Raw genomic sequence first — 62,175 nt, forward strand, 5'->3', positions numbered from 1 at the left:
TCTAAAATTTAGCAACTTAAAACAGTAAACTTTTATTATCTCATAGCTTCTGTAAGTCAAGAATTGGGGAGTGACCTATCTGGGGTAGTTCTGGCTCAGGGTCTTGAAATCAAGATTTTGATCACAGCTGTGGTCATCAGGTGTCTTGACTGGGGCTGGAGGGTCTACCTCCAAGATGGCTCATTCACATTTAAGCTAAATTCAAATGGTGAAGTGGAAAAATTCCCTGAAAAATGAGACTTTCTAAAACTGATGCAAGAAGAAAAAGAGAATCTGGGTAGCCCTGTATTTTTTAAAGAAACTGAAATTGTATTTTACACTCCTTCCACAAAAGATGGTTTCTCTGGTGAAAGAGTACTGGTCTTTTCCAAATTCTTACAGAGTAAGAGGGGATGACTGATACTCCAAACTGACAAGGGCATTATGAGAAAATAAGCTAGAGACCAGCATCTCCCATGAATGTAACTGCAAATGCCATTATCAAAAGATTAGAAAATCAAACCCATCAATATATAAAAAGGATAATTAATCTACTATGGCCAAGCAAGGTTTATCCAAGGAACACAAAGTCAGCACTGGAAAATGAATCAATGTAATTCAACAAAGTAACAGACCAAAGGAGAAAAACCATATGTCATCTTAATAAGTGAAGAAAAAGATTTGATTATGTTTTTTTGTTTGTTTGTTTTGTTTTTTTGCGTTATGTGGGCCTCTCACTGTTGTGGCCTCTCCCGTTGCGGAGCACAGGCTCCGGACGCACAGGCCCAGCGGCCATGGCTCACGGGCCCAGCCGCTCCGCGGCATGTGGGATCTTCCCAGACCGGGGCACGAACCCGTGTCCCCTGAATCGGCAGGCGGACTCTCAACCACTGCGCCACCAGGGAAGCCCTGATAATGTTTAATACCCATGCCTGAGTAAAAAAAAAAACCAACTCTAAGAAAACTAAGAATAGATGGAAATTATATCAATATGATAAAGGGCATATACAAAAAGCCTACATATAACATCATATTTAATGGTGAAATATTGAACACTTTTCCCTGTAAGACTGGGAATAAGGCAGGGATGCCCATTTTTACCATTTATTTATTTTTTTTTATGTGGACCATTTTTAAAGTCTTTATTGAATTTGTTACAATATTGCTTCTGTTTTATGTTTTGGTTTTTTGGCCCCAATTCACGTGGGATCTTAGCTCCGGACCAGGGATAGAAACTGCATCCCCTGCATTGGAAGGTGAAGTCTTAACCACTGGACCATCAGGGAAGTCCCCATTTTTACCATTTCTATTCAACATTGTATGGGAGGTCTTAGCCTGGGCAATAAAGGAAGAAAAGGAAATAAAAGGAAGTAGTAAATGATCTCTATTTACAAATGACATGTTTGTGTACATAGTACACAAACTAAGTAGACTTCAAAAAGACTATTAGAACTAATTTAGTAAGTTGGCAGGAGAGTTATTCAATCCTATAAAAAGTCAAGATCAAACAACTGGAAAATGAAGTTAAAAGATAATTTTGCATAGCATCAAGAAACCTCAAATACCTAGGGGTAAACTTTCCAAAATATGAACAAGATACCTATGCTGAAAACTACAAAAAATACCTGACAGAAGTCAAAGACTGAAATAAATGGGGGTTAAACATGCTTATTAACTGAAAAACTCCATACTGTTAAGATGTCAGTTCCCCATGAGTTTTTTATAGAATAACTGAATAGATTCAATGCAATCCAAGTCAAATTTTCAGTAGATTTTTGAAAAAATTGTCAAGCTGATTCTAAAATTTATATAGAAATGCAAATCTTGAAGAAGAAATAAAAGATTGTAGGACTTAGACCATCTGACTTCATGATATATTTAATGCTGGTAATTAAGGCAGTGTGATGCTGGTATAAGGATAGACAAACAGACCAACACAGAACAGAGTCCAGAAATAGACCCACCACATACAATCAACTGATTGAAAGTAAAGGCATCCATGTTATTCATGGGAAAAGGGAAGTCTTTTCAACAAATGTGACTAGAATGACTGGTTAGCTACATGGAAAAAAAAAATAAAAGAAAACAAAAACCAGCTGAAACTTGACCTCTGTTTCACACCATCTACATTAAAAAAATAATAATTTTATTTATTTATTTATTTGGCTGCATTGAGTCTGTTGCTGCACGTGGGCTTTCTCTAGTTGCAGCGAGCGCGGGATACTCTTCGTTGCGGTGCGCAGGCTTCTCATTGCAGTGGCTTCTCTTGTGGAGCACAGGCTCTAGGCGCGTGGGCTTCAGTAGTTGTGGTGCACTGGCTTAGCTGCTCCGAGGCATGTGGGATCTTCCAGGACCAGGGCTTGAACCCGTGTCCCCTGTACTGGCAGGCGGATTCTTACCCACTGTGGCACCAAGGAAGTCCACACCATCTACATTTTATTTGTGATGAATCACAGGAAATGCAGACCCAGGAGGAAGGTCACATATGTGTCTCGTGCCTCGTGCCCCCCCTGGGGTGTCCTCTGTCCCGTGTTGGTGCACACCTGTTCCCATCCCGGGGTCCAGCTGCCACAGCCTCCTCTGGGGACCCCTGTCTTTCTTTTCTTCTCAGCAAGTGCCCGTGTTTGGGGCCTTTCAGACTGCCCCCAACTGATGGCAGTCCTTTCCTTACACTACTTGGTAAGGCTCAGCGCAGACACCCCCTCCTCCAGGAAGCCTCCTCTGCTTTCTGAGTGGGGGACATGAGACCCACCCTCTTCTGTGCTTCCCTAACACTAAGGTGACGTGATGATTTGTCACCCACACTGGGACACGTGTGGGTAAAAAGGGGCAGGTAATGATTGTCAAGGGTGAGTCGGGACAGAAGGTGCCTCCCTAAACCTCTTCACATGCCGTCCTTGGATTGTGACAATGTGTCCGTCCCTTCTCCAGATGCTGAGCTCCTTGGGGACCGGACCACACCATGGCACGACCCTCTCTTGAGCTCCCGCCTAGTGCCTGGCCCCGAGTTGGCCCCGTTGGGGTTTGCTGGCTGAAAGGGGAGAGTGTGGCCGAGAGTAGGTGACAGGCTGTGGTGGCTGGACTCTGCCGTGAGAGCAGATCCCCTCCCTTCTTCACCCCCTCTCAGGTGTCGGGTCAGTAGTCAGGCCTCTGCTGGCCTGGAATGTCCCAGGACCCAGGACCGACCTGGTCTGAGTCCATTCGGTGGCGCTCCATTTCAGCCATGCCCTTGATTCACTTGACCCCATCTTTCGTGCCATCACCCGTTCACCCAACCACAGGTCCATCCATTCCACAAATACTTGTCAGGCCCCTCCGTCCGGGCCTCTGGTTCTCGGCCCAGGGAGACAGCTCCCCCCAGGAGCCCACCTTCCCGTGAGACACACGGACACTAACAGGGGTGCAAACATGAGCGCAGGAAATGCAGTGCGTGGGGGGTGGGAGGCCGCTCTGGGCAAGGGGATCCCCTTGGGTGCTCAGCCAGGGCAGGTGAGCACCAGAGGGGCTGAGGACAGGGCGCTTGCTGCCAAGGAGCTCCCAGAGTCACAGAACAGACCGGCCCAAGAACGGGTCCTGATGGCCGAGCAGGGTGTGCCAGGAGCAGTGACGCCAGCAGGCAGCGTAGGCGGTGTGCAGAGGTGAGGGTGGGCTGGGGCCATCCGGAGGACTGCCCCGAGACGGAGGCGGAGACGGGGCAAGCAATGCAGTTGGCCTTCAAGGTCGGGAAGGGCCCCAGCACTGTCCGCCCTCTGCCAGCCTGGCTGCCTGCCTCCTACCTCTGCATCCCGGGAAGGAGATGCTGTTCCCTCTCCTTTTGCAGACACGGCTCCCCGCTGTTAGGTGACTCGCTGGAGGTCACCAAGCTGGAGAGGTGCCAGCGGGATGGGAGCCCAGCCCTGCGACAGCCCCGTCCCTCCAGGTGGCCATCAGTTCTCCAGAATTGGGAACACGCTGGCTCTTTGGGCCCAGGCTGGCGCCCGTTCGCCCCAGAGGCGGGTTCCAGGGCCAGAGGTCCCACACTCCCCATCTGTCTAGACTGGGCTGTTTATCACACGCCCCAGACACTGCCAGCTGACCGTCTGTCCCCAGTGGCAGCACACAGATGGATGGCCCCTCAGGGGGCCTCACAGCTATTTCCTGAGGCTGGGAGGGTCGGGCTTACGCTGGGGCCCCTCTGAAGCTGCCCCCACCCTCATCCCATTTCCAGGCGTTCCAGGAAGGAGGCCACACTCCTCCTTGGGGTCCAGCAGGAAGTGGTCCCACGAATGGATGGCCCCTCGGCACCCTACCCCCCCAAAGCCAAGGCTGGGGTCCTCACCTACCTTCCTAAACCTGCCGAACGGGATGGCCTTTAGGCTGCCAGAGCCCTGGCCTTCCTGGTCTGGAGTCATCCAGTCCTAAGGGCAGTCTGGGGAGACCAGGCAGGGCGACCAGGACTGGCCAGAACCTTGTCCATCCCAGGGAAGGATGGACAACCTGCACAGGTGTCTCCGGGGTGGGGGCTATTGGTGTCTTTCTTCTTTCCATTTCTTAATGTTCTCTGAAGTTACCATAAGGAGCAACACATACATTTTCTAGTGAAAAAAGCACTTTTTAAAATAATTCTCCTGGACTTATAAAATGCTTTATTGTGACAGGTTTCACATAGCATATATAGCATGTTTTCTTTTTGGTAAAAATTGAAATTTCTGTGGGTCTCTATTAGAAAAATAAACACAGCTGGAGGGTTCTATGCCCAAAATGTCTCCCTCTAGGTCCAAAGAGTTTTGGTGATTTATTTTTTCAATATTTTCTGTAGGACTTGAAAGTCTTGACAATGACTATGAACTGTTATTTTAAAAAAATCATCAGAGGACTTCCCTGGTGGAGTAGTGGTTAAGAATCTGCCTGCCAATGCAGGGGACACGGGTTTGTGCCCTGGTCCTGGAAGACCCCACATGACATGGAGCAACTAAGCCCGTGCGCCACAACTACTGAGCCCACGTGCCACATCTATTGAAGCCCGCGCACCTAGAGCCCGTGCTCTGCAGCAAGAGAAGCCACTGCAGTGAGAAGCCCGCGCACCCCAATGAAGAGTAGCCCCCGCTCGCCACAGCTAGAGAAAACCCATGTGCAACAACGAAGACCCAACACAGCGAAAAATAAAAATAAATAAATTTATTTTAAAAAATCAGAAACACATAAAATGATTTGTTCTTTGAAAGCTAAAAGGAATGTCTGCAGTTCCCTTCCTCCCTCCCTCCCTCCCTCCCTCCCTTCCTTCCTTCCCAAGGGAAGCCCTGGGGTGTGGGAGGAGGGTGGTGCAAACACTGGCTGGGCAGGGTCTGCAAGGAGTGGGCAGGGATGGGTGGGGGTGATGGGTGAGCAAACGATTCCTGGGAGGAGGGGAAGTTGGAGATGGGGGTTGGGGGCAAGAGCACCCTCCAGGCAGCAGGTGTCCAGGACCCCCGTTCCGGGCGACAGGGCTGGAAGGGGCAGGGAAGGGCCCAGCTGGCGCCAGGCTCTGCAGTGACCCTGCTTTGGCTGGCACACTTATGGGTGCGTTTGGTGAGGAAGCAGCGCCATCTGGTGGCCCATGGGGAGACTGCTGGGCAGGGGTCACCTGGGCGCTGGGAGCCTGTGGGTGAGGCAGCGAGAGAACTCTGTAGTTGAAGGGTCACAGCACGGCCTCAGCGAGGACAGGCCCCGCCCAGCTGCCCACGTGGGCCTTGGGGGGCCGCCTCCCCTCCACCCCAGCCCTCAGCTGGTGGCAGGGGGCGAAGGGGGCAGGAGCTGGGGTGCCCATCCTCGCCCCAGTCCTGGGGGCTCCCCGCTTTCCTGCTGTGTCTCTGGCCTTGTCCTCAGGCCTTCCTTGTACTCCACAGGCTGGGCATGGGGGAGTCAAGACCACGGGTCTCATGATGCCCCCGGCCCTTGTGTCCCCAGGGCCAGTTGAGCTGGGGGGGCGGGTGCGGGATGACACGTGGTCCTGGAGGGTCTGGTGAAGGGTTGGGGGGACCCTGGGCAGCCCCGACATGCGGCCCATGGGAAGGAACAGCCCCCCGGCCCCCAGCTGGGCCCCCTCCCCCAGGGCCCGCTGGAGGACCACCCGGAGTGGCTTCCGCTTGCCCGGCTGCCGGCCCGTCGCGAAGTAGATGAGAGGCCTGGCGCTGCAGTGGACGCAGGCCAGGAGCGTGGCCAGCAGGAACACGGGCAGCAGGAGGCTCAGGACGGGGTGCAGGTCCAGTACAGGATGTAGGGGAGGCCGCAGAAGAGGAGCAGGAATATGGAGCCCCGGAAGATGCTGTAGAACTGAGGGCACGGGCGCTGGGAGCAACACATCACCCAGACGAAGAGCACAAGTCTGGCCACGCAGGCCACGCAGGCCAAGGACAGCAGCCACGGCATGCTAGCCACACGGTACCGCAGGCAGGTGGACAGGCGCACGCCCTCGCGCAGCAGGCCGCAGGCGCTGGCGGGCAGCAGCACGGCCGGCGGGGTCAGGGCCCAGATCGGGCCGCAGACGACGCCCGACGTGTGTCTGGGGCGGCAGCCCTGGTAGCAGGTGGGGAAGATGTCGGAGAGGCAGCGCTCGGTGCTGAAGGCCGCCAGCAGCCAGAGCCCCACGGAGAAGGCGACAAAGGTGACGCCGAAGTAGAGGCTGTCCTTGGAGCCCAGGGCCACCTGGACGGCCGAGAAGCTCAGCTGGCAGCCCAGGAACAGGAAGTCCGTGGTGGCCACTTGGAGGATGTAGACAGAGAAGGGGCCCTTCTTGATGTGGAAGCCCAGGTGCCAGAGGACCAGCCCGTTCCCCACCAGCCCCCCGAGGCCCACGGCCAGAGTGAGGTAGAAAACCACGCTGGGGAAGGTCCTCCAGAGCCCGAACATGTTGGCTGGCTCCGCGGCCGCTGGGAAGGGCCCTGGAGGGAGGCCACAGACGTTGCCGTTGTTATCACCGCCCGGGAAGGCGGGTGGCGTCCCGGTGCAGCTGGACAGATGCAGCTCCAGCCCGGGGCGCTTTTCCGGCCAGTGCCCAACCCCTCAGGCCTCATCATCTCTTTGTAAAAGGAGGATTAGGTAGGATGCGCCCAACACAGGGAGATGAGGATGGCCGACCAGGTGGGCAGGCCTGCCCCCTGCTGGATGTTTAGGTTAAATGCGCAAAGATGGATTGACAAGGCCATGCGCCGCGGTAGCAATGTCTCAGAGGTCGGCTGGACAGGTCTCTGCAGGCCAAGGGGGCTCTCGTGAGGACACGACTCAGGGACTCCACGGGGGACCTCCCACACTCCTGCTGGGTCCCTGCCCCAGAGGGTCTGCTGAGCACACTCTGTCCTGCACTTGCCGTGGACAAGGGTGGGTGCAGATGTTCTGGTGGGGGCAGTAGGCGGTTGGGCGGATGAGGAAAGGCTGAGGGACATGCCCAGCTTCCCCTGCTCTCCCACCTGGGCAGGCATGCGACTGGGGCTCCCGCTGCCAGCGGGTCATGCCGAGTGCTGCTCTGAAGCCTCAGCAGGTGTGTGGACTTGGTGGCGGGGCCCCGGTCCTCTGGGGAGAAACTGACACAGGTGTTTGCTGCCTGTGAGAAGCCAAGCCCTGCTCTGGTCCGAGGGGAGAGACCCTGTCACCGGGAAGCAGAGGCAGTGGAGGGTCTCAGAGCAGCCTCTCCCTCCCCTGGGGCCCTCCCCTCAGGGTCCACGTGGTTTTTGTTCTTAGCCTCAGAGAAGCAGTGGGGGGAGCCTCAGGACCCTGTCTCTGGGGTGAGGAGTCAGGGGAGACAGAGACAGAGATAGAGACACAGAGACACAGTGGAGGCGGGGAGCCCACCTGCACACCTTGAGTTTTTCCCATAGTCACCCCTTGGCCAGGCTGTGCCCCTGCCGGGACCGCCCTTGCCCCCTGCCCACTCACCCAGGTCCTGCCTCCTTTAAGACCCTGGAACCTCCCACAGACCCCTGGGGCCTCCCCGCCTTGTACCTGAGAGTCCTTGCTGGCACCCTTCTCTGTGGTTGTCCTTGTACCCCGGCGGGAGGGGTGGGGGGAGGTCTCTCGCCTTTACCCCCTCCAGGCTTTCCCCTCGCCAGGCACGCCGTGACAGTGTCTCGGGCCCCAGAGAGCCGAGTTGGACTCTGGCATCCCGGGGGGCCTGCACTGACTGCCCCCCGTGCCCTGGCCTCAGTCTCCCCGTGGTACGTGGAGGGGCCGAGTTAGGTGGAGGTGGAGGGAGGGGTGGAGGACGGGGCTGCCCGGAAGGCCGTCCTCACAGCTCTCAGGACAGGCACACCTGCCCGTACATTCAAACGAGGACCCAGAGTGCCGGCTTTTAAGTACTGGCTCCGCCAGCCTGCTTCCCCATCCTCGCCCCCAACTCCCAGTCCGAAGGGAGCCTGAAAGGCCCCAGGGGTGTCTGGATCCAGGCCAGGGGGAGAACAGGGGCCCCAAGCCTTCTCGCCTGCACACTGCCACCCAGGGCTCCCCCCGCGCCCTAAATCCTCTCGTGTCCCTGGGGCCTGGCTGGCTGGACCTGGGCGCTTGGCCAGGTCGCTGGAAGTGGGAGGGCCCCTCCTGGTCACAGGATGAGCTCAGGTGGAGATATCCTCTGTGTGGTCCAGCCCTTCTCTTCCTCCTCAGCACCCGAGGGACATGGGGGGTGGAGCAGCAGCCTGGGGGCCGGTGTCCAGTGGGCCGGGCCACCCCTCCAGGTGGTGCTCCAGAGGCCCAGCTGGCTCCGGGTCCCCTGGTTTGTGGGAGAGGTGCAGTGAGCCAGGAGCCTGGCCGTGAGGCCTGGAGAGAAGGATCTAGACCTTCTGTGCCTCAGTTTCCCTCTCCTTGGCCTCACCATTCCTGGACAGCTCGTGCCCGGCCTGGCGCTGGATCCCACGGTGGATCACTGGACGGTGCCGCTGTGGGATGTCTGGGGCGGCAGATGTTGGTCCCTTTCCCAAGGATCCACCCCAACCGTCCACCTGCCGGCCTCAAACCCTGGGGTCCCAGCTGCTGACAGATTCTTAGGGGTTAAAATACTTTTCTAAACTTTATTCTGTGGAGCTACGTGCTCTGAGCTGGTCCTGCTGAGGACTCGCCTTTTCTGTGGGCTGCTCTGTGGCCCTGGGGACTCAGATTGCAAGTCAGGAGTTATGTGTAGAGATGCTGTTTGTTCTAACATTTTTCAAGTGGATTTGGCTTTGAACTCATCTGCGTAACACAAGTGCGGCCCGTGGAATAAGTGTTCTGCGCAGCCTGTGATTCCCAGGCGAGGTCCTCCGGCTTCTCAGCCCTCTGCGCTTCTGCACGTGGCTTTAAGCAGTGGCGTTGCCTGGCCTCCAGGCCCAGGGACAAGGTTTCCACCTGCAGGGCCCTGTCGCCGCCCTGCCCTCCTGCCCCCTTTCGTCTTCTCCCCCCCATGTTCCGTGCCAGTCCCCGGGTTCTCTGCCCACTGCTGCCAGCGGGGCCTCGTGCATGCCAGGCTCTCAGCACAGCTTCGAGAGGAGCGTCTGCTCTCGGGTGTGTTGGCAACGACAGCAGCAAACACCGGGGTGGTGCGTGTCTTGGGCTGAAGGGGGCCCCCAAAGACACGTCCCCGTCCAATCCCTGGAACCTCACTGAGAAGAAGTGAGGGTTTTGAGATGAGGGCATCCTGGATTACCCAGGTGGACCCTAAACACAATTACAAGTGTCCTTATAAGGGACAGGAGAGGAGAGACACAGAGAGGAAGGGCCACGTGACCACGGAGGCGGAGACTGGAGGGACGTGGCCACAAGCCCAGGGATGCCTGGAGCCCCTAGAAGCTGGAAGAGGAAGGAAGCACCCTCCCCTGGAGCCCTGGGACACCTTGATTTCAGACTCTGGCCTCCAGACTGCGAGAAAAGAAATGTCTGTTGTCTTAAGCCTGTGCCATCACCCAAAACACCAAGTGTGTTTGTTTGGACGAATCCTTCCTGAGCTTGTTCACAGCCGGTGGCCTGTGTCCAAGCCCGACCATGCTAGCAGGAGCCTTGACTACACCAAATGGCCGCTACTCGGCCGTTTCTGCCCTGCGATGTGGGCAGCTTCACACAGTGCAGCCTCAACCCAGCCCTGTGGCCCTGGGCAGGCCGGTGCACCTCTGTCTCTCAGTGTCCATGTCTGCAGGCTGGAACCTGGTTTTGTCACATCTCGGGTGCGTCACGGGGACTCAGTGAGGAGCACACGTTGGGACGAAAAGGGAGTGGGGCGGGGATCCGGGGGTGGGGGGATACGGGAGGTCCTGTCGTGAACTGTTCCTGTTCGTGTGGTTCCCATGGCCACCATGCCATCCGAGGCTCAGGACAAAATCGTCCGACTCTGGGACCCAGAGAGGGGACCCAGTGTTGCCCAGGCCCCCCGGGGGCAGATGGGGAGTGGGGACCAGAGGAGGGTCTCCCCACTCCCCAGCAGCGGGGTGTCCCAGGCCGAGGGCCTGTCTGCGGAAGGCGTGTCTTAACGGAGGCATTATTATTATCAGGAATGGCCAGGCCAACACCTCAGGAGACAGCTGTCATTCAGTGGCTAGAGTGTTACTCACAGTTCCCCAGCGGAGGGGGTGCGCCACCGGGGACCACCGCTCAGGGAAGCGCTGTCGGGTCGGGGGGCAGAGGCAGGGGGCTGTGTGGTCAGGAGCCTTTATGGTGGTTTCCGCGGGAAGGAACGGTGAGTCAGGGTGAGCAGGCTTAGGGTTGTCTGTTTCAAATCATCTCAGGGGGCTCTGCGGCACAGGCGCTGTCCCTGGCTGTCTGGGACCTGCCCCTGGCTCATCGGGGCAGGAGATAGTGGCCCTGAGTGCTAGAGCCCCATAGAGGAGGTGGTAAGGTGTGGGCTGTGCCTTGATGGGTTTGCATCTGCAAAGCAGTCTGCGGGTAGTGGTTTGCTATCTAGGAATTGGCTAACCGTGGGAGGGGGGCAGTCCCTGGGGGGTCAGGAGGCCCCAGAAGTCAGAGCACAGGAGCACAGAAAATAAAAGACGGAGTCTGTATAGGTAGGTGCTGTGAACTGCTGGGGGCGAGTGGGCTCGGGTCTGAGGCTGCACTTTCTGCTTCCTTTCTCCCTTCTCGTTCCTACTCTGGGGCCTTGCATGGCGAGGGGCTCCCAAGGGGCCGCCCCGGGGAGAGGAGGCAGAAAATCCCGGACTGGGAGCTCGCCGCGCCCGGGAAACCGGACCCCCTGGGTCGGCGCTCAGCTCTGTTGCCTCCCGTGGGGGTCCGGTCGGGAAGTTTGCACGACATCACGCACGTTACGTGTTTGACCCCGTTGTTACATGTACAACGCGTAGTGCAGACTTAGCATGTGTTGACTTTCTTGCCTTTTGTACCACTCCAATGACTGTAAAAAGGGTTTTAAAGAATTGGGCCTTTCCTCTCAAAACACTCCTTCATAAAATCACCAAGCCCAGGATCACACGAGCGGAAGCCCCGCAGTCCACAGAGCTGAACAGCCCCTCCAGCTGGTCCCTCCCTCCCCCCGGCCAGACTGGGGCGCAGGGGTTCCGGAAGAATTGTGCAATTCATGAAAAAAAGATAAAACTCGAGTGGATTTCCTATTTTAGGTTGACTATTTTTGTGGTGTTTTTCCAACTTCAGATATAATTAAATAGCTGAGGAGAGAGTGTGGCCTCAACACAACGAAAACAAACGATATTTTAAAACTTTCATCCCAGTCGGGGGTGGGGTCTGGTGAGGGGGCATCTCCCTTGGCCCCGGGACGACAGGTCGCCTCGTGCCCGAGCAGCCTCCCCTCAGGTCCCCGAGGAGGAGGCAGCGTCCCACACCCTTCCCGGGAACGTCTGGCTGCTGAAGCCAAGCAGTGACGTGCCTGTCGCTGGGAGCGCTGTCCTGGCCAGATCAGCCCCGGGGGTCCTGGGGTCCTGGAGGTGGGGCTCGGGTGGGCACTGGCTCTGGCTCTGGGGGTCCGGCCTCCTTGGACCCGGAGCTGCCTCCCCTCCCAGCCTGACTCAGGACGGGCTGAGGTCTGGCTTTGCCTGAGGGCAGAGGGGTGCAGGCAGGGCAGGGAGGTGAGAATTGAAGGTGTCCTTGCCTGGGGGGAGCCTGGAGGCTCACCTGCCCGCTCGGCCTGGGGCTCTAGCTGGGAGGATGGCCGCCCCGGCCCCAGTGTCCTCTGGAGTTAAAGTCCAGTGTCAACCTCTCCCCAGGACCCAATGGTCAGTGCCCCAAGGCAGGGGACAGTGTGAACTCGGCCAGAATGATGGCACTTGAACCGCACACTGAGGAGGTATGCAGGTGAGTGAGGGTGGACCCAGGCTGGGCGGGGGAGAACGAGCGGCGTCCACCCCGGCTGAAGACGTGTGGGAGCTTGTCCCGTCTGCACTGTGGCCAGCCTGACCCTGGGCTGTGCCGCAGGGGACCCGGGCCCTGCAGACGCTTCAGTGCAAAGGGTGGCCTGGCTCAAGCAGCAGGTGGGGAAGGGCCGAGGCTGAGGCCCTGGAGGCTGAGGTGGGAGAGTCAAGGCCTTTGAGGAGGGGGAACTCTTCTCCATCACCCCCTGCTCGGCCTCCAGTCCTGGGTCAGACCAGCAGTGTCTGCTTCTCCAGTGGCACCGGTAGTGGCCCTGAATTGTGCCCGAGTCCACACACTGGGACAGGCCCCCGGAGTCCCCAGGGCTCAGGGCTGAGACCCCCCTACCCAAGTCCCTGCTTGCTCAGCCTGCCGCCAGCACTTGGGGGGCTGTAAGGAAACCCCACTGCCCCCTCAAACTTCTTCAGGTGGCGGGGCTGTGTGCCTGGAAGGTGGGACTTGGGGTTCCAGACTCCCCTGAGCAGCCCCGGGCAGCCATGGGTTCCAGCTGGACCCCTGGGAGTCTGTCAGACTCGGGCAAGGCAGCTTTCTCCCTCCCAGCGACTCGGGAGGGTTAGTGGGGACAGACGAGGAGGCACCGGGGCCTCCATCACAGTGCCGGGCTCTCCAGGGACTTGGCAAGTGGGTGTCCAAGTGAGGCCGCCAGGCCCTAAGCCCACAGACCTCCTCAAGGTCTCTCGGACCACCGGACGGGGGCCAGGCAGGCAGATCCAGCCTGGAGAACAGCGCCGGCCAGCTGACCGCACACCTGCTGTGTGACCTGCTTCCACACCCAAGGCCAGGTGTCCATAGAGACCCCAGAGGATGCTGCATTTCTGGGGCTCCTCGGGGAAAGTGCACCTGGTCCATGGAGTCCAAGAAGGAGGAATTTAGAGCCCCCTGAACATGGGGTGTGGTCTCCGGGAGGGAGGGAGCTCCTGAGGGCTGCTGAGCTGTGTCTGTCCCAGACACGGCAAAGGGGTCTGGGGGCTGAGGGAGGGTTGGGGCAGCCCGAGTGGGGTTGGGGGCACCTGAGCCAGCCGTGGTCCCGCTGGTGGAGGGACTGTGGTCTGGGGTGGGGGGGTCACTACTTGCCTGTCTTTCTGCTCCGTCTCGCTTAACCCCTCTGAGCCTCTGTGTGCTCACGTTTAAGACGGAGTATTACAGGCCTTCCCTGGTGGTGCAGTGGTTGAGAGTCCGCCTGCCGATGCAGGGGACGCGGGTTCGTTCCCCAGTCCGGGAAGATCCCACATGCCACGGAGCGGCTGGGCCGGTGAGCCATGGCTGCTGAGCCTGCGCATCCGGAGCCTGTGCTCCACAACAGGAGAGGCCACAACAGTGAGAGGCCACAACAGTGAGAGGCCCGCGTACCGCAAAAAAAAAAAGAAAAAAAGACATGCAATCATTCGAGCATTGATGCCACAGCGCTGGCTCCAAGATCAGAGAACACTGACCACATGATCTTCCGGTCCATCACTGTGGTTGTGGCCCTTTGTGGGTTAGTGGGAAATGGAACAGTAATCTGGTTTGTCCATCTGTCCGCCAAGAAAAATGCCTTCTTCATCTACAGCCTCAATCTGGCCGTCGAGGATTTCATGAACCTTTGTTTCCAGACTGTATTCTCTGTCCGCCAAATCCTGAAGCTTTTCCTTCACTATCCCTTTCACCTGCATGACGCCTTTATGGTCCTGACGTTCTTCCTCTACTTCACTGGCCTGGGCGTCATGGCCGCCATCAGCTCCCAGCGCTGTCTGTCCTCCTTCTTCCGTATTTGGTATCGGTGTCGTTGCCCCAAGCACCTGTCAGGCAACGTGAGCGCCCTGCTCTGGATTCCGATCTTTTCGGTTAATATACTGAGAGGTCATGCCTGTGGTCAGTTATGCATCCCAGGGACAAGGTTCTGTCCTGCACTTATGACCGCCACCGCCATGTGGGTCTTCCTGCTGTTCTCCATCCTGGGCATGTCCAGTCTGCTGTTGCTCCCCAAGTCCAGGCGAGCTCCCAGCAACACTGGCCCATAGGCTCTACCTGGTCCTTCTATTTCCAGTCCTGGGCGTCTTTCTCTTTGGTCTGCCCCTGTGCATCATCAGGTTCCTCGTGGCTGACATGAAAAATCACACTCTCAGCGACGTCTGCATCCTCCTGTCCTGCATCAACAGCACGGCTAACCCTGCTATTTACTTTTTCATTGGGGGCCTTCAGAGACAGTGGCTGAGGGAGCCCCTCAAGGTGGTCCTCCAAAGAGCCCTGGGTGAGGAAACAGAGGATGGTGAGGATGGGAAGGTGCCCCTGACCGGCAAGGTGGAGAGGGTGGACCTCTGAAGGATGGGGGGCTCCCAGTGGATCCATGTCCCTGGGGCACGGTCCCTATCATCTCCTGGTGGTAACTATGCCTCGCTGCCAGCGGGACAGAGCTCCCCAAGTCAGCACCCCCAAATAGTTCCCTTCCCAGCCTCCTCTTTGTGAAAAACGAGAATAGCCAGAAGCAGAATTTTTTGTGTGTATATGAAACCAAATGCACACATTTGAGCCTTTTGAAAGCTGTTAAATTATCCGTCAGAAAGTTTGTGAAGTCACACTCACCAACCTCAGAAAGTCGATTTTAACCTCTGACTTACTGTTAAAATTCTGCTCATTTTCAGTTTTGGAAAACAAACGCTGCTAAATTCCTTTCGGATGTAGGACTGGTCCTTGGAAATGACGCACCCTTGTCCTTTGCCCATTTTTTCCAGCATGTTCTAGGGTCTGAATACAGTGTTTTATTTTTTTCTTCCTTGACTTTTAATGGATTGACCTCGTGGGATGTACTCTCTCTCTCAAAACTCTCTCCTTTTGTCTTTAGAATTCCAGTGAAATAAAGATTTGTTGACCAATGCTGTCTGGGGGCGGGGTGGGCAACGTCCAGTTGGGTGCGGGTTTGGCTGCTTCAGTAGCTCATGCTGCAGTGACACTCAGGTCTCCGCGTGGCCCCCCAGGCTGCTTTGATTGTTGAGTGAAATGTTTCAGCCAAAGCTTGTACGACCCGTCCAACCGAGAGGAAGGTGCTGGTGAGTCTTTGCTCTCAGGAGCAACCCCAGGAGATTCCAAGTTAGCTCTGGCTTTGACATGAGGCTTCACTGCCCTCTCCAGGAGCTGGGGTGGGCGGGCTTGTCTATGTTTGGGTCTCAGAAAAGAGCCAGGACCCCACACGACGAGCTGGAGCTGCAGACAGGAACCCATAGCTCCTCATTAGCCAAGCTCTGGTGACAATCTTTTAACTGGGGGGACACTACCCTGTAGCTGGGGGGGCACTTCCTATAGCTGGGGGACACTACCGTATAAATGGGGGACCCTACCCTATACCTGGATGACCAGCGGCCAGGGTCCTGGGGTCCCTGAGTGCAGGAGGCCCTTGCAGGACAATGTCCAGGACGCTGCCACTGACCCCACGACTGGCCGTCCTCAGTGTCCACGCTCCCCCCAGCTCCCTTCCCTGGAGCAGAAGCTCTCCACCCCACTCCCAGCACACGTGGTGCAGGAGCCGTGGCCTCAGGAGGGTGTGCATGGCTGGGGAGGGGGGCGGCAGACAGGAGGCTGTCTCCTCCCCAGGGTGTCAGCAAGGTACACGTCCCCCAGGAGGACTCCTGTGGGGTGCCGACACCTGCACCAAGGGGCCTGGCCATCACCCTGGGTGACAGCCATCCCAGAAGGTGACAGTGCTGTGTGAGCTGTCACCCCTCAGCTGCAGAACCCACAGCCACGTCATCTTGAGCTTATCCATGTCACCACCCATGAGGGCCAAACGCTGGGATGAGACCCACAGGGGCAGGGAGGGCTGCCCGCACGGGATGCACCCATCCACTCGCCGGCCGTCCTCAAAACTGTCCTCAAGTTAGGGAAATACTCATCGGCGTACCTCGGCCACAGCGGCTCGAAGAAGAGCTTTTACTGCTGTTTTGTTTTCTTTCCCGATTCTCCCGAAGGTGAAGGACTGAATTCTCCTTGAAGAGTAAACTTTTCCTTTGTTTTAGGAGAAACACCTTCACGGGGGTCTTAGTATGTATGTGCCGGCTGCTGTAACAAGATATTGATGCCACAGACCTAGTGACCCATAAACAAAAGGGCACTGCTCACAGCTCTGGAGGCTGGAAGTCAAGACCAGGTGCGGGCAGGGTCGGGGGAGGGGCCTCTTCTGCGCTGGGTCGGAGACTTCTCCCTGGGTCCTCACATGGCACAGGGGCCAGGGGCTGCCTGGGGTCTCTGTTATAAGGACAGCAATCCCATTCATGGGGCTCCACCCTCAGGCCCTCATGACCTGCCAGAGGCCACACCCCCTGACACCATCGCATGGGGGGGTTAGGATTTCCCATATGTATTTTGGGGGGATGCAAACATTCAGACCGTAGCACTGGGATTTGGGTCCACAAGGCCAAAAGACTCTCTTCTGGAAGAGGAGTCGGAGACGGTAAACAGGACGCGGCTTTGCATCGCGGTGTAAAAGGTTGTCTTTACGTCGAGTGACTTTACATCACTGAAAAGTGGCCCTCGGTGGGGTGAGGGAGAAGGGGTTATTCTGTCCCCGAGCCTGCGGAAGGGGTTCTGGATTCCGGGGGTGGGAGATACAAAGATGGCGGCAGCCTTCGGGGAAAGAGGGCAGGGTGCCCTTGCTCCCTTCCCTCGGCCCAAGCCTGGAGTCTTATTAATACGTCCCTGGGTGTTGCTGTCACTGTGGGAAGTTGAGGTAAAGTCTGTGCATGTGCTTTGCAGGCCCAGAGCCTGCAGTAGCATTGCCAGGAAACATGGACTTAGATCCAAGGAGCCATCGTCCAGAGCCTGGGCCCGGGCCAGGGCCTGAGGGTGTGTGCAGTGGCCGTTCCTGTTTGGAGAACTCACCATCTATTTTTCCTAATTCTGATAACACCCCGTGGTCCTCTTTGGAGGACCTCGGGGCAGTAGCTAACTGGTTCAGAAATGGGCATATGACCCAACTGAGCTAATCCAGGGCCTGTGCTGAAGAAACGGGGAAGGCACATGTGCTAATCTCCTGCTGGATGTGAACTTGGGAGTTTGCAAGACTGGAGTCACAAGAGGAAGCCAGCACACAGAGACAGGGCCAGGTGAAGAGAGAAACAAGTTCCAATGACAGGGCACAAACCCTGGGTCCAGCCAGGCCTGAAGCTGTCACTCCCCCAGACCGCTCAGCACGTCCATCAATGAATTCCTTTCCTTGTTCACCAGGTTCTTTTCTTGGGTAAGGCTTTTCGTAACACACACGCAGCAAGTCCAAGCTGATGCAGTTTGTAAATATTCCTGGGGATTCTTAGGAATTCCTGGTGTTCCAGGAGAATGGGGGCTGAGCTGTGTTGCTCGGGCCCAAGGCTGGACCTTCTGCAAGGCCCGCAACCAGAGCCCAGCTCTCTCCTCCCGCCCACACTGGCATCGTCCCACTTAACCTGGGTGCTGACCCAGGATGGTGAGACCGAAATGGGAAGAGGAGGCTGGCAAGGATGGCAGGCAGCTGGCCCCCCAGGGGGGTCTTCCCTTAGGGCAGCACATGGTGGGGGGGCAGGAATGGTGACCACGCAGCCTGCCCCGAGAGCATGTGAAGCCTTCCCTGGTGGCACAGGATGGAGGCAAATCTACATCCCTGAAGGTTTAGGTCCTCGGAATGACAATGACAGTGACCAGGAAACAGAAATCAGGGAAATGGGCCAGTTTATAGTGAGAAGAATCATACACAAGGACAGAGGAAGAAAAGGAGAAAGGGCTGTTTTGCAAAACTACAGAGATTGCAAGGGTGGGTGATGGGTGGGGACAGTCATTCTAGAACCACCCTCCACCCCCCAGGGCCTTCTCCATCCCCACCTGGAAAATCCTCCTTCAGCTCAGGTGACACTCAGGGGAGATGCTGCACAAGGGCCAGAGGGGCTGGGGAAAGCGCTCGCTTCAAGAAGAGGGTTTATATATAGTAGTCTGTGTATGTCCATCCCAATATCTGCCTTACAGCACAGGGAACGCTACTCAGACTCCGTAATGCCCTCTATGGGAAAAGAATCTAAAAGACAGCGGATATATGTATACGTATGGCTGGTTCACTTTGCCGTACAGCAGAAACTAACACAACATTGTAAATCAACTATATGCCAATAAAAATTAATTTAAAAAAAAAGGAGAGGGTTTAAAATCACATCCTCTTGTATTTCAGCCTTTTTTAAAGAAACTAGACCGAAAAGATCCCCTCCTTGAAATACGTCAGATGGGGCTTATCGACACGCCAGCCGCTCCCACACAGTCACCAGCAAGGCAGACGTAGCACGCGCATCCTCGTGGGAGGGGAGCCCTCTGCGCAGGACCCGGGCTCAGTCCACGCTGTCCAGGTCCTGACGCTGTCTTCTCTCCAGCTGGAGAACCTAGAAGAGAAGATGCAGCGTCACCACGAGGACCTGAACGGCTAGGCCGTCACGATGCACCGATGCACCCGAAAAGAGGGTCGTGGTCACGGGACTGAAAAAGCAGGTCCTCCGACAGCATCTTCAGTGATGAGACGTGGGTGGATCCAGAGTCCGGCAGGATGTGCCTTGGCCCGGGCACGGGGGTCACTGCTGGGCTAGAAGACTCCAGGTGAGTTCCATCTTTGCCCACATGTGTTTTTCTCCACTTGAGGGTCTTTGCACACCCTCTGAACCCCAGGCCTGATGTGAGGGAACCCACTCCTGAGTGTGTACTGGTGGAAGCAAGGCCCCACGGCTGACTAATACTTGGCTGGGGGGAGAAGGCTGTGCTGTGCACTGCGGGGTGTTTTAGTGGCATCCCTGGACTCCGCCCACTAGAGGCAGCAGCACAGACCCCTCCCCAGGTATGATAACCCAAAATGTCTCCAGACATTGCCTGGCGACCCCTGGATGAGGGCCACGGCCACGGACGTGCAGTGTTGCTTGCGTCCCATCTCAGTTTGCACATCATCTCCTCATGGATGCTCCCCGCTCCCCACTGGCTGGCTCCAGCCGCTGGGCTAGTCCGTCACTAAAGGGATATTGCCTATAAGCTTAAATTATACATAATGGCCCATCTCCGGCCCAACCCTGCCTCCCAGGTCATGAACATTAAGCTAAAATGCCTTTGTTTAGCTCACAGGAAACATCCTGACCAGGCCCACCTATGAATGGCTGCGGGGGGGGGGGGGGGAAGAAAAAAACACATCCCCTCTGGAGCCAGGAAATGTTTGACTTTAGTCCCTCCCCTTTTAGTATAAAAGAAGCCTGAATTCTCAGGCAAGGTGGTTCTATTATTAGGTAATTAGGGGAATAAATGAAAAACAGATGGTTTAGAAGATGTGAAGCCAGTTGGATGCCCTAGTAGTCTAGAAATGACAGTGACTGGTACCACACTGACACAGTGCGGTAGCCCCTAATTTTAGCATCCTCAGCGCAGCCCAAAATAGCTCATGCTCCGATTGACCTGAAACATACTGGATCCTTTGCAGAAAGAAGGACGCTAAAAAATGCCGCCGTATATATTAAAAAGCTTCTCAGTCCTCAACGGAAATGAGCTGATATTCCCTCAACAGACATTTAACAGGGAGAAAAACCATTTCTGCCTGATTTACCTGAGTTTCTATGCAGCGGAACTGCCAAGGCCAGCGGGTGTTGTACAGAAACGGCCGCAGATCGAACCTGTTGTCGTCTGGGCTGTAGCTCTCGGCGTGATACGCGGGGGTCAGCGTGGTCATTTTGTGTCTATTCATGGAATACTTCGAGAAAAACCGCTTCACTTTGTCGGCCACCTGGGAGGCAAGGGAGGCACAGGGCCTGATGCTGGCAAAGTCGTAAAGACCCCGGGCTGGTGTTCCCGGCAGCACTGCCCTGGGCTGTGCCAGCTAACAGCACCCACCCCCTGCAACACGGCTGCGTTTGAACCCCCCGAAGGCAGGAGTGGACCGGTGCCACTGCTCGGGCTGGGGCAGCGGGATGAGCTTTGAAGACGCGGGCTCCTGACTCCAGCACCCCGGAAGCTGCATCAGGAGCCCCGGTCAGGGGTCCCGGGAAGATGTATCTCATGAGGCTTCCAGGCGGTTCTGCGGGGACCACTCTGTCTGTGGGCTTCGGCCCTAATGAGCCTGACAACTCGCAGAAAAGCAGCGATATTCCAACCTCAGAGTTTGCCCCCTGCCCCCCAAAGAGGAGAAGGAGCTTGCTTGTTACGATGGGGTCCAGCCCCACTCAGAAAAACTTAGCCAGGGCGGAAGGAAGGCCCGGGCTGCTGAGAGCCTAAAACTGGACCGTAGATCCTTAGAGAGAGAGAGAGGGTTCTCATTTTAAGGTCACACCGTGGCCACCTGCTCCGGAGTCAAATCCACCCACAAGGTGACCTTACCTGCCGACTCCCCGAGGACACTGCACGTGGCTTACCTGTCTGGGGGTGCAGACGTCCTTCCACATGTAGACGAGTTTGCAGAACATGCTGTAGGGCCCCATCTTGGCGATCTTCCGGAGCCTCCCGTAGACCGACAGCTCCGCGTAGGTCACTCCCATGTCTTCCTGGGGACAAAAGAGATGCGTCTCATGAGTGACAGCAAGTCAGCGCTGGGGGACAGGTTAAAACTTCTGCTGGAGACGGAACCAAGGCCCCCCCCACTTGCCTCATCACCTCCCTCCCAGCTCCAACCTCGAGAGACCTGAACTGAACGCTGAAGGCCAGCAATGGATGACGCTGAGCCCTGGGCTCCCAGGCCGGGAACCCAGCGACGGAGCATGGCTTGTTGGGGCAGAAAGGAGGCCATGAAGGAACCCAGCAGCAGGGAGGTGGGGGAAGAAGCACAGTGACAAAGCCACCGCCGTTACCTCGTCAGTCTGGGACACCCGTCCATGGGCCAAGGGCTCCAGCTCGGCAGTGGCTGGCGCTACCAGGATGCTGCGGCCAAGACACACAGAGGTCAGTCACAACACGCTGCGTATTAACTCAACAGATACCATGAAAGCACCAGCCACTGCTCAGCCCGAAGACGGAGGGATACACAGACCTGGCGGCCTTACGACGGCGGGAGAAGGGTGGTGAGGGGAAGAGGGAAGCAGCGGTTGCCTGATGTGGCCAGAGCCAGGGCGGCACCGACGCGAAGGAAGCGGGTGCCTGGTCTCGGGACCCCAAGCGCCCCTGAAGGGCAGGACTGTTTCCATCAGGAGGTGGGAGCTATGGAAGGTGGCTGAGTGGGGCGAGGGTGGCCCGGGGCTGTGCCGAGACGCATACCCGGTGGCTCAGGGGCCACAGCTGAGGCCTCGTGGGCGCACACGCACCTCTGCAGGGCGGGAAGCTGGAAGCGCTCCATGCAGAGCTGGACGAAGGCTCTCAGGTCCGTCTTGCTTATCCCGCCTATGGGGTTGATGTCTGCGCTGGAGCAGTCGTACTTGGTCAGGTAGCCGAGGAGGCTGCAGCAGGAGAAAGAACGTGCAGTTTCCATGCAGCAGACCCGAGGGGCTGCAGATTCCATGAACCTGGGGGCCTGGCCATCCAGTCCCTGGGCATCCGAAGACTCGCTTCTTCCAGGGCCCTGGGGCCAGGGCTTGGCAGATTCAAGGGTCTTGGAGAAGCCTGACGTGCTGGGGCAGACTGGGGAAGAGGAAGAGGCTACGGACAGCCGAGGAGGAGGATCCAGCAAGCCAGACGAGACGTCTGGGCCGGGCAGCAGCTTGGGGACTGACCAGCAGCCACCTGGAAGCGGCCCGTCTGGGAGGGGAGGGCTGGGGCCAGCAGAGTGCGGAGCTGAGGGATGGAGGTCCTTGAGAGGGAGGGGCAGGACCTCAGTGCACGTGGACGCTGAGCCGACAGAAGCAGGGCCACCTCCCCACTGCTGGACGCCTCCTGTGGTGGGCAGAGTGGCCCCCAAAATGCCCACGTCCTAATACCCGGAACCTGTACACATACACATACAGGGTGAAAGCAACTCCGCAGATGAGATGAGGCTGAGGACCTCGAGACGGGTGATTACCCTGGATTATGGGGTGGGCCCTAAATGCAATCACAAGGGTCCTTAAATGTGGAAGAGAGGACTGGTGGGCAGGGGGCGTCAGTCAGCCAGTGGGAGCTGTGGCCACAGGAAAGGCGCAGAGATTCTGCACCATTGGCTCTGCAGACAGAGGAAGAGGCCACACGCCAAAGGATGCAGGCGCCCCCAGGAGCTGGAAAAGGCAAGGAACAGCTTCTCTCCTGGAGCCTCCAGAAGGAACCGGCCCTGTGCCACCTTGACTTTGTCCCAGTGAGATCCGTGTTGAACCCCTATCCTACCGAACTGTAAGATAATTCATTTGCGTCTTGAAGCCACCGACTTTGGGCCCACTTGTCACCTCAACCCCACGACACTCACCCCTTCGATGCATCCGTCCCTCTTCACCCCACCACCACCGCTACCATATTCTCGCTGGACCACTGGATGACCGCAGCTCTTCACCCTCATCCCAAGCTCCCCCCGTTCCAAGGCCATTGCTGACCTGTGCTGTGGGTACTGTTTGGCCTTTGTCCCACCTGCACTCACACGGCTGACCTCTCCCCACTTTTCAAGAGAAAAACCAACCACTCAGCCCTCCAGGCTCCCACGAGGGTGCAAAGCCGGGGTGTAAGACCCCCCTGGGTCCCAGACAGGGGGGATTAAAACCTGCGCCGCCCTGAGCGGGGCTCCTTCAAGCAACCCCGAGGTGGGTGTAACATCACTCCCTGTCCCGTTAAACGGATGGCGGGGCTTCCCCGGTGGCGCAGTGGTTGAGAATCTGCCTGCTAATGCAGGGGACACGGGTTCGAGCCCTGGTCTGGGAAGATCCCACATGCCGCGGAGCAACTAGGCCCGTGAGCCACAGCTACTGAGCCTGCATGTCTGGAGCCTGTGCTCCGCAACAAGAGGGGCCACGATAGTGAGAGGTCCACACACCACGATGAAGAGTGGCCCCCGCTTGCCACAACTAGAGAAAGCCCTTGCACAGAAACGAAGATCCAACACAGCCAGAAATAAAAATAAATAAATTAAAAGAAAGCTCAATGTTAAAAAAAAAAACAAAAAAAAACGGATGGCTGATGGAAGGGACAGGGCCCGGTCCGTGGGCAAGGGACAGGATTTACAGGCCAGAAGAGATCATCGTTGTCACCTGACCCCTGTGCCTCTTCCCGCCCTCGGCTGCTCTCAAAGAGGCATCAGGAGCTAAGGCAGAGTGTGGGAGACACAGACCCGGCCGGAGTGGCCGTGGGTCAACCAGGGGACTCATCCAGAGCAAGGGCACACACACCTCTCATCCACGTTGGCAGATCCAAGCACGAGAAGTCTGCCTGGGGCGCCCCGGGACCAGAGGCTCAGCTGAGCGAACAGGTAGGCAATGACCATCCTCACCCGCGCCTGCACCACAGGAGGGGAACGTCATCCACGTGGGGCGGGGGTGGGGGACGTGCATGCTAACACCGCCTCCCTGCCGCTCGGGGCAGGGGCTCTCCCAGCAACCTCAGGAGGACACGAAAGTTTAAGTGATGCAGGAGCTTCCAGCGTCCAGAGGGGCCGGGAGCCCGTGGTCCCCTCACCCGCACCGTGGGCTCCCGCACTCAGCCACAAAGATGGAAGAACCAAAGCCCAAGGCCGCGGTGAGACAGCGCTGCGAAGCCAGCGGGGGAGACCGTGGTCCCTCCTGTCACTCCCTGCACTGCTGGGCAAGGTCACCCGCACCCACAGAAAGGGGACAGAGAGACAGGACAGACCCAGGCAGCTGTAGCCCAGGCCCCCTCTTTCCCTCCACGGACCACGCAGGGTCCAGCTCCCCTGCAGCCTCCTGGAAGGTGGGGCTGCGTCTGAGCCGCCCCCCAAAGATGCAGAAAATGCACGCACTTGCACACACATCCCACGTTCACAAACCCTCACGCTGATGCGCACACTCTCACGCACACGCACGCACACACACGCAGACCCCCATCCTTGTCACGAGGCTGCACACTCAGGGTCTCTAAGGCAGGCTGCTGACCCCAGTGCCGGCTGTCCCCCGGGTTCCCTGCGGCCCCCGAGTGGGGACAACGGCCCCATCTGGGAGGCACACCTGTACGTTCTGCAGGGCCAGGCTCTCCCGGCTGCTTCCTCCGTGAGCAGCAAACACAGGGCTTTTACCCGTCACCAGGCTGAAGATGCCCATGACGGCCTTCACGGCTGGGTCGATGTTGAGACCGATGTGGTGGCTGGGAAGAGAAAGGGAAGGTGTGCAGACAGTAAAACAAAAACACAGAACACAGAATTTACCATTTTCAAGTGTCCCATTCAGCAGCATTGAGTACACTGACGTCACCTCTAGTTCCAGAACTTTCCATCAGCCCAGAAGGAAACCCTGTGCCCACGAGCGGTCTCTCCCCACCCCCCCTTTCCAGCCCCCGAGGACAACTGACCCACTCTCTGTCTCTGTGGACCTGCATATTCTGGACATTTCAAAGAAATGGAATCACACAACATCTGTCCTTTTGTGACTGGCTTCTTTCACTCAGGATGATGTTTTCCAGGTGTTCATCCACGTTGTAGCCTGTGTCAGCACTTCATTCCTTTCTAAGGCTGAATATCATCCCCTCGTAACCACCTTTTGGTTACCTATTCAACTGTCGATGGACATTTGAGCTGTTCTGGCTGTTGTGAATATGCTGTCACGGACCCAAATGTGTAAATATTTGTTCATGTCCCTGCTTTCACTTCCTTTGGGCATCTCCCTGGGAGCAGAACTGCTGGGCGGGGACAGCTTTTAGCTGAGCTCCGCATACAGAATGGGCAGCCTCTTGTCTTTCCCTTGGACGCAGAATAAATGGAACATTCTGAATGGAGCCGAGTGTGGAAAGATGCCCTCTCTCCACCTTCCTTGGGGGCAGAGGGCGGGTCACGCTCCCGGGAGGGGAGAGGGCCTGCCTGTGCTCCCAGCTGGAGGGGGGTGAGGAGGGAACCTGCTCGCCTCTGGGGTGCTCACTGACCCACAAACGTGGCCTTTGGGGGAACCTCCTGCTGTCACCGCCGCCTGGCCGTGCCCGACGCCACTGACCAGCTACCTTCCGATCTGCTGGGCGAGATCTCTGGCTCTATTGCACGTCTCCCGGGAGGAGTTCTCACTGGCCATGTAGCAGGTGGTCAGGACGCGGCTGCAGAGCTCCCGGGGGTCCTGGGGGGTGTAGCTGGTCTGGTTCACAATGGTCCGGACGTCGGCCAGCACTTCTTGATCTGAAAACCACCGGACAGAAGTGCACGTGCCGTGTGCCAGGTGCCTGCACCATTTAATCCCTTCTCCGCCGCCCGGCAACCTCGCCAGATCAGCCCCGCGATGCCCGTTTCTAGGCTGCAGACACTGAGGGAATGGCTGATGTCACCGCACAGAGTGACAGGATGTGAACCTGAGTTTGCCCGACCCCACGGCCCCTGTTCTTTCCTTGGGGCCACATTGCCGACACACGGCAGCGACAGGCACCTGTGGCTTGACGGACACAGCCACGTGGGCCCTGGAAGGGACTTTAACGGCCTTGCTGTCCCCAGGCCCTGGGACTTGGGCGCAACGCTGTGACATCTGAATACGACCTCCACCACGATGCCCAGGACCTGGGTTTCCCCTCTGCTTCCCCCACAGGCTGACCCCCTGGAACCTGCTCGGGCCCCAGACGTCACCTACTTCCGTGCTTCACAGCCTCGCAGACCAGGTGGCACATGGAGTAGACGACACAGGCGGTGGCCCCGCTGTCCACCCCGCCGCTCAGGGGCAGGAAGAACCCCGCCTGGAACGGGCCGACCAGACAGGGGTGTGAGCAGCCCCTCTGGGAAGCAATGCGCCCCCAGATGAGTCCGGCTCCCCCTGCAAAAATGAGCGCCCACAAAATACTCTCCCTGGGGGAGGGGAGAAGATGCCCTGCACGTTCCAGGATGGACTTTCTAGAAGGCAAAGGGACCTCCACTGTGGAGGGTCTAAGGCTGGGTCTCCACGGTGAATTACAGACACGCACGATCACGAAACTGGCAGGAGGCGGGGAGTCTCGTAACTCGGTGTCATCAGACAGGACCCCAAAGACGGAGCCAAAACTCAGCAGGACCTTTGGGCTCTGGCTAGTGTAGCCGAGGCTCCCGACTGAAGCAGACCCAAGAAATGCTTGCATTAAAACAAAAGTCACCAGCCTGCCGCAGGATCAAACGCAAACCAACTGGTAGAAGCAGCAGAGGGTGCTGGTGAGACACTGATGCCTTACCTGTTGGCTGCGCCTTAAAAAATCCCAGAGCCAGCACGCAGGTCCGAGGCTGGGGAACGATGGGAAGCATTAGGATGGGGAACTGCTGACCTGGTCCACAGCTCACCTGGGGGCAGGTGCCAAGGTGGGTGCAGTGCCCGTGAGAGCCACCAGTACGACGCCCAGGTCTCTGTTTTAAGCACTTCGCGTGAATGATCGCATTTGAAATCTCAAAACAGCCCCAGGGGGCAGGTGCTATCATTGGCCCCATTGTGAAATGGCACAGGAAGGCAAGTACAGCATCTCTGTGCCCAAGAGCCCACAGGGCAAGGAGCGGCAGGGCTGGGCGTGGGCCAGGGTTTGGCTGCAGCGTCAAGTGCAGGCTCTGGAAACCAGGACACGCTGGCCCCGCAGCGCCACCTGGCAGTGCAGCAGGGGATGGGGGGGTTCCCCAGGGGACAACAGGACCCCCCCCCTTCCAGCATCCCAAGGGCCCCACCTGATCTCCTCGGCGGGACTGTGGTATTTCCACTCAATGGGTTCAGAGAGCGGCTCCAGCAGGTCCTCGTGGCAGGACAGGGAGAAGTCCACCTTCACACGGGGGTAGGGGCTCACCCTGCTGGCCTGGGAAGGACAACCCCTCAGCGCTGGTACCCATACAGGCCCCTGGGATGACTGCAGCCAGTGGGGAACACAGCTCAGAACCCCACTGGGGACCCTTCACGGCCGCCAGGATGGCCAGAACAGAGATGGATGTAGCAAACGCTGGCAGGGGTGTGGGGAGCCCAGAGCCCTTGCACAGCGCTGGGGGGACGTGAGATGGAGCAGTGGCTGAGGACAGTCTGGCAGGGCCTCCTACAGTCCAACAGGGAACCACCACAGGACGCTGCAGTCCAGTCCCAGGTATATAACAAAGGACACGCAAACACGTCCACACAGACACCCGGGCATGTGTCCACAGCAGCACAATTCATCACAGACAGAGTGGAAATGGTCCAGACGTGCACTGACAGATGAATGGACAAACGGCACATGGTCTATCCATTCAGTGGAATATTATTCTGCCATAAAAAGGAATAAAGCACTAACACATGCTACAGCATGGATGAGCCACAAAACATTATTCTCTGGAAAAAAGTCAGACGCAAAAGGCCACATATGATATGATTCCACTTCTATGAAACATCCAGAATTGGCAGATCCATAGAGACAATGCAGATGGTTGCTGGGGGCCCTGGGGGAGGTGGACAGGGAGTAACAGCCCATGGGTCCGGGCTTCTTTTGGGTGATGAGAATGTTTTGACACTGATTGTGGTGATGCTGCTTGACTCCACGAATATACTAAAAACCACTGAATCATGTGCCGAAATCAGTGAATTGTGTGGTAAGGGAATGACATCTCAATAAAGCTGTTATTAAAGAAAAATTCTGGGTCTTTGATGCGCATCCCATGTGTGTGTCTATAAGCACTTACCACCAGGTTTCGAGACGAAATCTCTGCCCTGTAGCTTCTGACGTCCTCCAAATCCAACGTGGCGGTGAGGACTTCCTGGAGAAGGGAGTTTCAAAGAGAAATCGTGATTTCCTGTTTTGTTTGTTTTTCACTCACACGTCTAATTTGTTTTCACAGGTGTGCCAAATGGCACCCGATGAGTTATGCCTTCTAAGGCAGGGACTGGGGGTCCAGGGAGAGGGGACGGCCAGTGGTGCTGCCGACCCAAAGCCCTTTCCTCTTGTCATTGCCACGAGAACTTCCACTGAATTGCCGGTGATTCGTTAATCACGGCACAGGACACAACCCTGTCAATAAGTGTCTGCTGGGGCTTCTGACTTCTTAAAAAGACACATGAGGAGCAAGGGCCCCTTTTCTGCCTTTGAATGGGGCTGTATGAAGATGCATGGCTGGAGCTCCTGCAGCCATCCTGTGACCAAGAGGCAACTGAAAATGAAGCCCACACAGAGGAAGGCCCAGATGGAGAGTGACAGAGGGGTGGAGCCAGAGCCCCGGCAGTCATCACGTCGGGGTCCTGGCCTGGACGTGCTGCCTGTGTTCTAGGAGGTGATGCTTCATTGTCTCTGAACCCAGATGAGATGGGGGTTCTGCCACTTGCAGCAAATTACAGAAAAGGGAAAAGTTTTAACTCATAGACGTTACTCCTTCCCTTACGAAGAAAAAAAACACTGATCAAATTATATTATGAGGACATTGTCTCACACACACAAGTGCAGGACAGCAAGAACCGCTTCTGGGCACCACTGGGGGACACAGGGTGGCTGGGCCCCTGCTCCTGACGCTGGGCTGTGGACAGCTACCTGTGTCAGCAGAGTGCCTAACCCAAGCTAGAAATGCCCGTGAATAGACAGAGAATAAAGAGCTGCCACGTCCTTTGGTTCTCCTGTCATTTCCCAAGTGATGGGTCACTGAAGCCGCCAGACTGCCTTGACAAAGCCACAGAAAGTGAGAAGACGCCAGAGGAGTGAACCCTTCCTGAGAAGGAGGCTCCAGTCCACTTTCCCCAGAACTAGGTTAGCCTTGCACAAAGGCTCGATCGAGGCTGTGAGAAGCATGTGCCCTCGAGAAGGTCAGCTGACCACGGAGGAGGTGGCAGAACAGAAGGGCACTGCCCTGGCCCCAGGGCAGTGAGGCCACCTCTATCCCAAATACTCAGGCAAAATCAGAGAATTCTGGCTCAAAAGCCCCCTCCAAGGGGTGGGAGACAATGGTCCCCAGGTTTTTGTATGGCGAAGAATCACCTGTGTGCTTGCTGAAGTGGGGGTTCCTTGGGGGGCCTGGACGGGGTCCAGAACCTGTAGTGACCTGCACGCCTGCTCATCCTGGAGCAGGTGACCCCCCAACCCACCTGCCAGTCAATCCTGCCACCAGGTGCCTGTGGCTCTGACGTTTGGCTGAGTGTTTTGGCCAAACTGACGTGCACTGAAGCATGTTTGGAGCAGGTGAACACCTAGCCGTCTGCACGGACTTCATCTTCCCCTCCAATGCCCTTCCGTCTTTAACATGGTTAATACTGAACAATAGGACGCCTTTGGGGACGCAGCCACTTGGAAAGCAAGGTCTGAGAGACCACGATCAGGACGACTTTTGCAGCGAGACGGAGTGTTCCCGCTGCCGGGGCCCAGACTGCCAAACCCCGGGCTTCCCTCTGGGCAAGAAAATACCATGGGATTCTTTTCAAAGTTCCTTTCCTCAGTCCATTTTGAAACCGAAGTTTGGTTTCATAACCACTTCCTTGCCAACGACCCCAAGGAGACTGCAGAAGGCATGAAACATCACCTCATCTGCATGGATGCCAAGGAGGTGAAGCAACAGAAGTTACAACAGAGGCTCCTGTAGACTTTCTTATTCTGTGACACCGCTCGCCTTGCTCCGGCAGAGCAATCCCCGGAGACTTTGTTTTTTTTTTTGCTACCACCTGCCTCTGTGAATGAGCATTTCCAACACTTGTTTCCAAAAAAACCCAAGTTGGATCCAAAGACAAGATGTGCGATGCTGTATGAAGCCTGTACTGACCGTCTGAGCCCGGTAAAAGTGACCCTTCCTGTTAGCACTGAAAGTTACGTTGTGTTGCGTTTGCAGAATTGGAATCTATTCCCATTTTGGGGGCAGTAACAGCCATTTTCCTTCTTGGGTGCTTAAAAAAAAAAAAAAACCAACAGGGAGAGCCACACGATTCTCTACAAGCACCTTTTCATCTCGTCTTATTCTCTCTGTAAAGGAAACTAATGTCCAATCACATGGGAAAGCTCTGCACCCACGTTACTGTGTTTTCAGAAGCAGAGTGTGTGCAGTTTTCATATTTGTGGCTCCAGTGAGGTTACGACAATGCTGGGGGGAGGTGCCCCCCCATGCCCCCAGCTGGTCATCAGTCCAGTGAGACCAGGGCGCCCCCCAGAATGAGGAGGGTGGGGGTCTCCAATGCTGCTTCCAGAACCCGTGGGGCAGGGCCCACAGGGAACGTGTGCTGCCTTGACCTCTGGGTAAAACCCCCTAATGGCCCACCTGCAAGCCCCCTCCTGGATCCGCCCCCACGGAGGGCTCCGCTCTCATCACGGGGACCAGGTGCGGTGTCTGCTCATTCCCGAGGACTGGCTCCAGTTCCCCGCCAGCCCCGGCTATGGGATTCTTCAAACAAGCCCATCACATCCTCCCGGGAACCAGGGGTCACCCCTCTTGTCACTACAAAGCCTGCTCCTGCAGCTCCTGGCCTCTCCCTCAGCTCCAAGTGCAGTCTCGGGGGGACCCTTCAGGGCACGTGGGGCTGATAAACTGCCGGGGATCCCATCCGTCCAGCGTGCTGTGCGGGCAGTCCCCGTAACCTCAGGGTGAGAATCCCTCCCAAACCAAGGAGGTGAAGAGGAAGCAATCAAAACCAGCAGGACCCACCACAGGGGCCATGTCAGACCCCCCATCATGGGGGAGAACAGAGAACACAGCCCCTGAACCAGAGACCCTCCCACCATCGCACACGGGCTGGTTCGTACCACGTCGTCCAGAGAGAACTGGGATCCCTGGGCAAAGATGCTGCCGTTCATGGCTATCAGGGCACAGCCGTCATAGTACAGCCGGTCCCCGTCACAGCCCTTCTGATTGGCCAGCAAGTAAATTCCGCCGTTCTGGAAAATGCAGGGGACAGCAATGGTCAACTGTGGTCCATCACCTTCACCCTCCTCTGGCCCAAACACATGAAGCTTCAGACCCCCCTGCGACTGTGTCATAATTAGCCCCCCATCCCGGCAAGAAAATGTGCGCCTCCAGGGAATGCCCGCAGCTATGGTGCTCTCGGCCTTCCAAGGTACCAGGCATCACACGAATCATCCATTCTCGCCTCCCAACTACCCTTCAAGGCAGGCGCTGTCACCTCCACCAGATAGGAGGAGAGATGCAGCTTCAGAGAAGACAAACCCCCCAGGTCACGAAGCCGAGACTCTGTCCCAGGAAAGAGCAAACACGGCCCCTGGTGTCACGTTGCCATCAAGAGGGGCAAACTCGTGGGCGTTTCCCGTGCCCTGCTGTGGTGCCAACGGGCATCCTGGTTCCCGGTCACCATGTCACTTGTCCTGAGACCAGTATGATGGTCAACAGCCCAGGAACCGGATGGCTGGGGTGTGAGCCCAGGGGCCACTTGACCGCCATGTACCGAGTGTCCTGCTCCAAAGAGCAGAGGTGTCAACAGCACCTGGCCCGTAGGGCAGTTTTGAGGGTTAAATGAGGTCAGGCAAGTGGGGCCCGGGAAGTGGAGTCACGCACACCGATCAGCTGCGGCTGTAACCAGAAGCACCGAGCATCCTCACGCTCAGGCCCCACCCAGCGCCGGCGCTGGGGTCACAAGTGTGAGACAGACACGTTCCAGCATCCCCACCACCACCTACCTTGGTGGTAGCCATGGTCACCAGGTCCACCCTGGCGTGGGCTTTGCGCAGCACGTGGTGGCTGCCTGAGGCATTGGTGAAGATCTCCACGCCGTCCAGGCCCATGTCCACATGTGGGCTGTGGGCAGAGGAGGGCAAAGAAAAGAGACCGGTGTCCCCAACCCACCCTCCCAGCCCCGCAGCTCCCAGGGCATCTCCCCAGCCCCAGGCCATGACGCCAGGAAGGCTGCAAACCCCCAATCCTCCGGGGCCCAGTGAGGATGGGATCTATGGTGCAGAGGGCAAGGCTGACCTGTGGGGTGTCCAGAGTTCCTCGCAGACCTCACTCCCGATGCACGTGTCCCGGGTGGAGAGGACAGCATCCCCAAAGGGAACGGTTTCCTGGGTCGGGAGACCAGAGAGCTTGAGACCCCTTGGCCATCCCGTCTGGGCCATGTACTGAACCAGGACGCCAGATGTCACGCATGAGACTTGCATGAGGCCACGGTTTTGTTTCAAGTATTAATGAATCCTTCCTCGACCCGGAGCATTCCCAGCCCAGGGGCCAGCAGGCATCTCCTCCGCTGACCCAAGGGCCTCAGTCACACCTGGAAGCTGAGCTCTGAGCTGCCACGGGCTTGATTGTGGCTGCAACTAACTGTGACTCGGTTCCTGAAGCTTCCATGGGCCCAGATGGCCAGCAGCATCAGCATCGGCTGGATGCTCTTTTGACATCATGTGCTCCTGGGGGTCCCATCCCCATGTCAGAAACGAACGGACTGAGCTCTTACAAAGCTCACGCCAGCCGACGGGTCATCCAGCCCCTGAACGGCAGGGCTGGGGCATGACGCAGGGTCCCTGTGTCTCTAGGAGCTACGTTCATGACCCCTGAGGGGTGGGAGCTTCCAGGGCAGGGACAGAGCTGCCCCCGAGGCTGCTGCACAGGTCTGAGCAGGCACTGAGATGAGCAAGTGCTGACAGGGTCACCTGGGCGTGGGGCCCACCTTGGCCGCCTCTCTCAGGGACCAAGTTTCAGCTGCGCTGCCATTTCACTCAGCCAAGAAATCATCCCGGCGAGCCTGGACCGCATCCCAGCACTCTTGGTTGGGTCCCCTGACGTGTGTGTTAGTGAGTTCAACTCCCTTTATCACCAAGGGCAAGAACCGAGGGGCAGGCCTGGCATTTTCTGTTCTGATGCTTCCTGCCACGGACACAGCCCTCAGCCAGGACCCCAAGCTGGCCGTCCCGGGACCACTGCACACCCTGCAACGGGTGCCTCGCATTCCTTACCACAGGGGTAGGGCTGGAATCCTGACCCCATCTTCCTGTGACAAGACCAGGGCTCGGGGCAACAGGGTGATAAACAAAGCGTGAAGGGGGGCTCTCAGTGACGGGCCCCTGACCTGAATTATCCAGGTTACTGCAGTTACAGGGCTGGCTTTGCCGTGTTTCTTGAAAACTCCCCTGAACTTTAATCCACTTGCACCCAGGGCCAATTGCTGCAACTTGCTCTCAAGCAGTGACACCAAGCAGCATCCTCCCACCTGCAGGCGGCCCCCACATTGGTTTAGGGGGGTCACCTGGTATGTTTTCTAGGATATCAAAGGGTCCTAGAAGAATGAAATGGAGGATTTCTCGCAGCAGGAGGATTGCTGCTGAAATGTTTGTTTCACACACACACACACACACACACACACACACACACACACACTCTCTCTCTCTCTCTCTCTCTCTCTCTCTCTCTCTCTCTCTCACTGTGTTCTGGATCACAATGAACTTAAATTGCTCCCATTGCTGCAATTCACGGTCAGAAAAGTTTCCAGGTCACATGGGAGGCGACCAGACCTGGCTGAGAGCCCCTGTCCCCAACCTCAGCTGTGCCCACCCCTGACTGCCTCGCGGGAGGCACCAACCCAAGCTGGCCCCTCGGACATCCTCTCTTAGGGATCAGAACCAGTGCCAGTGACTTAATCTGGTTCCCGAACGGCGGTGATCTTGGCCCAAGGGCCAGGGAAGTGAGAGGCAGGCGGAGACCCCTGGCATAAAAAGGAAAGGGGTCTGGGGGCTGGTGGTGTCGGGGAGAAGGGCACTCCTGCCCCACCCCTCAGATCCATCCCCGAGGTCCAGATGCGTCCCTGCCGACCTGCTCCACTGCGGAGGTTCAGTGTGTCCCCATGAGCCACCTTGAGTGCAACAGTGAGGGGTGCAGAGAATTGGGTGTCATGGGCTAAACTGTGTCCCCCAAATTCATGTGCGGAAGCCCGAAGCCTCAGATGTGGCCGTGTTTCGAGATGGGGATCTTTAAAGAGGTGATGAAGGTAAAATGAGGTCACTAGGGTGGGCCCTAATCCCATAGGACTGGTGTCCTTATGAGGAGGTCAGGACACAGACACACACAGAGGGACGACCCCGTGAGGACACAGGGAGGAGACGGCCGTCTACACGCCAGGGAGAGAGGCCTCAGGAGGACCAACCCTGCCCACACCTGGACCTCGGATTCCAGCCTCCAGGACTGGGGACAGTGAATGTCTGTTGTTTAAGCCACCCAGGCTCTGGTGCTTGGTTATGGTGGCCTAAACAAATTGATACACTTGGCAACCAGAATGGAAACTCAAGCAGGAGCCAGAGAAATCAGGGCCCCCTGTAAACACCCCCTCTGTGCCCCTGGCTCTCAACGCCCCGTAGGAAGTGGACAGCACCGGTCCCAGCTGTCCCACCTCAGCAGCTTCCAGGACGAAGGGGATGGTCAAGGCCCCCAGATAAGGCTGCAAAGTCAAAGCTCTTCAGGCCTGGCCAGCCAGGTGCAAAAGATAAGACAAGACAAGACAGATTTCTGATGCTGAGTTTTCACAGAATGAACAGGCAGCCAAGGAAAGTCCTTCATGAGTTTTATAACTAGAAACCCTCCAAACTCGGCTTCCTGGGCAGTCCCTAAGCCCGAGCCCCAGCCCAGCAGGGAACAGCCGGCCGGCCGAGGTGAGGCAGGAACCCCTTCCCCCAGGCTCCCCTGAGGCCTCTACCCCGCCGAGTGAGCCAGAGGAGAGGAGAGGGCAGGAACAGGACAGGCATCACACAGGGGAAAGGAGACACCCACCGTCCCCCGCTCTGCTCCTGGGACCCTCCCCACTTGTTACAGACATCACCCCTTTGTTTGTGCTCCTTACACGGGCCATGGTGATGCCCGTTACTTTGACCCGAAGGGTCCTGCCCCCACGGCCCACCCCAGAGTGACATCTGACCGAGAACGGGTTTTCTTCTCCGAGACTCACCTGCTTTGTCAGGTCCTGTATCATCCGGGGGAGAAAATATTCCTCTGTTTGTCTGGAAAGGAAACCACCACAGATGTGAGGAGGACCATCTCGGGAAATATGCAGAACGGCACCCAAACGTAAAGCAAAACTCAAAATGAGCGCTTGGAACTGATGAGCTGGCAAAGGAATTGTCAATTTAAGGCAAAAAGGCAAGTATAAGGCGACTCGATGAGGCTCCCAGGCCACATGACAGCGAGATGCTTGGTGCTCTCCTATCACTGGCCTGGCTTCCCCACCCTTTTGTAACTGACCAGGACACCATGGGGGCCTTCCCGGGACAGGCCCTCCCCCATAGCCTCTGCGTTAGCTCCCCTCTGAAGTACCCAGATAACAGTATTTGATGCACATTTCCTGAGTTGTTTTACAGATGTGAACACCCCCCTACCACCCCCACCAAATGGAAGAACTACTCAGTGACCATGAACACAGAGCCCCACACCTCCTGGAGCCTAAGGACTGATCATATTAACCCCTGTGACACCACCCTGCTGACTCGCCATCAGCCAGTCAGAGAACTGTGCACAAGCTGATCACGTACCCTGCAACACCCTCCTCTCCTGGCCTTTAAAAATGCTTTGCCAAAACCCTTCGGGGAGCTTGAGGCTTCTCAGGGCCTGGGCCGCCTCGTCTCCTTGCAGGGCCCTGCAAAAACCCTTGCTGTGCTCCAAGCTCTGACATTTCAGTTTGTTGGGCCTCACTGTGCATCGGGCACACAAACTTGCGTGAACACTTTCATGCACGGCATCTGAGAGGCATGTCACGGGGATTATCTGAAAAGAAGTCATATTTCCCCACGGAGAAATCCAGGTGGAATTCCTGATCAAAGTTCCTGAATCAAAATGATCACACTGCATGAACCCAACATACGGTGACAAACCGATATCATCACTGAAGTTATAAGATAACGTTCCAAATTGTAGGAGCTGGACAGAGAGTTTAATACACAACGTTAGTACAAACCATCCCACGGTCTACACTAAAAGGTAGAATTCGAACGATAGACGGTTTCCAAATCTGACCTCAAATAGGCTGTTCCCAGATGCACCATTAAGACATGTAATTAACTAGATTTCTTTTTGCTTTCTTGGAATTCACAAGAACCTTCGGGGAGATTTCAGTGGCTTTTACTTAAGTAAATTTTAAAAGCAGAGAAGTTGAGAGGACAACGCTGTTTCTCCCTCACTAATGAAGGGAACAGAAACTGTAGACGTCCTCTGACCCCCGAGCTGCCTTGGCATCCCATAATGAGCACTCAGTTCACCATCCGTAGGCTCGTCGATGGCGATGCTGCTGCATCACCATTTGTTTTAAAGGGAAGAGCTGCCCCAAGGTTTCTCCCTTCACCCTCGCCTCTCCCCTCAATTTGCACGAAGATCCACTCAGAACCAGACGCAGGCAAGCCCACCAGGGGACGATGCAGGTTCACCTCTGCTCCTCCCCACGCCCTGCTCCAAAGCCAGCCTACACCTAGCAGATGGCTCATGAGGTGCGCACGGTTCATTAAAGAGCCTAGGTATCAACAATAAACCCTCTGGATCGGCAGTGAGTCATTCCAAGCTGGCTTCACGCTGGCCCGACCCATCTTTCCAGCTGCCTCCACACCTGAGCCCCTCCTGCTCTGCACAGTTCCTCTGATGGGATGTTCTTCTTCCTCAGCGAACATCCCCTGGAGAAACCCTAGCAGCATATTTCTGCCGAGAAACCGCTTCTGGCCATGCTAATTTCAAGTCTTTTCTGGCCCCCTGGGAGCTACAAGAGCCCCCTCGACACCCGCCCCCCCGACCCCCACCCGTCTTGCTGGGCTCAGATTTGGGGCATCCACCTAAGAATCTAATGAAAATGAACCTAGATTCTTAAGTTCTCTGCAGTCAAGAACTGGGCCTTTTTTCTGTTTTCCTACAAAAGCCTGAAACAGCATCTTGAAGCTGTGATGGACTCATTACTAAAGCAGGGACACAGTGACATAACCATTTTGCTGTCACCATTTTGGCACAACTCCCGAAGGGTAAAAAGTCTGTTTTGTTTTTTAACTGTACCAGAATGAAAGCTTCTGGTTCCAGCTCGATATCTACTGCCACCCTTTCTGCAGGCATCTTTAAATGAGTGATGGTCTGAAAGGATTCAACATTTCAACATTAGAAATGGAGAAAAAAAAAAGGGAACTAGAGATCTATACTGGCATAGAATTAGAGATAACAGAAGCCAATGCAACATCGCAAAGATAATCAGACAATAGAAGATAAAAAGCGAGCTCAAAACTAAGAAAATAATTTGAAAAATTAAAACATTTGAAGATATGAAAACATATTACGTGCATCAAAGAACAGAACAGATAGGGAACCCTTGGGTACTGCTGGTGGGAATGTAAATTGGTACAGCCACTGTGGAAAACAGTATGGATGTTCCTCAAAAAAATAAAAATACAGCTACCATATGATCCAGCAATACCAATCCTGGGCATATATCTGAAGAAAACAAAGACATAATTTGAAAAGTTAAATGCACCCCAATGTTCATAGCAGCACATTTACAATAGCCAAGACAAGGAAGCAACCTGTGTCCATCAATAGATGAATGTATAAAGAAGATGTGATACGTATACACAATGGACTACTACTCAGCCATAAAAAAGAATGAAATTTTGCCATTTGCAACATTGTGGATGGACTTGGAGGGCATTATGCTTAGTGAAATAAGTCACATAGAGAAAGATAAACACTGTATGATATCACTTATATGTGGAATCTAAAAAGTAAAACAAACTAGTGAATATAATAAAAAAGAAACAGACTCACAGATATAGAGAACAAACTAGTGGTTACCAGTGGGAAGAGGGAAGCTTGTTTCAGAAGCTGATCACAGGAATCTCTCTTTGGAGAGATTTTCATCTCTTTGGATGAAAATCAGAGGCCCCATGACCTGCAACCAGGGATTATACATACTAAAAAAGTTATCATTTAAAGGACTCTCTCTCCAACTTAGATGAAAGGACCCTTATCAGGTATTCATAAGTAGCTCAAGCACAGTGAAACAAGGGAACTGACTCTTGAGTTCATATTTCCCACTTATGAGGGGTCTCTGCATCAGACTGGTCTACAGAAAGGACTGCTGACCCAAACAACACCTACCCCAGGATGAGAAGAAGACAGCAGTGGTAGACAGCTGACCCAAGAATCTGGACCAGACCCATTCTACTAATTCAATTTACTGTTTACCAAATATTTGTCTCCCCTATCAACATTAAAGTTATTGTTTTACTTCTAACCATACCTTTGTCCCCAAAGTTTGGATGGAAAGAAAATTCTCTAGTGAAGTTGTCACAGAGCATAAGTACTCGTGACATGTACCACTGCTTGCTTTAAGTCTACTGCTAAAAGCACATGTAAAATGTTTCTGTGACAATTCAGTATAATTGATAAAACGTATAGCCTATAAAAGGTTTCCTTGCTAGCATACTTCTGTGCTTGTTCACTGAGTCTGATTAGTTTCCCCAACGTGGATAACTAGGCATATATATTTGTTTATATCTATATCAAGCTCGCCTAGCACCGAGTAATATGATGGACCCCTGGCAGGCAGCAACCATCCTGGCATCGAGGGACAAATATTTTGATCATAAATGCTTTCTATCAAAAGATCTGCAGTCAAAAGGGGAAAATGATGGAGGAAATTTTCACATGTTGAGGTATGGGGAAGTCAGTCTGGCTTACACATGATTTAACTTAAACTTTATACTAACCAGAATGACCTGTTTTGTGGCCTATCAAACACACACTGTACATCTGCTTTAACCACTGAGGAAAAGAGTGGATTCAAAAATCAAAATAGAGTAACTGTGGTTCAGGAATCCAAAATAGAGTTGGATGGCCATCGTGGGTGTGGTTTCAGACATGCTCCAGTATTACTGAGAACTTGAATTTTCTGAACTGTATCAGACTCAAGGACACCACCAGCTGTTCTCAAAACAGTATCTGCTAGCTGCCAATTGCAAACTTATGTCCTCAAGGTCTCCTCTTGTAACTATGAAATCTTTTACTTTAGTAATAGCAGCAAACGAGACAGCTCAAGCCATAGCTTCCCAGCAGAGGGCTCTAGATTCTTTAGCCAGAAGGCTACTAGACAATAAAATTGCTTTAGATTATATTTTAACAGAAAAAGGGGGCATGTATGTAGTGGCCAATAGTTCCTGCTATGTATGTATTAATATCACATCAGAAGTTAAAACCTATTTAGATAAAATCAGAGAAAAGGCAGCTTGGCTCCAACAAATGTCATCCCAAAAACTTGGATTTGATCTCTTAAGAAATATCTTCTAATGGATCCCAGCAAGAATAAGATCTATGTTTGAGGGACTGGTTAAACTAGGTATTATCATTTTGTGTTTGCTAGGATTTATATCCCTTTTTGTCATAACTCTGTACTTGCTGTTTGTCTTGTATCCTTAAGCCCAAAGTCTTGGCCTCATCTTGGGATTTGTGAGTATTTGCAATCAAATTCGAAACAGTTTCATTCCTCAAAACTTTGTTAGGCCTACATCCCTCTTCAGTAGGAAGCAGCCAGAGTGGTCATGGCCCCCTTTCCTCAAGACTGAGGAATGATTAGAAGGTTGGAGGGACTGAAACCATGCCCCCTAGAGTTAACAGAGTTAACAGAAGCTGATGGCTAAAAGAAATTCTTGAGCTTGTCTTGCAGAGCAGCAGATTGGGGAACAGCTTGTTAAAACCCCTCTGCTTGTAAACTGCCTTTACTGATGTAGCTCACTTTAGTTATTTTTTTCTTTCTTTCTTTTTATCCTCTCCTTAATTGAATACGTTCCCAGCTTCACTTAGCCCAGTTGTTTTACAAGAACGTGGAGGTTGGCTCAACCGTTACCAGGGAAACCAGCAAAGGGGCATGTCCCTTACCGCCCCTTTGATAAACTGTCATAGATAGCTCTGATCTAAAGGTTAGAACAGTCGTCACTAGCTGGGGCCGGGGGGCAAGTATGTAGGCATTTACTGATTAGGCTCTATGACTAAGAGGGAAGGTAAGTCAGGTGAGTGGGGTGTAGGTGAGGCTGGGACTGGTCCAGCAGGGATGTACAGAGAGCAAGAGAGCAGCCATCTTGGGTGGCCTGACTGCACAGCTGCAAACCTCAGCATCTCAGCATTTGGTTTGCTGCATGTTGGACAAATGGATGTGTCCACAGTAACAGAGTTGTGATTGACATCTGAAGTAGGGCTGGGGGCAGTTCAGTGGGGCTGACTCCTGAACCTGTGGGGTTGGACACTACCTCCAGGTAGACAGTATCAGCACTGTGTTCATTGCCTCGTGGTGGCAGAATCGTAGAAAGCTACTGGATGCTGAGTTCCAGCAAATGAGTGACTGACAGGGGAAGACAGTCATCCAGGAGGCTGAGCAAACCCAGGGGGGAAGAGAAGTCCCAGAGAACTGTGACAGTGAGGGGGTGCCGGCTGTGCAGCCAGCCTGGGGGACAATGAGCAGACTGGGGCAGGAAGTGCCTGTCTGTCTGTGGGAGGGGTGTTGGGCGAGAACAGAGATTGAAAGCAAAGGAACTTGACACTGGTCGACGGCAGGAGAAATGAGCGAAGAAACACGGATTCAGAACACAATCTGCAGCTCAGTTGTGAATGTAGATATCAGCCGATTGTGAAACACTGAGCTGTGACTGGTTAGAGAGAAACAGCAAGCCCCAAATGGAGTCATCTGCCCCAAGACAGGAAACCAAGACTTAACTGCAGTTTCAACCTTTAAGAACAGTCAGTCTGATGTCCTGATCACACTGGGGAGGCAGGCTCTGCACGATGAAGACCCTGCTGTTACTATTCACAAGAGCCAGGACATGGAAACAACCTAAATGTCCATCGACAGATGAATGGATAAAGAAGATGCAGTATATATGTGCAATGGAGTATTACTCAGCCCTAAAAAAGAATGAAATAATGCCATCTGCAACAAAATGGATGGACCTAGAGATGATTGTACTAACTGAAGTAAGTCAGATGGAGAGAGACAAATACCATATGATATCACTTATATGTGGAATCTAAAATATGACACAAATGAACTTACCTACGAAAGAGAAACAGACTCACAGACATACAGAACAGACATGTGGTTGCCAAGGGGGAGGGGGGTGGGGGAGGGAAGGATTGGGATTTGGGATTAGCAAATTAGACTATTACATACAGAATGGATAAACAACAAGGTCCTACTATATAGCACAGGGAACTATATTCAATATCCTGAGATAAACCATAATGGAAAAGAGTATTTAAAAAATTGTATATATATATATATATATATAACTGAATCACTTTGCTGTACAGCAGATATTAACACAACATTGTAAATCAACTATGCATCAACTAAAAAAAAAAAAAAAAAAGACCCTGATTGCTGTTCCCTCCGTATCAAAGAGGAGGGCCTGGCCTGAAACTATCCTAACTTTTCTCTCGCGAATACCTTCTTGTCCTGTCCTTCTTCTGCCTATAGAAACCTTCCATTGTGTACAGACCCTTCTAGTTACTAGTGGGAGGCTGCCCAGTTCCTGAATCATTGAATAAAGCCAATTAGGTCATCAAATTCACTCAGATGAATATTTGTTTTTTTAAACAAACTTAACCAGAAAACTGTGAAGTGCCCATGTTAGGAAGAGGAGGTCAGAGAGACTAACGGTGGGGGCTGAATTGTGTGCCAAATCCTGTCCTTCCAGAGCAGGAGGCCACGAAACGGCAATGTCTGCACATGGGTTAGAAATACCAAGGCGGAACCCAGAGGCTACAGGAGAAAGGAGAAAAATGGAAATGGAAATGGACAGCTATCGGGAGCAGGGCTCGGAGACTGGGCAGATTGGTGGTGGGGGGGGGTTGTATATTTCTTTTTGTTATCAAGCTTATAGAATTATTTATGAATTACAAAACCATATTATTATATAAAAGAGCAAACTATCTGTACTATGTATAAAGGAACAAACCATTGGACAAATCTCAAAAGCATCATGTTAAGCTAAAGAAACCGGTTACAAAGGAATGTACGTGGTGTGACTCCATTTGTATGAAATCTAAGAAAGGAGAAGACTAACCTTGGGGGCATCAGCTGGAAAGGGGCAGGGGTGCCATGGACATGGCTCTATCTTCTTTAGGGTGTGATTGCACGAATGCACACAACTGTCAAAAAAGAAAGCTCCTAAAATCTGCATATTTTATTGCATGTTATTTATGCCTCACTAAAAAAGTGTAAAAGTAAACACTATTTGATACAACATTCCCAATTGTAAAGAGAATTTCTGTCATATTATTACTTGATATTACATGATTTTTATAATATTTAAAGCATTCAGAGCACAGAAAAAATTTTTTTAAAATTTTAACTAACATAACACTGGCATATAAATTTAGAGAAGAGAGGGAAATCCTGAATAGATACTAGCAAATGGAAACAAAGTTTAACATACCACATCCATTTGGAGCTTATAAATACATGCAAAGACTTACCATGTTCATCTCAACATATGCCAAGAAGAAATCTGATAAATTCAACAACCATTCTCAATTAATTTTAAATCCCCAAAGTAAAAATAACTAAGGATGGATATAAATCTGAAACCAAATCAGAAACAGGGAGGGCTTTCCAAGTCAAGTTGGGAAAAAGACAAAAATGCCTGTTATCAAAGACATTTGTTCTAGAAGTGATCTAGAATATTGTTCTAGAAATGCTGGCCAAGAAAAGTAGTTTTGAAAATGAACTGAGGAATGTAAATATCAGAAAGAAGTAAAATTAGTTTTCTATTATATAATTTCTACTTGAAAAAAAAAACAAACTAAGAAAATCAATAGAATAACTACTAGACCCAATAAGAGAATGTAGTAAGGTGGCCAACTACAAAAGCAACACACAAAATCTCAAGTTTTCCTACATAAAAATATTAACCATTTAAAAATATCATGTTAAAGATTCCATTTGTAATAGCAGCAACAATAAATAGACAGGAATAACTATAAGAAGAATATAGGGCAGGGGTTCTCAACTGGGGATGATTCTGTCCTCAGAGGATACTCGGCAATGTCTGAAGACATTTTAAATTGTCACAAATGGACGTGTCTATCAGGTGGAGGCCAGGGATGCTGCTATACACCTTTCCATGCATAGGACAGACCCCCACGACAAGAATGATCCAGCCCAAAGCAATGGGGCTGGAGCTGAGAAACCGTGATATACAGGATCAGATGTATAATGATGGATGATGGGTGACTGATGATTGAGAGTGTCATGTGGTCTGTGATAAGTGGGCTATAAATGAATCGGCAGTGTCAAAGCAGCCATATCTAAGTGACGGGTACTGTGGGGCAGGGACTTCGCCCGGAATTCTTGTCTATCTCCCCCACGACCTGCACAAGCTATATGCACAGGGAGATGCTTCATCAGCATCCAAGAAGCAGTCACAAACCTGGCTCCTGCACATCGGGCAGCGACTCACCGACTCCGGGACCACGGGGTAAACCAGCGCAGCTCTCGGTAGTTGCCTTCATTGGCCAAGGCCATTTTGGGTCTGATGAGCAGGATCTTCCTAGAGGCAGGGGGACAAGGCCACTCCTGAGATGAACACGCCCCTGACCAGGTGCAGCTGCTGGTCCGTCCACCCCAACAGTCGACGGGGACAGGGCAGCTAAGACCTGGCAGGGGGGCACTTGCGGGCAGCTGATGTCCAGGGTCTGCGAGGGGACATGACAAGGCCTCTCTCCCTGGACTGACCTCCCAGCAATGGGGCCATGTGTCCCCAAACCCCACCCCGTGGCCTCTCTCTTTCTAATACCTGAAGGTGTCAGTGATGGCAGAGACCAGGAGCAGTGCCACTTGAGTCACCTGCTTGGTACACCGGCTCCCACTAAGGTAGTTCCAGAAGAAGCCTCCCTGCACATGGCCCCCAGGGACTGTGCCCCAGGGCACTGGCACGAGTGCCCACAGGCCCCTAGAGCTCAGGGGAGACAGGCAGGTCACTCTGCTCCCAGCGGTCACCTACCTGTTGAGAAATATCACCCTGCAGTTGTAGCGGACGTTTCGGTGCATTATGGGCCTGTGGAGAGAGGGGACGCACACACTTGTTGGCAAAGGGCAGAGTTACGCGTCTGTTTCGATATGAAGTTTCTCCGTCCTTTATAAGAATCAGAAGGCTCCCCTGTGGCTTTCTCAAACCAAAGTTAACAACAAACCCAAGTGTTTCTGCCACAGCGTAGGCCCTAAATGGGAGAGAGTCTTCTAAATAGAGCACCAAGTCCCTCCCTGCTCAGGGCTCTTCCTCTCCTCCTGGAAGATTCTCGGACCTTCCCGTGGCTCCCTCCCTCCCCTTCTCACATCCCTGCTGTCACATCACCTCTTCATCCCCTGCTGGCCTCAGGCACTAGCCCCTGTGCCTCCCCAATTCTCCTTCCCAGCACCTCTCCTGACCCGAACACCACCGCCCCCCCCAGAATGCAGGCTGCAGGGCAGGGGCAACGGGTCCGAGGGGCCGGGGCTGGGGTGGGGGGTGGTAGGCCCTGAGCAGATCTGCTCACCCCTCTGTCTGGACCCTTCTCAGGATAGACATTGTGTTTTACATCTCCTCCCGGACCACCTGGTACCTTCCTCCTCTGCAGGGGAGGGGATCAAAGCTCCAGAGGCTGAGGTGCTCTGCTGGCCAGTGGTTGGGGCAGAGCTGGGCAGAGCTGGGCAGAGCTGGGCAGAGATGGCAGAAAAGGCAGAGCTGGGCAAAGCCCAGGTGCTGGAGCCCAGCTCAGGGTGAGAGCGCAGGAGCTCAGGGCAGAAGGCATCAGGCACCACAGGAGGATGGCCTTAAGGGGTACCTAAGACGATGGATTGTCAGACAAAATTAATAAGGCAAACAAATGAATGCCCTGGGACATGAGTAAACAAAGCAGTGATGGAGGAGGAAATAAAACCAACCATTAATAGTGTGGGCTATCAAGTCAGGGGGCCAGGTTCCAATCCCGCTTTGCACTGGCTAAGTCCCGCTACCCTGGGTTCCTCCCCCCAGAGGGACTGAAGGACAGGATGCCGGCGGGGTGCCCCCAGTTGTGGCCACGACACACGGATGCCACCAGCAAGGACTCCCACCGCTGTGGTTTCTAATCCTCCCCGGGCCAAACCAAAACCTGCCTGTGTTCACATTTATACAAAAATGTGTTCAAGGCAGGAGGTAAACTTATATTTTAAACAAAACAGAGACCCTCAGTGAATATCCGATTTCCAATTGGAGTAAGCCTCTTGAACAAAAAGAAAAAAAAACAAAAAGCAGTACAAGGAAAATTGAAAGCTCAAAACATAAATAGCAAACAACATACAAGTAAAAGTATTTTTATCATATGTGAGAATGGGTTGATATTTTTCACATAGAACTCTTAAACTAAATTAGACACAGACACTTCAATTGTAGGCTAAAGAACAAGTGTCAGAAATGGCCAAAAACAAACAAGAGAGTTCAACTTCCTAAGTCATGAAAACAAATAAATAAGATCTTTTTAAAAAAAAAATTATTGCGTGTTTTAAGATTCTCTCTATTTTGTTTCTTTAAGTTTTCTTTATTTTGAGCTAGCCCTTTGTGATCAGGGCTAAGGATAACACGCCTTCAAAAACAGGGCAGGAAGGAGGCTCAGCACCTTTTTCCTGGAGGATAATTTGTAAAGACAATTTCAGACGGAGAATATCAATGACATCATGGTATGACGGTTGTTTTCTTCAGTGGTGCTTACAGATCCAGATAAATGCTGGATTTCCAAAGAAAAATATCTTTAAATATGATTGTTAACACTTTGAGGGCAAAAAGCAGAAAACTTATAATCGGATTATAAGTTCAAGGCGAGCAGAGGAAAGTGGAACACAGAAAACACACAAAAGACAACAGGAAAAACAAAAAAGAAAAAAAACATGATGACTAGGACATTTAATAAAGTGGCCAGAATCAGTCCATGTGGTGGGCTGTGTAAAGGCCCCCAGTGATATCCCCATCCCGATTCCTAGGACGTGTGAGCATGTCACCTCAGGTGGCAAAGGGTACCCTGCCGATATAACAAAGTTACAGACCCTGAGATGGGAGATTATCCCGGACTCTCTGGGGCCCTCATCATAACCACAAGGGTCCTTCTGTGAGGGAGGAGGGAAAGTCGGAGGGCATGTGGCAGTGGAAGCAGGGGCTGCAGTGATATGATCGCTGGCTTTGAAGATGGAGGGAGGGGGAGGGGCCACGAGCCAAGGGATGCGGGCGGGCCTTCCAAGCTGGACTCTTCCAAGGAAACCAATTCTCCCCCAACAGCCTCCAGAAGCCCAGCCCTGCTGACCCGTTTCAGATTTCTGAGCTCCACGCCCACAAGACAACAGATTTGTGTGGTTCTGTGTGTCGCACCTCTGGTACTCTGTCACACAGCAGCAAAAGACGAAACAAACATGGTCCATGTATCAAGAATGATAGTAAATGCAAACAAACTGGGTTAAAAATCTCATCTGTTCACTGCTTAAAAGAGGCCTACTACACGGATGTCACAGCAGGTTGAAAAGGCAGTGCAGAACACGTGCAGGGCCGAGGAGAAGAAAGCAAACTCGGCTACATTCACACCACATAACACAGAATGAAGGATGCAAACAGAAACAACATAAAGGCCCACCACTGGGCTCTGGTTACACAAAGCACATCACAGACACACTCAAGAATAGTCCTAGGCCAGAGCCCTACCCACGTGACCTGCACCCGTGGAAACTACACCCTATGGACCTACAGGCAGACCTCGCTTTATTGCACTTTGCTTTACTGTGCTTTGCAGGTATTGCATTTTTTTTTTAAATTGAAGGTCTGTGGCAACCCTGCATTGAGCAAGTGTATTGGCGCCATTTTTCCAACAGCTTTTCCTCACTTCCAGTCTCTGTGTCACATTTTGGTAATTCTCGCAATATTTCAAACTCTCCACCAGGAAAAAGATTACAACTCCCTGAAGGTTCAGATGATGGTTAGCATTTTTATCAATAAAGTATTTTTTAAGTAACATAAGTACGTATATTTTTAGACATAATATTGCACACTTAGTAGACTACAGTATAATGTAAATGTAACTTTTATATACACTGGGAAACCAAATACTTCATGACTCACTTTATTGCTATATTTGGCTTTACTGCAGTGGTCTGGAACCAAACTTGCAAGGTCTCCAAGGTCTGCCTGTACACCACGTGGGCCTACAGCTATGGAACCTACATCATATACATCTATACTTATGGAACCTGCATCTATAGAACCTGCCTGTACACCGTATGGACCTACAACTATGGAACCTACACCTATGGACCTATATACCACATGGACCTATACCATATGGAGGAACCTACACCTATGGAATCTACAGCTATGAACGCTACATTTATATACCTACACCCCCTGGAAGCATATGGTCAGCATGTCGATATGGCGTGATGTGGAACCATCCCAAGACTTACCATTAAGTAAAGAAAGAGCTATACATGTGAAAAGGAGACCCTGTGCTCCCAGCTGTGCAAAGCATGTTCCCACATGCACAGTAGCATCTGGAAGAACATACAAAAAAATCTCTCAAGAGCTGCCTCCGCTGGGGGAGTTAGGTACCTGCAGGGCTAGAGAGGGAACAAACCCCACTTCTCTACAAGAGGCCTTCTGTATCTTTGAAATGTGCAGATTCCACCTCCCTGATGTTAGGATGGTTCCAGACATACGACGCCCTTGAAGTTGCCTCTTTCCAAGCTTGCCTTTCCCCATGCTCACGCCGGCACTTACATTCCCACATCACAGATGATATCCTGAGTGACTGGAGATTCCAGAAGGGCAGCCAGGACCTGGAGCGAATGCAGGAGGGTGTCCGACTCGTAAAAATGATCCCAACATCCGTAGCCACTGCAGAGGGAGGGAGGAGGACAGTGAGCCCCTGAGACACACCGGGTGGGCCCGGGGGCAGGGGTGGGGCAGGGGCCTAGGGGCCTAGCGAATCAGAACGTGCAGGGGTGCAACCGAGACCTTGGTATCTTTATAAAGCCTCCAAGGAGATTCTATTGTGCAGCCAGACTTAGAATCACTGCTACAAAAAAACAAAAACCGATGCTTTTTATTGGAAATTCATGGACTGGGCCCCATCCACTTCTCATAGTTGTCAGTTACAATGAGAAATTCTCTGTCATGTCAAGAAGTGTCTGCTCTTGGATTTTTTGTTTTAACCTTCAATGTAGCCCAAATCCCACTAATCTACAAGAAAGGGATGTGAAAGAAACAAAGCTGGACCCAGAGAAAAACATTCCTCTGGCAAAGGGACCATGAATAATCATTCGAATGCCACTCACACAGCTACTCCTGAGTTTCTTGCTATAGATACTGAAGCTTGTGGTGGGCTGAATGGTGTCCCCCAAAAAGATGTGTCCATGCTCTAACCTCCAGAACCTGTGGATGTGACCTCATTTGGAAAAAGTGTCTTTAGAGATGTAAGTGAAGGATCTGGAGATGAGATGACCCTGGCCCTAAATCCAGTGACAAGTGTCTTTACATGAAACAGAAGGAGGAAAAGCCATGGCGAAGAGATGGGGCTGGGGCTGGAGGGATGTGGCCACAAGACAAAGAACTGGGAACCAGAAGCTTGAAGAGGCAGGAAGGACCCTCCCCTGGAGACTTGGAGGAAGCAGGGCCCTGCTGACACCTTGATTTTGGACTCCGGGCCTCCTGAACTGTGAGAGAATAAATTCCTGCCGTTTTAAACCATCCAGTTTGTGAAACTTTGTTAAAGCAGCTCCAGAAAAAGCTAATACAATGCTCAATGAGGTCCTAACAGGGGAAGTGGGTTGAGAGTAATTTCTCAGTCTGGGAGTCCCAATGACGAAATGTACCGAATTTGTAAAGTACTATTTTATTTTGTTTTATTTATTTTACTATTTTATTTTATCTTATTTCACTTCATTTTATCTTATTTCCACACCGCATGGCTTGTGGGATTTTAGTTCCCCAACCAGGGATGGAACCCCGACCCCTTGCAATGACAGCGTGAAGTACTAACCGCTGGACCGCCAGCGAATTCTCTGTAAACCACTTTTAAATCTTCACAGGGTCCTTCCCACAAGGCATGGCCCGGAAGTGATGTTGCAAATGCTGAGCAAACTTTGCACACATGAACACAAACCCCCAAACTGGCCTTTGTCACCCTTAATGCCTTGAAAAGCATTCCTCTCGGCCTCTGGTTCTGATAAGGGGGAGAGCCTGATTCTTAGATGAAAACGGGGTCCAGACCTGGGATGGCCTTTCCTCTCCAAGGACAGACTTCTGCCTCAGAGGCTGTCACTTCCTTACCTCCCAGGCCACATGTGATCTCAAACACCAATGCAATGCCAGACGTCCAGCCAGCTTTGACATCAGCCCTGGACTGGGAAAAGTCAGCCTCTCTACGAGCTCCTGTGTTACCCGACATAGGAATCTGGGATCACCCAGCCTTGCTGGGCCTGCTCTTGTTCAAGGGTGCCAAGCAAGCACACTCACGGGCTTCTGATGGTCTCCTAAATGGGCCTGCATGTCCGCAGTTCTCAATGCCCGCCGCCTCCTTCCTTGCACTTTCGGCTGAGGGGAGCTGATATAGACGCCTCTACCTGCCCACCCTGGGGTGTCTGTGTGTTCTGCTCTCACCATATTTCCAGTTCTGGTCCAAGTCTGTATCTCGCTCCTTTGTGTTTGGCAATTTCAATACCTACATGTACAGAGAGAGAGAAAGAGGGGCAATTTCAGCACCTACAACTGGTCCAAAGGCAGATCCAACCCTCTCGCTGCCATAGGTGTCGTAAAAAACCAAAGGGCATCTCCCAGACCCTGCTGACACCTGCAGGAAATGAGACACAGGCAGGGCCTGCAGGGCTGACCCTCAGCACCAAGGAGGAGGAGGGCAGGGGCGAGGCGGGAGTCACACACTGGTAGTTCATTAACCAGCAGATGCAAAAGACCCTGTGTTGGGAGAAGGCAGGACCCAAAGGCACCAGCAGCAGGTACCAGCTGCCTCTGGGTTTGAGCAGCAGGCTGGGGAGGAAAGGCTGGCCAAGTGGAGACCCAGCTCTGGCCACTGAGACTGCCTCTCCTCACTCCAACTAGATTTGCTCTGAGCTCTGATGAGATGAAAGCAGGTTGAGATCGAAAAACACAAAAAGGATGAAGGTCCGAGGCACATGGCTGCTAACATGCCCTCACCCGAATCATTCTGTTTTTACTGCGGTTGGCAACCCTGCTGCAGTTTGCAGCTGAGGACAGCCAGTCTGAGGTGGCCGAGCCTGTACGGTCGCCCAGGGCAGCCCCACTTCAGGTGTAGGTGTCAACAGTGCAAACTTGCGCTTTCAAAGGTGAGCTGGTGCAGGTGACAACTGTATGGGGACCCCCGTCACACACACACAACGACCACACCTAGTCTCTAAGCTGGGGGGCTCACCCCTATTCCACCTCCCTCTTTGGGTCGGTTTCAGCTCTAGAAATGTCACATGCGACACCAAAGATATTTGAGGACAGGTTCACCCCAGCCCTCCCATCTCCACCTCCACGGCCAGACTCTTCTTACCACGTGTACATACCACGTGTCCCCAGGCACTGTAACCCACTCCGCACCCCCATTCATGAGGAGGACCCGGGCACTTACGGGCACAGGCGTGGTCATAAGATAGCTTATCTTATCTGTCCCCATGCCAACGGCTAGGAGTTTCTCCAGAGAAAGGCTGCGTGTGCGTCACAGCAAGCCTGGCGGCCAGAATGGACTTTCGCCCCTCTGTCCCACGCCGCCCCTAGACTCACTCTTTAAAATCCTTTGCAAATTGCCCTCGAAGTCCAGGGCCCACTGGTTGAGCGCGCAGGTGGCCACGGTTACCTTCCGGCCCATCCTGGCTGCAGTCGCCTGGGCAAAAGGCCGGCCGGACAGTGGGTCTTTCTGTCCTAGGGAGACAGGCGGCCGCGGCTTGCGTCCTTCCGGCTTGCCTCGCCCCGTCCCGCCAGGCCCTGCAGGGACAGGACCGCAGAGCCCCAGCGTCAGGCCCCGCCCAGGTCTCCCCGCCCTCGCCCCGCCCAGCCCGCGGAGCTCCCCGCCGCGCCTGCGCAGGAGGGAGGCCCGCGGAGCCGCGAGTGCTCGGCAAGGGTGCAAGCGCGCTACCCCCGCCCGCGCCGCCCCGACTGTGACCGGGCAGGTGGGACGGTCGCCAAGTCCTGGAGCGCAGGTGGAGAGGGGCCGGCCCACCCGCGTGCCCCCATACCTCCCCGCAAACTGTATCTTAATACGCTTGTGCAATTTTATTTTCCCCCGTGATATTAATTACGTTCTTTTGGTTATTTCTGCATTTGTCACTGCATTGTAGGAATAAAGCCCACTTTATCCGTTCATAACGGGCGGACATCTAAGTTAGCAGCGTTGTGCCAGCACACACGCGCACTGCCATTTTCATTCCTGTAATGCATCCCGTGTGAGGGCAACTAGTTTCTCTCTGCCTACCGTTGCCAGTTTCCCCTGGAGCTGCACTTACCTGCGCCTCGCCAGGCGCCAGGCGTAGGATGCGCATTTGTGCAACTTTACTAAATGTTACACAATTTCCTCTCTGAAGCATTTGAACCTATTCACTACCAGCAGTTTTTCAGGTTTTGTTTTCACATTTCACCCTTTAGTCCCCTTAGTGTAGGAATTCATATTTTTCCCCTTGTGAATAAGTAGCTGGCTGACCATCGTTGATGGAATAGGCCATCCTTTTCTACTGGTTTGCAATGCTGCCTCTGCCATACATACTGTACACGTTTTCATATTTCAGACAAACTTGTATCCTGTTTATAAAGTAATGCTTGTTCATGAGCTTCAATTTGGAAACTTCAGAAAACCACAAAAATGTTTATATGTTCATTCATTTAATCCTCACTTTGACCCTTTGGGGCAGTTTTCATTGCTAGAAATACCTCAGTTCTTTCCAGTATGCTCAAATATCTCCTGCCAACCATGGCTGATTCTAGGCCTTGGGCAGGGAAGGAGCAAATCCTCCAATGTCTGGTTGGAGCAGAAAATAAGGACGTTCTCCAAAAATGTTGGGAACAAGTTATTTGAAAAGAAAGAATCAGTTTGGAGGGGTTCCCACTGGCCAAGTATGGGACAATAGGAGAACTTTAAAAAAAGTAAGTGACAGTACAGGATCGTAAGTCAATGAGCAAAAAATCTATTAGTCCATACTGACAAAAAATTAAGAGAGGGAAATTCTTTACAGAAAAATGCCAACTAATAAATATTGAAAGGATGAGGAAGATCACCCTTTTTGCATCAAGAAGTTTGGTTCAGGCAAGAGTCATCATTAAATGCTAGATAATTGGACCGAGGGTTATTTGTGAGCAGTGTATTTACAGTCTAAAGTATCACTCCCCAGCTTACTCGTTAATCATGAAAGGAAAAATGGAGACTTTTGGCGGATACCACCTGAACCACACGATCAAACTTACCATCAACAATGGGACAAAGGGACATCGTGTTGCCTCCTGCTATGATGCATGAAGATATGACATCTGGGTAGTATATCGTCCTGCCCCACAATGCGTAACCTAAAAGCAAGGACAAGGAAAACAGCCAAACCAAATCAAGAGACTTGCTGTGAAAAGCCAGCCTTGACTCTTCAAAATTGTCAAGGATGAAAAAGAAACAATAAGACAAAATAGAAAGCATTGCTGGTGCAGTGGTGTAGATGAAGGCAGGCTGAGGAGCTACATGCACAGTGTGGTTCCCCGACTGGATCCTGGGTTTTTTAAAAATGAGCAACAAACAACATGATTGGGACAATTGCAGGAAGCTGAATATGGGTAATATATTAGACAATAGCATTGAATGGAGGTTAAATTTCCAGCGTGTGCTCATTCTATTTTGGTAAAGTAGAAGAATGTCCTTGTTTTTAGGAGATGGATACTGAAATATTCAGGAGGGAGGTATCATCTGTAGCTAATTAGTGGTTGGGGGGGGGAAGGAGGGGATACACACACTTACAGAGCGAGCGAGCGAGCGAGCGAGCGAGAGAGAGAAATTAAATATGGCAAACTGTTGACGGCTGCTGAATCTAAGTATGTGGGTGTTCACTTAACTATTTATTCAACTGGTCTGCATGTTGGACATTTTCAAAATAAAAAACTACAGGGGAAAAACATGTCTCTGTGAGGGACACAGAGATGGCCATCCAGATCCCTCTGCCAGTAAGCCGATGCCCCAGATGTTGGAAGTTGGGGTCAGCAGGAGACACCTTCAGCTGCCCTCCCCTCCAGGAGCTGCCTGGGTTGCACAGCTGCCCAACCCAAGGTCATGCCCTTGCAAGGGCAGGGGTATATGAAGGAGGCTTGGCCATTCCTGCTGTCCACAGTAATAATCAATAAACCAACCTACAAAAGGAATAGAAGAGTTTTATTTGAGGCAAACTGAGGATTAGAGCCCAGGAAACGCTGATTCAAGAAGCGATTAAGGGCTTCCCTGGTGGCGCAGTTGTTGAGAGTCCGCCTGCCGATGCAGGGGGCACGGGGTCGTGCCCCGGTCTGGGAAGATCCCACATGCCATGGAGCGGCTGGGCCCGTGAGCCATGGACGCTGAGCCTGCGCGTCTGGAGCCTGTGCTCCGCAACGGGAGGGGCCACAACAGTGAGAGGCCCGCGTACCGCAAAAAAAAAAAAAAGAAGCGATTAAAACTACAAAATGGGAGAGGCTTCTAAAGGCGAAACCCCCCAAAATGAGAAAAGTTGTTTGTCAAGAATCGAAATTGCAGTTGGCAAGAAGAGTGCTTGTTAAGCAAGGATTGGTTGGGGCCCAACATGGTTGCATAGTTACAAGAGGAGGCCGTGAGGCTTTCAAGGTTACAGCGGGCAGCCAGCAGCTATTGTTCTGAGAACAGCTGGTGGTGTCCTTGAGGCTGACACAGTTCAGAAAATTCAAGTTCTCAGTGATGTAGGAACAGGCCTATGGTGGCCTCCTAGCGGCGGGCTCTCCCTGACACCCCTGAATAAAACTGCTACCCACACACCCTGCTTTGATGTTCTCCACACCACTTTCCACCATCTGACACCCTCTATGCCTACCTGATTGTTTCTTGATTACGCACCACCACTACCGCGCGTGCGCCCCAAGAGCAGGGATTTTGGTCTGTTTTGTGGGTTGTTGTGGACCCGGCAATCTGTACACCACAGGCTCAGCGTGGGCTGCGCGCCTTTGACACCCCATTGGCAGAAGAAGAAACAGGCTGGGGAGCTAAGCCGCTTGCCCACGACCACCGGTGGGGACGAACGCCCCTCCCCACCCCCCTTCCCACCCCCCAGCCTGGGCGGGGCTCCCCGGCCCTTAGGGAGGCTGTACGCGGGGCGGGCCCTCAGCCGTCAATCTCGCGCCCCGCGGCTGCAGAGTGGAGCGCGTGGTGGCCCGGAGTCAGCCCAGGGGGTGGGGCGAGGCGCCGCGGCCAATCGCGGGGCGCGAGGGCGCCGGGCCTCACAGGGCCCGTCTCCAATTGGTCATCTGCTATTACGCCGCATCTTGGGGCGACCGGCTTGGAGCGCGCGGGTAGGAGCGGGTGCGGAGCCGGGCGCGGACACTGGCGCTCAGGTAAGCGGGCCAGCTGCGCAAATGTGAGACGCGCGCAGGGGAGCGGGGGGGCGAGCAGATCCGGGGGCGTGCGCAGGAGCGTGGAGGGGGGCTAGTGCTCTGGCGAGGAGATGCGTGCTCAGGTGGGCAGGGGTGCGTGCAGGTGAGCAGAGGCCGGAGATCTAGGGGCGCAGGTTGGCCACTCGAAGACGACCTTTCGGAGATGCTCCGTCCCCCGGTGGTCGGGAGATCCCGGGGGAGCCGGGGCGGGGCGGAGCCAGGTGGGGCTTCCTGGGCCGGGTGGGCCGGTTCCTTCCTCGGGTGCCCCGCGTGAGCGGATGCAGTTTTCTGTTGAGAAAACGCGGATAATTTGTCTTTGCTCACCGAGAAGGTGGGAGCAGGGAGCAGGAGACTCTGAATTGCTTTACTAGGAATAGATTAATGGCGGGGGGGGCGGGGGTCGATGCACGGCGGGCAGGGCAGGGAGTGCTCACAAAAGACCAAACGTGCCCTCTTTTCTTTTCCAGCCTTCCCGACTAACTTAAATAATGATGTATTGCCTCTTTCCTGGACATTTTATAATTTTACGAAAAAGGTTTTTAAGGGTAGGAATTGCTCTGGTGAGATTCCCGACAAAAGGTAAAGAAAGGAGACAGGAAAGTTGGAAATGAGGAATCGTGTTTTATCAAAAGTGGTGTGAGAGACCTGTCATTTACTGGGTGTTTCCTGAGTGTCCTGCACTGGGCTGGGTGCTTTGACCTTAATTCTCAGAGCAACTTGTGTACTTGGCATCGCCCCCATCTTACAGATGAGGAGACTGAGGCTCCCGAGAGGTGAAGTGACATGTAGAGTCATGTACTTAGCGGCAGAGCCGGGGTTCAAACCCAGAGATACCGGCGACATGACTTTGGTTTCGGGGGAAGAGCCCCATCGTCAATGCCTGCATTTAGTTGGGGATGGGGGTGGGGATGAGAAGCTGAGAAGCTTGGGGTTTGCAGAGGCCAGGTGGTGGTTGAGCAGCCCCAGGCACTTTGAAGGTCCCCAGGAAGGTGGCAGGACCAGGCCTGAGGAGGATAGAGTTACCCCACCTGTAGGACACTCGCCACTCAAAAACCAGGACGGTTTGCCAGGCAGAAACCCAGAAACAACCATGCACAATTAATTCTTGGAAAACTTCCCACAAAATCCTTTTATGTAACTGCTGCTAAAAAAAAAAAAAAAAAAAAAAAGTGGCAGATTTATGCAGCAGATCTACCTGTTTATGTAGAAAATCTACCTAGTAGAAAGCTGCTTTCTAAGATAAGAGAAAGTGAAGAAGCAAACTTACAAAAGAATTTAGAGGTAAACGAATTTGGGGGGAAAAAAAGGAGGGAGAGTGGGTGTGTATCGTGTGACAAGTAGCTCGTGAGACAGTCCGGAGAATACACAGCAAAATTCAGTGACTCCAGGGACTGGATTGAGGGAATTTGTTGTCTGACTTTCAAACTTATGTTGCAGTGATGGTGTTACAGTGAGTGTATATTTTGCAACTTTCAAAAAACAGAAACCCTAGGGCTTCCCTGGTGGTGCAGTGGTTGAGAGTCCACCTGCCGATGCAGGGGACACAGGTTTTGCCCCGGTCCGGGAGGATCCCACATGCCGCGGAGCGGCTGGGCCCGTGGGCCGTGGCCGCTGGGCCTGCGCGTCCAGAGTCTGTGCTGCGCAGTGGGAGAGGCCACAACAGTGAGAGGCCTGCGTACCGCAAAACAAAAAAACAAAAAAAACAAACCAGAAACCCTGTATCTGCAGTCAAAGCTGCAGTTTACCCTTTAGAATTAGAGGTCAGCGTTTCTGGAATTTCCTTCCAGGGCTCACACATATTTCTGGAGGCCTCAGAAGCGCCCCAGGAGCGGGTTGCCGTGCCCCAGCCAGGACCTCAACCCTCCCCAGGGAAGTCAGGCCAGAGCTGTCCAGTGCCAAGCACTGGAAAGGGCCAAGAGCAGCCTCTGCATTTGGCAACTGAGGCTTGTGAATTGCATGTGCCAGTTGAGGGAGTGACCACACCATCGGCAGAGGGCTGGGGGGATGCAAAAAAGCTGCAGGTAAACCCAAGAATGACCCCCGAAATCACTCCCCTATGCCTTGAGAGCAGATGACCTCCCTGACCCCGGAGAGAGCCACAGATGTTCCCAGAATTGTGGATCTAAGGACTCCAAGAGCTGTTACAACAACTCATTTCATCGTTGCTAAATTATTTTATTATACAAGTGTCCACTAGAAAAACTAGGAAAGGGAGGGGGGAAAGCCCACGTGGATGTCCCACACTACTGAGGGTTTTGGTATACGGCTTTTTGAATAGCTTTTTAGTGATAGACTGTCTTGCAGCTTGCCCTTGTGCTGTAACATACCAGGGGACTTTTTTCCATGTTAAGCTCATTCTTTTTAACAGTTGCTGAGTATTTCACTGTACCGGTGTGTCAGTGTTTCTCGCACCTGTGGGTTTACACAGCCATCTGCATGTGTCCCAGGATAAATTCGTACAAGTAAATGCTGGGTCACCCTGAAGGTCTACCTGGCCTCTGGAACTGTTCCCCTACCAGGAGAGCAGCTGCCCAACTCTCACTGGTTCTGAATTGTATCATTCCTTTAAGTCCAAGTTGGGGCATGTCTGTATTTTTCAGTGTCTACCACTCCTTGGACTAACAAATTTCCAAAACAGAACCCCTGCTGTTCCGATAACATTCCAACTAAATGTTTCTGTATGTATGTTAGGATAGTACCTGGCACAGCACTCAAAGATTGGCTGTCGTCTCCACGGCCTCCCAAGTGTGTCACAGAGGGCGGCGTGCCCACAGACCCAGCTCCGTCCCTGTAGGTCTGTGCTAACAACTTGCTCCGCTTTCCTCGCCTCAACCCCCTCATCTGTAAAATGGGCCTAATGATGGCAACTCTCCAGGATTGGGGTGGGAATTGTATGAGCTAATGGGTGCTTGGAGCTTAGTAGATGCTCAATAAATAGTCGCCCCCTGTGATAGGTTGTACCATCCAATATCTCACGTTCTTTTAATACCATGCTGCTTCCCCATCAGGAGTCAGAGCCTGCTTCCCCTCCCCTTGAAAGCTGGTGGGCTTGTGACTCAGTGTAGCCAGATGAATGTGCTGGGCTGACGTGGGGCAGAAAAGGCAGCTTGGGCACCTCCTCCCACTGCCTTGAGTCCGCCATGCTGGGAGGAAGCCCAAGCTAGCCCACACCGAGTGAGCACGTGATGAGCAGCCGCTCCGGGACACCCCAGGTCATAGCTACTTAGCCAGCCTCCCCAGATTCCCAACCCACGGGAACAATGAAAGAGGACGAAAGACTGTTTGTTTTGTTTTGACCGCACCCCTCAGCTTGTGGGATCTTAGTTCCCCGACTGGGGATTGAACCTGTGCCCTTAGCAGTGAAAGCATGGAGTCCTAACTGCTGGACCGCCAGGGAAGTCCCGAAAGATTGTTGTTTTAAACCACTACGTTGAGGAGTGATGAGCTGTGCAGTTGGTAACAGAACCCTCTGGGGTTGGGCCTTGCAGGTGCCTCCCCCTTAGACCTCTGCCAGGGCAAACTTCACCCCGATGCCCTGCGTGAGCCCCGCTGAGCCTTCCTGAGGCCTGGGTGGTGCTGGTGGCGGTGTCGGCAGTAGCCGACCTCTCTGGGGCGGACTCTGATGGGGCTTGGGTAGGGCTCTGAGCACTTGGCACCGTGACCTCATTTACCCGACAGAGTAAGTTACTTTGCGGATGAGGAAACCAAGCCTAGCGGAGAACTTGCAGCCTTGAGGGTGACATCTGGGCCTCCTGGGGGTTCACCATGCCATCCCATCCCTGCCATGGTCCTGGGTCTCTGATGCATCTCCAAATACCAAACCCTCAAGATGCCGAAAGAACTGCCAAGGGGCTTAAGCGTTCTGTTGTGTGGACCCCGAGCTGTCGATGGTGATGTTCTCAGCTATAGAACATTGGAGACACTCACCCGGACCGCTTTGCTGTGAGGAACCCACAGACGTCTCCCCCGCCGGGGCCACGTAGTGGCCAGACTGGCCCTTGAGGTTCTTATGATTGCAGGACGCCTTCAGCTAAAACCACCATGGAACGTTGAGGAACGAGATTTATTGCTCACAGGTCCTGTGGGTACATGCAGCCAGATTGTGGGTAGAAAGAGGGTGCGGGTGTGGGGCTGGGCTCTGCCTTTATGAGGGCACGAGGGCGGGGTGTCTAGGGTTTCACGGGGTCACTCCTTATTGGTGAATTTAAAGCATAGGAACAGGAATTAGGGTGTGGGAAGGGAGCAGCGCGGTTACTCAAGCTGTCAGTCGCTAGGTTACCCCGGACTTCCTGAATGAGGACCCTTCGTGGGTTGGGGGACGCCTTGGTCCTTACCTGGTGGTTCTACTGGTGGCTGTGTGTTTATTCAAGGTGGATGGCTTTTGAAATGGATGCTTACTGTCAGGCACTCACACTGCATCATCCCAAACCTTCAGGAGAAACGTCCCTTTATCTTTGGCCCGTGGAACTCAAAATCCGATCCAGGGAGCTGACCAGGGTGCCAGAAAGCCCCCAGGGATTTCCCTGGCTCCTTCCCGGGTGTGGACACGAAACCTCCTTTATCAAGCTTTAACAACAAGCGCAGAACCTGGTGTGTGTTTGTGTGTGTTGTGGGGGTGGGGAGGGGTTTGATGCCCCAAGACACTCAGGAAGGTCACAGGTCCAGTAAGTCTGCTGAGAACCAGCCTCCGAGCCCAGATTACCGTCAGTGATGCCCTGTATTCTTGGGATCTCACTGGCTCCTAGAACGTGCGGTGGGAATGTGCAAGCTCCAGCGGGGCTTGATCCAGGTCGATGGCACAAATGGCTTGTAGAAACGGTTCAGAGGCATGTGCGCTGCCTGGTGTGAGTCTGCAAAGAAGCCAGCTTTGGCTCGTTGCTGCTCACCAGCTCTGTGTCTGCCGTGCTAAGGCTCATCTGCAAGACAACTCCTCCATGAAGCCCTCCATCCAGCTCTGCCCATTGTGAATCAGTGCTTACTCTTTGGCAGACAGTGTGGGTGCCAGGCAGAGAAGCTGCGTGATAAGATTGCCTTATCCTGGGGGATCCCCACCTGTGGGGGCCTCTTGTGCTTTTGAACCCCTGGGCGCTGAGCTTGCACCTTTCACTTGGTTCCAACGGTGGGCCTCGAGAAAATATCACTTGGGTCCTTATCTCCCTGTGTCTCCCTGAGTCTCTTCATGTCCCCTCCAGGACTTCGTTCAGCGGGTTGAAAAGGATCAAGCAGGGCTTGTGGAGCGTGGGAATCTAGCGACTTGAAAGGGGGCAGTTCAAGAAGGAAAACCTGCGTTCTGCCATGAAACCGCTTGATAAGAGGTTGGAGGTAAGCCCATCTCAGCACTGCTGCTCCTGGGCAAAGGCAGTGACTTTTCAGCTTTGGAAAAGTAAAGGCAGCTGGTCCATCAGCTCTTGGTATCAATTCTTGTCTGATTCTTAGCAAAAAAATAAATTACATCCAGAATACCACCCTGTGCCCTATTTTCAGCCATCTACTGCCAAGGATGTTACTTACACCTTTATTAAAAATTCAGTGCTTATGACAGAGAGGTGAATGAATGCTATTATAAGCTCAGAATAATTATTTGGGCTTGTTTTAATCCCTAGAAGATATGCTTCTTCCTTTTGGCTTTCCACATTTAGTTCTCAGCCTATACATTTCTGGCCCTTTTGCAATTTTCCAGCATGTTAAATCAGAGTAACTGCTATTACCAGGCTAGGTATTCTGTGTTTTGGGGCTGTAAAGATGGGTGGTCCCCGCCCATAAAGAACTCTTCAGCTTGCCTCGTACATCATAGATGCTCCATAAACTAACCTGTGTAAATTAAATTAAGTGATGTGGCTGCAGTTTTCATTATTGAAAAACTGTAAATGAATATACAGTTGTATTAAAGTAATTCATGTTCGCATTTAGAATAAAATCAGTGTTAAGAGGCTTATATATAAAGTGAACAGTTCTGTAACTCATCTTATAGTCTCACTTCCCAGAAGCAAATACTTGTTATTCTCTTAGCTACTTTTGTGTTGTTTTTACCTGCTTCTATCTAAACCATTTCCTTTCAGCACTCCCAACTTTACACGTTTCCTTCTATACATCTAGTAGTCAGTCAATAATCAGAGTTTACATGGTTCTGGCAAAGTTATTATTATTTACTGTTAAGCCAAGTAATGTACTATCATTATGGCTTGGGTTTTTTCCCCCCTTTATATGGCTTTTTAAACTTTCTGGAGTTAATGGTTGCCTCACTTTTTCCATATACTCAGGTTTCTATGTATCTATCACTAATTTTTTTTCTGCATGTTTTAACAGAGCCATCATACATATCAATAATTTTCCTACGCACTCTAACACAACATAATGTGTCATTTCCATTCCTCCCTCACCCCTGTAGCCATTCATCTTGTGCCAGTGTGGACTGGTTACTTACTGTCTGGTCCACTGCACAGCTGTTATCTTGGGACTTCCTCTTGTCCTTTCACTGGGCATTTCTTTAGCAGCTTTCTTGGATCCTGTGTCTTCTCTGAATAATAGTTAACCTGGGAATAGAATTGTAGGTTGAAAAAAGTTTCTGTCAGAATTTTAAGTTTTCCACCCTTGTTTTCTAGAATCCAGCTTGCTGCTAGCATGATTCTTAATCCTGGATTTTTTCTGAAAGCTTTTAAGATCATCTTTTCTTTAATGCCTGATATTTTGAACCTTGACAATTGTGAACTTGTTCTAGATGTGGGGATGTCACTGCTTCCCCCATATTATGACCACTGGTTGGCTTGTATGTTGGTACAAGATGAGTGGCTGTGGGTGGAAGAGAGGAATGGAAATGATAAATTGTGTTGGAGTATGTAGAAAAATTATTAATATGTATGATAGGTCTGTTAGAGCATTCAGAAAAAAAAAATTAGTGATAGATGCGTAGAAACCTTAGAAAATGGAAAAAGTGAGGCAACCATTAACTCCAGGAAAAATAAAAAGTCATATACTGAGGAGGGGACATTTTATATAGAGACCTGAATGAGGAGACCTGTAAAGCGTGTTCTAAGCTGAGAAGTAGCAGGTGTCATGAACAAGATAAACCACATTTAAGGATTGGTAGGGAAATCTAGAAAAATGGTACAGATGAACCGGTTTGCAAGGCAGAAATAGAGACACAGATGTAGAGAACAAACATACGGACACCAAGGGGGGAAAGTGGCAGGGGAGGTGGGGGTAGTGGTGGTGGTGTGATGAACTGGGATATTGGGATTGACATGTATACACTAATATGTATAAAGTAGATAACTAATAAGAACCTGCTTATAAAAAATAAATAAAAGAAAAGGATCAGTAGAGACCTTGTGCCTGGAGCAGAGGGTATGAAGGGAGAGCGGTGGGGAGGGGAGGCAGGAGCACATCGTGGGAGGGCTCTGAGCC

At 53.1% G+C, this 62,175-nt stretch overlaps 3 protein-coding genes across 4 annotated transcripts; 1 reads left to right on the forward strand and 2 right to left on the reverse strand.

Annotated features, from left to right (window-relative positions):
• Positions 1-5,635: 5,635 nt before the first annotated feature.
• MRGPRG (MAS related GPR family member G) lies at positions 5,636-6,846 on the reverse strand (the record flags this gene model as incomplete). The annotated part of the gene is given in 2 exon segments (XM_079709459.1): positions 5,636-6,201; positions 6,204-6,846. Coding segments are annotated over 2 exon segments (1,209 nt in total).
• Positions 6,847-13,721: 6,875 nt separating this feature from the next.
• On the forward strand, positions 13,722-14,586 carry LOC307056641 (mas-related G-protein coupled receptor member X2-like; the record flags this gene model as incomplete). The annotated part of the gene is given in 3 exon segments (XM_079709460.1): positions 13,722-14,244; positions 14,247-14,279; positions 14,282-14,586. Coding segments are annotated over 3 exon segments (861 nt in total).
• Positions 14,587-18,315: 3,729 nt separating this feature from the next.
• Positions 18,316-51,022, reverse strand: NADSYN1 (NAD synthetase 1; the record flags this gene model as incomplete). 2 transcript variants are annotated; one of them, XM_079707481.1, is made up of 21 exons in its annotated part: positions 18,316-18,653; positions 19,850-20,026; positions 20,652-20,780; positions 21,084-21,153; positions 21,534-21,665; positions 23,511-23,617; positions 24,303-24,438; positions 25,285-25,453; positions 25,896-25,998; positions 26,464-26,512; positions 26,942-27,066; positions 27,917-27,991; positions 30,943-31,074; positions 31,831-31,948; positions 32,123-32,211; positions 35,079-35,130; positions 43,600-43,689; positions 44,143-44,196; positions 47,914-48,030; positions 49,795-49,855; positions 50,938-51,022. In XM_079707481.1, the coding sequence occupies 21 exons, from the start codon at positions 51,020-51,022 to the stop codon at positions 18,603-18,605; spliced, it is 2,121 nt and encodes a 706-aa protein (XP_079563607.1). In that variant the 3' UTR covers positions 18,316-18,602. The 2 variants fall into 2 exon arrangements, with proteins under 2 accessions (XP_079563607.1, XP_079563608.1); XM_079707482.1 differs by having other exon boundaries at positions 19,832-20,026.
• Between the last annotated feature and the right edge of the window lie 11,153 nt (positions 51,023-62,175).

This window comes from Hyperoodon ampullatus, assembly GCF_949752795.1.
Source record: "Hyperoodon ampullatus genome assembly, chromosome: 7".
Taxonomy (NCBI): Eukaryota; Metazoa; Chordata; class Mammalia; order Artiodactyla; family Ziphiidae; genus Hyperoodon; species Hyperoodon ampullatus.